The following is a 60,948-nucleotide window of genomic DNA, read 5'->3' as shown; positions in this document are numbered from 1 at the left end:
ATCTCGTTGCCTCTACTGCTCTAGGTTCATCTTTGTCCTGTCATTTTTGTTCTGTCATCTTCGTCAGGAAAAACCAACATCTATCCTGTATATCACAGTTCATTTCACCATGGTAGTAGAAGACACACCGACCTTTATTTTTGGGGGGGGGGGATTACGAGTGCTTAAATTACGGCTTATGTTCCGGAAAATACGATACGGAACTAAGATACAGAGAGAGAGAGAGACAGAGAGAGAGAGAGAGAGAGAGAGAGAGAGAGAGAGAGAGAGAGAGAGAGAGAGAGAGAGAGAGAGAGAGAGAGGGAGGGAGAGAGGGAGAGAGAGAGAGAGGGGGAGAGAGAGAGCATGTTAAACAAATATGTGTGATTTGTGCCTCTGTTTTTTGAGGGAGAGAGAGAGAGAGGGAGAGAGAGGGAGAGAGAGAGAGAGAGGGAGAGAGAGAGAGAGCATGTTAAACAAATATGTGTGATTTGTGCCTCTGTTTTTTTCTGACTCTCTATGAAGGAGGCCAAGCAACTGCAGGCAGGTAAGTGACAAATCAATTCTCAAACTTCTTTTCCGCCAAAAAGTTACGAATGACCAGTGATGCACACGAATAGTCGAATAGTAATAAAATTCGGTCGAAGAGCTGTACAATCATGTTCTATGTGTGGCATGCATGATAGTTTTGTACGAGTACATGCGGACCCTGCGCTAGCGGCAGTAGAGCTAGGGCCGCTGCTACAGATTACAGTACAGCGGTTACCGTACGTGTACTTGACGACGAATCCGGCCTGTGTGAGCGTGCACCAAACAGTTAGTAGTAGTAACAATACAGTGGCGGCACTGTAGTACAGTTGCAAAGGACACGTGTAGTTGTACGAGTACAGTACACACACTGTACTGTTGCGAAGTGGGAACCCATAATGCCTTCTTCTTTACTACTTTAGTTCGGTCCAACTAGAGCTAGAGCTGTATGTCCCCAAGTAGTACCATTAGCATGAAGATATGATGGCAGGGCTCTAGCCAGGTCAAAATAGTAGGGGGGGGGGGAGGGGGGGGGGCATGGGAAACAGTTACCCCGTAACCCATTTTGCATTTTCCGAATTTGTCTTGCCATGCAAAATTCAATGTACGGGGCAAACCCCCGACTTCACAACAGACAAATGTGCCTTTATGAACCCTCCAGTAGTGACTATCCACTACACGTTTCGTTGAATGGCATCAAAAAAGCCCGAGGGTAAAATAGCAGTGTTCCAGCGAATATTCGAATAATTGAATATCTTGGTTTTTTTGCGCTGCACAGAATATTCGAACGTGCGAGTCAGAAGTCGAATGTTCGAAATGCTACACTTTGTGTACAACTTTCCGTACAATGGCTTAATTCGCTCATCGCAGCACGCTCGCTGCGTTCTTGCATCGTAGAATGTGCAACAGTCACTGCAATTGAGCAGCAAACGACATCGTCAACATATTGTCGCTTACCGCTAATGCTGCCCAGTTTGACTTACGCGCCGTTTGTAGCTTGCACCTTCGCAAGAAATACTTATGTTCTTCTTCGTAGTTTGTAGCAGTTCCTGGTTAGTTTCGAATCGTATCAGTCCGCTTTGCTTAGTTTCGAGTCGGTAGAAATCCGTGATGTCGGATCGTAAAGCTAGCTCCGTGTGGGAGAGTTTGAGAGACTTGAGACTTCTGTTTCCGACGCAAGTCCACAAAATAGTTAATCCTGCGCATGGAACCCGAGGATGTCGTCTTCTTCCGCTCCGAAGTATATTAGGCTCTTCCTTCGATACATCGTTGACGATCCATTTTTGGAGACTCAGTGCAACATGGAATCCAAACTGAAACGAATAAATTTTCATGTACTTTCAACAAAGAGTTACATCCAGAACAGTCCAGTCTACCGAGGAGAACTTTGTATTTTTTGTCGCGGAATTCAAATCGCGTTTTCTCGACTTTTCCACAAAAGCTGTGGTCATGTCTTAGCACCCGCTGGCTCAAATAAACAAGGAAGCATCGTGTGCTGAAATGGGCTCGTCTGTATGGGTAGAATAGTAGAATATTCGTTCGTACTGTGCATATTTTTTAGAATATTCGTTCGTGATTTGCTATTCTTTGCAACACTGGTAAATAGTGATTATTGGGTGAACAGGGCGCATTTTAGTGCTCTTTTATTGCTTGTTTTTTTGGATGAATTGGGCGCAGCATCCGGGGCGAAAAGTGGTACAAGCATGGTGGTACTGGTGGTACCGTGTGTGACGCCCCTGGACTCTAAAACCCAGTGCCTCAACTGTAGCAACACCATAACAGGTGTCTCCTGTCTGCCAATATTCTGGTGATGGAGTGGTTATTGTGCGGGAAGCAATGCCTTTCAGACACACCGTAAAATCGGGACTCAAGCGGGCTTTCTCATAATACGAGTGCATGCAGTGAAGATGCACTCTCACTTGTTTTGCATTCCTGTTGCCTGTACTGTATGATTTCTTGTTAGTAATACAAAAGAAACAACAAACTGTAAATGTCCCCTGCAGTTACACAACATTTTTTGATGTGTGCTGTGCTTATCGTTGTGCCCAGGAGATACTGCTGTTCTGCCAAGTATCAGTGAACTCGAAGCAGCAGAGCAGGAGGCAGCCCGGTTGGGAGGTACGACCGTCATCCATTTCCTGCACGTGGTAATACTTGGTGCGGCACGCGTTGGAAAGACCAGCTTGCTGAAGGCGTTGCTTGAGAAGATGCACAATGAGAATGAACTCAGCACACCGGGCATGCGCACGTCCTACGCAACTACAAACATCTCTGATGACTGTCGATTCATCGAATGCCCAGACATGCCAGATGCTCTGAGTCGACTCTACGTCATCACCATGATGTGCAAACCATCCACTTCGAATCATCCCCAAGACAAAGAGACAACACAAGATGACAGAGAGAGAGCCCCAGCAGGAGAGGATCCTGTGGCTGGGACCCATGCAGGACCTATGGAGGACAGCAGTAGCAGCAGCAGCAGCAACGGGCCAGCAATGCGCGAGGAAATCCACGAGACCATCACAGGATTTCTCAACGCAGACCGGGTAAAGTACATCTCTGACCGGGCCAACACGCCCAACTATACCGTCATCACATTCCGCGACCTTGGAGGGCAGCAAGTCTACCAATCCGTGCAGCCCCTCTTCATGGCCAAAAACACAGCGTTCATTGCCACATACAACTCTTCTCTGGACCTTCTAGAGACCCTTCCCAAGTTCGATGAATTTCAGGTCAGCCGGGAAGAATGTATCGAGCGGGCCACTCTACCGGCCAATGCGACTCGCCTAGACCAGCTGCTCGGCTGGCTCGACATGCTGCTGCTGAATGCGAAAGCTGACAGCAGCACAGACCAGAGTGCTGCAGATGATGTGTTTGTAGTGGGGTGTCAGAGTGACAGGTGGAACAAAACCGATTTGCCTGATCCTTGTAAACTACTTCAAGAGAAGATAAAAGGTACCCCGTACCAGAACCTTGTCTGGAACGACACTTCGCACTTCAAAATCGACAACACCAGATCCACTGGAAGTGCAGCACAAGCAGATGAGCTGCAGCGATTGAGAGAGGCCATCATCGACCGCTGCCAGAAGAGCCAACGTAACATCCCTGTTCCATGGCTCCGATTCTGCATATCCATACACACGCTCAAGCAGGAGGTCACTTGGCCTTGGATTTCCTTCAAGGAGGCAAAGTTCATAGCGAAGCAAGTCAAGGCTGTTCCACATGACTGCAGTGACCGGCAAATACAGCTGCTGCTGAAGTACTGCCACGAAGCAGGCCACCTGGCGTACTTCCCAACTTTCAAGCTGAAAGACACGGTCATCCTGGAGCCCCAGTTCATCCTGGACTGTGTCAATGCCTTTGTCTACATGAAGCCTGACCGAGACATCACAGTGCACGAAGCGCGGTGCTATCGTTCTGGGTTCATGACGGAGTCCCTGGCACGCAAAGCTCTCAACAAGATGTTCGAGGGTCAGTCTTACTGCGACCATGCTAAGGCGTGGCAAGCAGTCAGAGCAAGCAGTGATGGGTTCAAGCTCATTTTTGAAATCCTAGAATGGCTCTCAGTCCTGGTAATTGTGCAGGATGAGAGGTCTGCTGAGCACGAGTTTATTGTACCTGCAGTCGTCCAGGACATGGGCACGGTCCCGCAGACGCCTTGTTCCTGTGCCTATGTGTCCTTGAAGCACGCAAACCGAGATGAGTTGATGCACTTTCCCGTGTTCCTGTACTGGCAATGCGTGGTGGAGGTGCTGCTTAAGTCACACAAGCGCTCGTCTGCCACGCTGTCACGGTGCAGCGTTCGCCTTCGCTGGAACAGCGATTGGCCGTGGCTGCACCTGCACTATACACGCTACGGCTTACAAGTGTACCTCGAATGCAAGGGCCGACACGGCGGTAGCGGAAAGTCTACGCTGGATGAAGTCCGGGCAATCGTGCTCACAGTGGTACGGAAGTGGGGCCTGCAGGTCGAAGTGATCAGCACATTGACATGCCCCTGCGGAGAAACGTCGGGCAAGGAGTGTTTACAGCATGGCTTGTCTACGTGCCGCGCGCCAAGCTGTGCACACGCCTTGGACGCTTCCACCCTAGTGGCTGAAGACTATCCACTGTGTACACGTTCAAATCCGGATATACAGATGATCCGTGAGCAGGCCATGTTCTGGCTGGGCCTTGACCAGGTGAGAGACTTGATTGAATTCCTGCAGCTATGCAAAAGACGTTACGTTAGTAGCGCCTGCCGCTAGCTTTAGTTCATATGTTTTTGTGGGGGGGGGGGGGGGGCACGAACCATGAGACAAGTTCCACCAGGCCTTGTTGTAATTCTGTTTATCTCTGTTCAGGACGAGAGTTCTTCACACATAAAGTTGCACCATGTCTCTATTTTCTTAAAACTTGCCACGTATTCCCGTCATGTTAATGAGGAGATAACCATTTTGAGCCTACTCTGACTTCAGCGATTATGGCTTGTGTGTGTGCGTGTTTGCATGCATGTGTGCTTTTGCTCGTGTGGATTTACATGTATGTGTGTGTGCATGTGTGTATGTGTGTGTGTGTGTGTGTGTGTGTGTGTGTGCGCGGCATGCATGTATGTGTGTGTGTGTGTGTGTGTGTGTGTGTGTGTGTGTGTGTGTGTGCGGGTGTGTGCGGGTGTGGGCGTGTGCATGTGCTTGCGTGTACTTGGTCTCTTGCAATACCTGCAGGATGCATGTGGAAAGCTGTTTGACCCGAGATCAGCCTCTCTTCCTTCAGGTTAGTTGGATGCACAATACAAACAGATCTGGTACTCTGGTACCGTGTTTGCATACCTACGTGTGGGTGTTTGCATATGCTGCACCTGCATTTAAATTTCGACTACATCCAGCTTTGTGTCTGTCTGTGTGTCTGTGTTTGTGGGGGGGGGGGGGGGGGGGTCGGCTACTTGGAGTTGTGTTGTTGTACCTGCCACCTTTGTTGAATTCAGGGTTTATAATTATACTTTCTATTTGAGGTATACATACCTGTTCACCATGGACTGCTTCTGGCTAGATTAACTCTTGTGTAATCAATGGTCAGGCACGTAGCACGCATTGGGGCACAGTGGGTGCGTGCACCCTGCACCCCCCCCCCCCCCCCCCCCTAATAAGTTTGACCTAGGTTCAGCATGCACATAATGACTATGAATGACATGCACCAGCCATCCTACACATATGCAGCCATGCACCTCCTTCCCTCCCCCACCCCCTAAAAGGGGGGGGGGGGGCTGCTGTGCTCCTGATGGTTCTATTGAAGCTTATATCAGATTCAATCTGATTTGGCCACCCATACTAGTAGCAAGTATTACCTTCACTGGGAGCTGGGGTAACTGCAGTTGGATCCTGGGACGGATACCCTGATGCCGTAACCCATTTTTCTACACCTTGTCCTCACCCACTTTCTGCGGTGTGTCGAGCCCGTAAGTGGGATCATTTCTAAGTCCACCCAGAGTTTTTGGTATTTCAGTGGGTGTCCGCTGTTGGGAGGTTCAAGAGCTCGTATTAGCCGATTCACACATCTGCCAAGATTCCTTTTGAATCTCTCTCCCCTCTCCCGGGGAGACCCACGTGACCGGTTTTGGCAGTGAGCAAGTGCAAATAAGTGTGTGTATGTATGTGTGTGTCTGTCTGTGTGTGTGTGTGTCTGTCTGTCTGACTGTCTGACTGCTTGTCAGACTGTCCACCTATTGCTCCAGTGGTAGCGTCACTAATAGCATCACCGGCTGTGGCATTACTAGTAGCATCACTGTTAGCAGCAGCAGCAGCCTCAGTAGCATCAGTAGCATCTCCAATAGCAGCATCACTGGTAGCAGCAGCAGCAGTCCTTGCTGCAGTAGCTCTTTCAGCAGCAGCATCACCAGTAGCACCTTCATCAGCAGCACTTGCAGCAGCAGCAGCGACTACAGGTATGTACCTGACTGGGTGTTCATAGTGTATTTTAGATACACATTTGACCAATTTAGCACAATAATTAATGGCAGACAGTCACTTTTCCAGCGCCACCACTTTGAATAGGACTAATGACTAGCTAGATCTTTGTCGGGAAAAAGGTTTTCTCATAAATGCCCTCAGGGCCTATTTCTTAGTGGAAATGGCTGTAAACACAGCCGATACTTCATAGAATTGCTATGGGGTCGCTGTCATATTTTGTCGCCCTGAAGCGAACATCGTCCGTGGAATCGGTGGGTCGAAAATCGTAACTTGGCCAACAAACTTTGTTCATTTTGGAGGAGTGAGGGGTCCGTCCGAGTATGAAATGAACCATGTTCGTTTCAGTCGCGACAATAAACTTCTGCAACAAACCGTTTGTGCGTGCCCACGTGTGTGTGTGTGTGTGTGTGTGTGTGTACATGTATTCGCTGCATCTGCATGTGTGTGTGTGCGTGTGTGTGTGTGTGTGTGCGTGCGTGTGCATGTCTCTTGGCCACTCCAATGGCACGCCGTCTGTTGCCTTGCAGCAGAAGCCTGTGCCAGTGTGGACAGTAGAAGCGGTGGTCACGGTGCTCGTGGAAGCGGTCATCACAGCGCTGGTGGAAGCGATGGTCACGACGCTGAATTCATGTCACTTGGTGCCATTGGGTTAGTGAAGGCTATCCTCGCAGGTTTATAAAAAATAGGTCAAATACGTTGCTTTGGAGCTGACCAATCAGCCGCTTTCATTAACGAAGCGTTCAGGGTAATGGAAACACTGACAACACACTGTCTGCACATTAAGTGAGGGTGTCTTTTCAGCACATAATGCTGCGTCGCATTTTAAGGCTTTACTGTCCACGGGGGGGGGGGGGGGGGGGCAGGCACTCTACTATCCACGGGGGGGGGGGGGGGGGGGGTTGCGCGCTCTACCGTGTCCATTGGAGGGAGGGGCTCTCCTGTCCACTGAGGGAGGCTCTCATGTCCACTGAGGGAGGCTCTACTGTCCACCGAGGGAGGCTCTTCTGTTACGGCCCTACCTAGAACGTGGACCTGTTTCTATTTTCTTTTTTCGTGCTGTTTTGTTCTGTATACCACTCTGCGCTGCAGTGGAAAGACACTCGATCAGATTGCCGACTGGCATGCGTTTGTTAGCTCGATTGAACCGTTCATAGGTGGAGAGGAGGAAGGCGACGAGAGAGGTTGGTTGCTTTTGGACACCGTGATTCATGTGTATTTCAATAATGCCGGGTGGTGAATATATTTTCTCCAGCAAGGACACGGCAGAGTTTTAGCCGTGTGTATGTAGCGAATTATGAGTAAACGTAGTTTGAAGTAGTTCTAGGGTCAACCTTATTCTCTGGGAGTGTAGGAGCTGTTCGTTCCAGGCGATTTTCGGAGAAAATGAGCGTGAGGCTGGTGGCCTAAATTTCCTTTGTATTTGAACATTCACAGTGACATCCAAATAATGCTGTGGTTCAACCAGATGAAATTATTTTCAGAGCCAGTGAGTTCCCCTGAGCTGCTTGAATTGTTTTGCAATACCCTCTTGTCACTGTATGCACGTGTATGTGTAGACTTTGATGAGGAGGTGATGTCCTTGTACATTGTTTTTTAACCAGTGTTCCTATTGAAGTCATGTCCCCTAAGAGTGGTACTGACTCCTGAGTATTTTATTGTTTTTATTGCCACGGCTTGCCTTGGCAACCCATCAAGTGCAGCATCAGCTGCAATGGGCATACGTAACCAAGTCGACTTCACTGCTTGATGCAGGTTGTTGTCAACTTGTTGTGTGAACTGGTGTTCTACCTCTGCCGATCATGACTGGGGAACGGCTAAGCTCACCTTCGCAATCATTTAACCCTTTACCGGCAGCACCATACTTGAATGAGTCGTAAACGACGCATATGACATGCATGCTAAAACCATACCTGGTATGACAGGAAGCATCAGCCCACGGGGATTTCCCGTGGCCCTCACACAGCCTAGGTATGATCCTATCCATAGCTGAAGAGAATCTACGCGTGTCCCATTTGATTTCATTGAGAACTGCGCGATCGAAAACTTACAGAAATACACGCGCACTGACAATGCCGTCTGCCTCCGTCAAAACGTCGTCAGGTGCATTTCCTCTTTCGTAGTGAGTTCCTTTCATCCTCAGATGACTTCTCCGACGAGGACTTAGCAGACCTTCACTCTAGGACCCACGACAGATAGATAAATACTTCGTTCCACTGAGCCACCGATGCAAGCGAATTTCAAATTGCGGAGTGGAGCTCACGCCAAGTAAATTCCCACGCAAATATCGGGTGATGCACCTGGAAGAATCTGATGGTGCTTATGATGGGGAAGCCATGGAGAGTGATCCCCGTGTCGACAGTCTCCCAGAGACGGAATTTTAGGCCATTGACTTTCTACCTACCTGAGTGACGGCAGCGCAGCGCGACTTAAGCGCGACCTTACGGAGCCATCGGACAGCGATTTTGGGGTGATGCTGCTCTCAATTGTGAGCGAGGCACGGCCACTGAAGTCTGTGATGGCTATGGCGTTCGTTTCCGCTCCGAAGTCGACTTGTTTTGGCAGTATCATATTAATGTCGGAATCTGACAATTTGCATTATGTACAATTTCCCTGTTTAGACGGATAGATGACAGTTTAGCAGTGTATGTGTGTGGTATGTGAAAATAATTTTTTACATGGTCAATAAGTAGTACCAGACTTCCAAGAAAACATAACTTGAACATACAACATGTGGCCTCGTTGTGAGTTATTGGCATCCTTCTCAATCTTATGGATTTCATATACAAAATACACTTGCCGGTAAAGGGTTAATTATGTTTGCGTTAAATGAAGCTGTGTAGAAGTTGGTTGCTCCCACACTGCAGCGCTATTGCCGTCGACCTGACTTGACCCTTGACTGACTCACGGTTGACTGTTTCAGTGTGGGAGCAACTAACTTTCTTATATGATTATCACCAAGGTCGCTACCACGCTTTCGTGTTAAATGAAGCTCATTGTTCTTAAATGAAGCTGGTTGTTCTTCAGTGTAGCACATGCATCCACACAATCCACACCGGTCCAAATGAGCACTAGGGAATTTTAGAACCGAACGTTTTCGTTCCCTTCTCTTCATGGTCTCTTACATGCAGCAAAGCAAAAATAACTAAGACAGCAATTCTATGGGCAAAGAAGTGAGGGAGATAAACATCAGGCTAGAAGTGTGAAAAGTCAGCAGGTCAAAAACAGTGTCATTGTTCTTTTCTGCCCTTTCTTCTGGTGATGTTGTAGCAAACTGCGGTAAGGCGGCTGTGCAGCTAGTGGCTCCAGAATACACAAACTACTACCGCAACGTGCTAAAGTCGTTTCACGAAATGAAGAAAGGCAACATCGGAGGCCCAGGCAAAGGAGAGAACAACCTCTTCTGTATCTTGCTGTATCTGATGCAACGTCCGAGCACAACCGTCCAAGAGCTGTTTAACCTGCTGGCTGATAATGCCAAGCATAGCCGGCGCCATCTTTTCACAGCAATCAAGTGAGTTGCAGGCTGTGTGTGTGTGTGGGGGGGGGGGATGCCGGGGATAGTTTAGTGTGTGTGTGTGTGTGTGTGTGTGTGTGTGTGTGTGTGTGTGTGTGTGTGTGTGTGTGTGTGTGTGTGTGTGTGTGCATGTGTGTGTGTGCAAGTGTGTGTGTGTGTGTGTGTGTGTGTATATATGTGTGTGTCCCATATGGTGCAGTGGTATGTGCAGTCGATTTCCAATCGAGAGGTTGCGGGTTCAATTCCCGACGATTATGGTCGCACACGTCTTTCTTGCCTTTCTCGGACTCTTCCTGACTTTTCTTTCATTGTCCTGAGTGGTTACCATGGTTACCAACAGCCAGTGTATGCAGCAGTATGTGATGTGGTGTGTGTGTGTAGAAAAAAATGGAAAAATGAAAAATAGGGATTCACTGGCCAGAAAAAGTCACTTCAAACAGCTGTGTGGTGGATATCAGGCTAAAAATAGTGGCGGTCACTTCATCAGCCTTGCAAGCTGTTGAATGATGTAATCCCAGCACAAGTTTCTATGTCTAATATAGCTGTTCGCTATCATCGCTTCCACGATGGGCATGTCTGAGGTCTGAGGCGAGAGTGGTGGGGATAGTTTAGTGATTTGCAGTGGAAGAAGGTCCAGGCATCAGATCATGTTACCATGGTTTCAGCACACCTGTGTATAAATATCACCTGTGTTTTAAATAAAGACCCCCTTCGAATAAAGACCCCGTTCGAATAAAGACCCCGTTCGAATAAAGACCCCGTTCGAATAAAGACCCCCTTCGAATAAAGACCCCCTTCGAATAAAGACCCCCTTCGAATAAAGACCCCCTATGTATAATGACCACCTTGATGTATTTATAAAGATCACCTGATGAGTGCCTGAGATGGCATGAAACTTTTAAGTTGTGACTGATCAAGCCATCTGTTGTTCTGACTAGTGTGCCACGGCTCTACCTTCCCGGTATCGAGCTCTCTTGGATTTCTGCTGGAATTCACAACAGTGTGTAAAGATTACCTATGTATAATGATCACCTTCATGTATAAACTATAAAGATCACCTGTGTGCTTGAGAACGTTGGTGCGTTTCGAGATATCAAAATTTGGCGGGCAAAAAAAACAAGCCATTCAAGCTTTGCACTCGATGTCTGTTGTGACCGCTCGACAGGGAGCACACAAGCCAGCTGAGCGCCAGCGATAACAAGCCCAAAGTGGCTTGTTTCGGTGTGACCGCGGCGGCCTTAAGACCACTTGTGTATAAAGATCCATTAATGGTAAAAATGGTCACCTGTATGTAAAGGGTACGTGTGTATACGGTTATCAGTGGTCTCTGCACCTTCGGGTTGTGGTGGGTTGGTTTGGGTTTGGGGTGGTGGGGGGATTGTTGTTCACTGAACCACAGATCTTGCTATGTTCAAGCTAAGTTGCTAAATACTTGCCAATCAAAACATCTGATAATTGGCCTAATACTGTAGAACGTATAGTTTTTAACGGGTAAAGAAATTAGCATTCTCTGAATCAGGACCAATTGACAATGAAATATGTTAGTGACCCGAGTTTCAGAGTTTTAAGAAAAAGAAGATGACTACTACTGTACAGTAGTATCTGCTAAATTTCAATTGACGCGGCAAAACTTTAGCCAAAACACTCCTTTCGTTTAAATCACTAAAATATCACCTGCGCTTAAATTGGACTCGGATGGAGAGCCAAGGATTAATTTATAAAAAATAAAAGGACCCAGGAACTACACGTTACGCTATACTGTCCACTAACACCACCAGTCACTAAACAATCAGCTCATGCGATAACATTGCACGACACTGACCTACGGTACTGACGTTATAATTAGCCATTTTACCAACAAGTGAACTGTTGAGCTACAAGAAAAGTTAGCCTAGTTCTATTAGAAACGTGTGTGTGTTGCTGTGCTCCGTCTCTGTCTTTCGTCCGGGTCTCTGCTCATCCATTGTGCACTGTACCGTGACAATGAGAAGTTCACTCTGCCGCTGTTTGACCTGTATTGTGTTTGTTTGCCAGGAATGCCAAGTACTTGAAACAATAAGCAGGAGATGAGGCCTTGTCCAGAGATGGCAGGGGGGGGGGGGGGGGCAAGCGTCTGCTCTCCGACCCCCAGCCGCTCAGTGCCTCGGCCGGATCGGATTAGCAGCCTGGCCGCCCTCCGGGCAGTGTCGCGGAGCCTGATGTCTTCTTGTGACCGGAGCGTTCGTCCTAGGCATCATGGGCGCTGTGTGTTTTCATTGCGAGTTGGCCTGTGTTGCTGTGATCAGACCGCGTCATTTTCCTTCATCATGAATTTACACATAGCAGTGATGTTTCTAATGTCTTGAAGTACACTAAAAACTCACATGCTATTTACTTTGAATTGCCGCTAGTAAATTTTGAAAATAATAAATTATCACTTTTCAATCCATGTCAGACAATCAGGGAAGTTTTTGAAGCTCCTCTCATTCCCAGCATTAATGTAGTAAGAATAATCATTTCAAGACACGCTTGCGTTAGCCTTTACTGAAACTTGACTAACGATATTGAGATCACCATGTCTCTGTGCGTTGAGCCAATCCACATTGATTTCATAGAAGCCTAACCTATCTATATCTTTGCAGACTTGATTTTTGTATCCAAATTCAAGACTGAAGATCTTACCAGAACTTAGTAGTAGAAAGCGGTGAATGCGTTGAAATAGGCTGGGAATTTCTCGGTTCTATGCTAGTAAATACATATGACATTGCCTTACTCTTTTTGCTGTCATCGGCTCACTGCTGATGAGATATAACAAGGTGGAAACAGCTGGCTTCTGAGATTTGAGTGTGTTTTGTTTTTTTTTTAAATTTTTGAACACCTCCCTTTGGTGTCCCAGCTGAGACTGCTGTTATCACCACCATGTCTTCACCCATCCACCTCCAATTCTAATTGCAGCGGTTTACTATTAAAAACAGTCAATCAGCGTGTGCCGCCATTGTTGATGTTCCCGGCTATCATTGCTGTACTCTTCTCTGGCCCCTGTGTCTGTTGCAGCCATGATCACTGCATGCTGCCCCTTACCACCATTTTCAGCCTAGCATCTGATACTGATACTAGGCTCGAGATGGATCTATGTACAATGACAAGAGAATCTGATACAATGTAGACCAGGGTTACCATGGTTACCAGGGTTACCGGGTGGTGTCCATACTGGAAATCGATGGTACCTCACCAAAGGGTAACTGCGAATTAGTTTTGCCAATGTTTCTGTTTTTGGAGATGGCAATGTTGCGTGACCAAAAGTTGTTGATTCTTCCCGCAATGAATCATATAATCAGAACGCTATCGTGTTTCCATGGAATACTAAAACATAATAGCAAATGAGTTTGTGTCCATGGTATACTAAAACATAATAGCAAATGAGTTTGTGTCCATGGTATACTAAAACACAATAGCAAATGAGTTTGTGTCCATGGAATACTAAAACACAATAGCAGATGAGTTTGTGTCCATGGTACACTAAAACACAACAGCAAATGAGTTTGTGTCCATGGTATACTAAAACATAATAGCAAATGAGTTTGTGTCCATGGAATACTAAAACACAATAGCAAATGAGTTTGTGTCCATGGTATACTAAAACACAATAGCAAATGAGTTTGTGTCCATGGAATACTAAAACACAATAGCAAATGAGTTTGTGTCCATGGAATACTAAAACACAATAGCAAATGAGTTTTTGTCCATGGAATACTAAACCACAATAGCAAATGAGTTTTTGTCCATGGAATACTAAAACACAATAGTAAATGAGTTTGTGTCCATGGAATACTAAAACACAATAGCAAATGAGTTTGTGTCCATGGTATACTAAACCACAATAGCAAATGAGTTTGTGTCCATGGAATACTAAAACATAATAGCAAATGAGTTTGTGTCCATGGAATACTAAAACACAATAGCAAATGAGTTTGTGTCCATGGTATACTTCACCACAATAGCAAATGAGTTTGTGTCCATGGAATACTAAAACATAATAGCAAATGAGTTTGTGTCCATGGAATACTAAAACATAATAGCAAATGAGTTTGTGTCCATGGAATACTAAAACATAATAGCAAATGAGTTTGTGTCCATGGAATACTAAAACACAATAGCAAATGAGTTTGTGTCCATGGTATACAACAATACACAATAACGGTTATGCGCTGTGCAGCTAACGAAATGGATGAACGGACGACGGCCTGAGTGTTCTCCTTCCTCAATGAACACTGGCAGCCACCATATACCATGCTTGATGTTTCAAGCACCATAGGCACAGGCCACGTTTTTCGGCACCGACGATTTGTTCGTCCACCAACAGTCGAAACAAATGTCTCTCACTTCAACACTCCGTAGAGCTGCCGCTGTTGTGCCAAGGCCCATTGGCGCATGGTGTGTATACTCCAAATCTACATGTTTGATGATGGGTAATTGCAGACGTTTGTGCTCTTGGACAGTGCAACGCTGCGTGAAGATAAGCTGTGGCTCCACAATTGCTCAAAACGCTAGTGTGGTTCCATGGAATACTAAAACACAATAGGCGCGGCGCAGCTAACGCCCACTTGGATGAATCGGACGGCAGTAGTGGCGAGTGCGTTCTCCTTCCTCGGTGAACACTGCTGGACACCCTGTTTGATGATCCACCAAACACCATCGGTGCAAGCCACGTTTTTCGGCACCAGCGATACGTTCGTCCACCAATAATTGAAATTAATTTTTCTCACTTGAACACTCTGTAGAGCTGTCGCTGTCGTGACAAGGCCGTGTATACTCCAAAATCTTCATGTAGGATGAAGAGTAACTGCTGAAGTTTGCGCTCGTGGACAATGCAACGCTGTGCAAAGTAAGTTGTGGCTCCACACTCGCTCAGAATGCTAATGTGTGCCCATGGAATACTAAAACACAATAGGCGCGGTGCAGCTAACATCCACCGTGGATGAAACGGACAACAGCAGCAGCTAGAGCGTCCTCCTTTCTCGGTGAACACTGCTACAAGAAATAATGCTTGATGATTCACCAAACACCATCGTTGGGGGCCAACGTTTCCGGCACCAACCGGAACGAGTTGTTCGTCCAGCAACTTTGAGTCTTTCTTCAACACTTCGTAGAGCAGCCGCGCAAGGCCTTTCCTTAATTCACTTTAGGGTAGCGATCCTTCCTAGATGCTATCGCCAATATTACTTTTACTACGATGATACTCCAGTAGTGTTTCTCCGAAAATGAAGTCAGCTCCCATTACTGAGTGCAGTACTCTCACAACTACTACTACTACTACTACTAGTAGACCCAGGTGCTCGAAGTCCGTACACTTTTACAGTGTGTGTTTGCCGAGCTGAAACTCACACTAGCAATCATAACTTGCCAGAATCCTGCTCGTGGATGGAAGGTATCTTGTCCAAGTTTGTTCTGAGGCCAGGCTCGATTGAACGTGGCAGGCCATCTTTCGATCCGATCTCTGGAGTTCGCTGATTTTTCATATCAAATTTTTGTGTCGCAGAGGGTACTCTAAGTCCGTACTGATCAGAGGTGACTCGAAATACACACATCTGCTAACTAACTTGCCGCAATCCCTCGGTTACGACGAAAGCACCGAAGGGATATGTTTGGCATGTGCCTCCACCAGTATTTCTTGCAAAAGCGTAGTTTGTTGCCGAAATGCAAGCTGTTTTTAGTGGGGTCAGAGAAGAAGCAGCTGCGCTGTGAAAACCGCGAGAAAACAGTGGTGGAGATGCCAGGAGTGTCAACCTTTCTGCAAGGATTGGTGGTTCTCTGTAAATTCTTCTCCTCTGGCCATTGTCAGCTCTAAGCTGGCTCTTGATGATTGAGTGAAGGTCTGTTTGACGCTGTGTCCGTTCGAAATCGGTCTTGGCAAAGTTGAATTTTGCATGAAATGTAACCCAATTTGTATTTCGTAAGGACACTCGAAAACCCAGTCGCGTGGTATGGGGCTTCTGCTTATCGTAGATCCCTGAAAATTGCTACGCGAGGAGAACATACCACACTGTCCCCTCCATAAAATATTTGAGTCGAATACAATAACAGAAGTATATATAAATAACACATGGTACGGAGGGCATTAACGCTGATTTATGCCCTAGTGCGTAGCCCGAGGTCGTGCACCGTAGCCCAAGGGCCGCAGGCCCGCGGGCTACGGTGCACGACCGAGGGCTACGCACTAGGGCATACAATCAGCCATAATGCACGACGCACCATGTGTTTATTATAGTTCATACATGCCACGTGCCTAGTTGTAGACAAATAAGGTAAACATGGTCACGGGAGGAGGAAGGTTCCAATCAGCTGTCATATGAATGAAGGGTCGAACAAGATCGGAAGGAGCTTTCTCCGTGGAATGATAGAACGTTTTGTGTCAGATTTACTTGCAGTTCCAGGAATATGTCTTTGCATTTTGGTGTTAGTGTTGCCTATTGGGCGGTACGGAAGTTAGCTGATTCGCTGCTGCTTTGGCGTTAACGTTGGCCGCAAACATCCTTGACCAAGGGGCACTAGTAATTAGACTAGTTTTGAGAGTACATTGTAAGTGTTCTTATTTGGGACAATGATACTTTTTCACATACATCTGAGATTTTGTTCGCATTGCTTTCAGTTTACTTGAGGTCCATGTGTACACTGGACAATCATGTAGCTAGGTACATTTGAAGTACAATGTAGATGTAACTGTATATTTTGTAGGAGTTCGAGATACAATCTGATCTCTTCCAGATAGGTAACTTTGTGATGCATGTTCACCTGTTGACTTGTTCGTCTCAATTGACTTGAATTTAGTAATGCATGGTAATGACATGCTGTGTGCTATTGTCACGTTGTTATAAATTACTTCTCCTATGTCGACATTGCTAGTAAAATATTTATATTTGAGAGCATGTCTGAGAATACCAAAGTATGTGTGCAAGTGGATCTCTCCGATTTCGCTCAAAATTTGCAGGTAGGTTCCCTTTGGGGTGTGGATCGATTATGCAAAGCCCTTGAAAAAGTTTCTGAAGGGAACCTTGAAATTTGCATACCCCTCAAAAATGGCCGAAATATCACAATATTTATGGGTCTAGAAACGAGTCACGCCACAGCGTATACGAACAAGCTATGAACAAAACTCCATCAAGCCAACATTGCCTCACCTTAGAAGAGTTCCTGGAGCAGTACCGCTTAGCCACGCCAGCATCCCAGAAGACGAGGTCCATCACCCCCTGACGCCACAAATGATCGTCTTGAAAATAGCCAATTTACAAGCGCTGGCAAAACAGCCAGCTACGTCCTCAATTGGCCAGAACTATACACCAGCAGATAGTAGAACACCTCTTCTAGCACTGAGGACATGTCCCCCATCTTCCTTTTGGGGTTTTCTTGAAATAAACTTTTTTGAATTTTTCCACTCGACCATGCTGAAATACGGCCAAAGTCATACCTGCGCAGGAAAGCTCGCTACTCCGCGACGTCTCCTCAGCAATTTCTACTCCAACACTACTCCCAAGGCCGCAGAACAAAGTGTAGTGTTGACTCTGACAAGGAAAAGCAGCGGTGATCACTTGTCACTCCAAACGACAAGCTTCTCCTTGCGCCACCAATAATTTTTTGTGCGACTGTTGATGCAAAAGTGACTGAAGGCCTGAGCGCAGTTTTTGAATTTTATTGCAAGATGCACGGTGAGATCGCGTGCTCTGTGACGTAGGATGACGCTTCCTGCATCACGTAACGTCGTTACGCGGCCATCGATCGCGAATGTGCCTGGAACGCTACTCGGAACAGACCATGATGGCAGAGGTAAGATGAGCTTCCATTTCCTGCTTGAACTGCTGAGAACCCCCACAAACTGTCCTAGGAGTGTTGCAATGGCAGCAAGCCGTTGAAATATGCCCCGTACAGCATGGAGAGTTATTCGTCTTTCACACTTACCTCCTGCAATCCCGAACATAGTTCAACAGTAAAAAGTCCCTTGTTTTCATGTCGATGCTCGACAAAAGCGACTAGCTCGGTCCCTTTGTGTTGACTGGCACGCGAGCAGCACTGGCTGCACGGCGTGCACGCACTTGTCGGGTGAACTGAGCTGCATGAGAGATTTCTTACGTCATAAAGAATGTGATTTCATCATCATTTCACTGGTCTTCGACCTACATGGTCAGGGAAAGTCCCGGTTCGTAGGCCTACAACACGGTCAGCGTGTTCTTGAGCGCAGTAACAACACAAGTAAGGCCAAACTAAAGAAGGTGTGTGGTTCGACTAACATGGACATTTTTTTTACGGGCGGGCGGGCGGATTTTTTTTTTTAATATATATTTTTTAGTACATGTAAATACACTGTATACGCGTATCGAGTAGACTCTACTACCAGCACAAGGCAGCAGTCGTACCACTCACTGCACTGCACTGCAGTACAACTACAAGTCAAGTCCAAAAGGAGCCGCCTGCGTCCGCAGACTCACGCCGCACAGCACGTAGACGTGGACGTGTTCAGTCCACGTACGTCAGTCACACGACAGCCCGCCGAAAAAAAGTTACGGTCGGGCTGAAATTGTACGGTCGGTCGGGTGAGTCGAACCACACACCTTCTTTAGTTTGGCCTAACGGTTAGTTTGATCACTTCCAGACCAACGGGCGTTCAAGGCGAGTAACAAGCGCACTTGACAAAAGTGACTCTGAGCCATCAGGCGATGCGCCGTTTTGCGAAAAGTCGACGTTTAGAGGTAGTTTTATTATCCCAAATGCCAAAGCGCGGGAAAATTCAAAATTAATGCAAACAGCTGCATTTTTAGTCCATCAGCCAGTGGTGCCAAAGTGAGTCCCCTGTTGCACTTACAAATCGAACACCTGGAACTGACATCAATCGACAGCAAAAGCATCACTGAATCCAACCTGCCTACTTTCCCTGGCGAAACTCTTGCACTCCTTTTACGGTGCGCCTTGGAAGTTCGACAAATTTCTTCTTCTTCATCAGCCATTACGAGGTTTTCCATCCGTTTTATCAGGACATCCAATGCGTCTTCAGTGAAAACGTGGAGTTTTGTCAACGTTTGGTGTGGTTTTTCGTGGCGATCGACCTAAAATCGCGAAATAAATCGCCGTCGATTTGAGCAGAGGTGAGTTGGCTTGGAGCACGTACAGATTCAAAAAATATGTGTACAGTAGGTATCGGTTATAGCGTGGGTGTTTGAAAAACGACTTTCTATTCTTATTTCCGATATTTCTTACACACGATAAATCAAGTGTGGTATATCACATGCATGTGCGCAGAGGCAGCAAGATCATCGTACATACAAGGTAGTGCTACTGTGCATATGGTTGGTCATAGTCCCATACTGGACCATAGGCATACCATGTGGCTATGCAAAATGAGTTACATGATCACAATAGTTGAATCTGCAGCACTACGACGCAACGAGAGTCAGATCAGAACGGAATTGGACAGATGCTATTACTACAGGCGATACACTTTGTACTAATCTGGCATGTTTCGCTACACAAAGTCCATTCTTAGGACCGATATATTCTACTATGGGATAAAATTGCTTGTAAGAATAAATGTGCACTTAAAATCCGTGTTATGATTATGAAAACATAAGAGTTCATTCTTGTAGGCAGTATTATTCTTTTACACGACCACGCTATAACCGATACACACTGTACATGCGCACCGGGAAGAAGATGAAGATGCTCACCATTTTCAAATAACTAATTCAAAAACTACATGACTATTGTCAAGAGTGGACTCTTGCTATTGTACTGCAATTGTTGTAGTTACTTGTTTGCAACTACAATGGTATCAAGTAGATAATCAAGCGAGGTACACAGGGATTGATGGCTGATCAAAGCCCAAGGGACCAGCCCGAGGGCTTTGATCAGTCATCAAGCCCGACTGTACCTCGCTTGAATATGCTTCAGACGATCCCCAACAATTTTTTTGATTTAGAATTCAATCGCTTTATTCTTTGGGTGATCTCGAGTGTGGTAGATAGTACTTCGAAGTAGTACAACTGTAACTGTACTACTACCTGGTTGCAACATGTTCAAAGCAGCCTTGCCTTTATTTCAACTGTTTGCTGTCAGCATCCAGAGCCATGGCGTTTGCTAGTTGGTCGTAATGGAGAAGAGAACTGCAGGGCATTCACTCGATGTACAACATCCATCGCCGCAGATTCCTTACTTTTAGCTCTCCACGTTCCTTATTTTTCCAGGGATCAGGACCTTCCCGGGGTGATTCCATTCAGGGTGGAAGCGTAGATCACACTTTTGCCAAACAGTAAAAACTACGCTTCAAACCTGCTTGACATAACTCGGGGTGCACACTTCGGAAACCCGAAGGTGGATGATGTTCAATACTAGCTCATTGTAATCTTCCTGAAGGTATGTATTCGGATGCTCAATTAAATAGAACAGTGAAAGAGATGTGTAATGGAACAACACTCTACAACTTTAGGCGAACAACAATTTTATTGTAATTTGAATCCAGGCACACGTGTAATACGGAAACTGCAATGGTTTACACTGCAAATCTTCTCGATTTGCAAGATTTTTCCCGTAATTCACAAAAATCTGAAAGTTCATTCCTGAAACGCGCATCGCACTGATTGGAGATTGGGTTTAGGTCACAACAATGGCTGTCGATGAAATGCCAAAAATGGTCACTTTGTCGGCTTCCCCCTGCAGAGCGTGCAAGTCGTTTACTCTTTTTATTTGCGGATTCGGTGTACAGGGTACCTAACCTCCCCATTAAGGCCAAAATCAAGTATTCGATTTCTAAGTGCAACAGGGTTCTTGAATTTGACGACTTCTGAGTTCTTGGCTGATGGACTATCTTGGCTGATGGACTATATTTACCTATGCGTGGGACATTCACACCCAAACACACACGCACAAACACACACACACACACACACACACATACATTGTCTTTGTCTGTTTTTCTCCTGATTCTGTGTGTCTGTCTCTCCTGTTTTTTCTTAATGTTTGTCCCTCTCTTCTTGTTTCTGTCTTTCTGGGTCTGATCGTCTTTGTCTGTCTGTCTTTGTCTCTGTCTCTTTCTCTCTGAGTCCGTGTCTCTGTCTGTCGCTCTTTATGTGCATCCCTTTGTTTCTGTCTCTGTCTTTCTGGGTCTGTTTGTCTCTATCTCTGTACCGGCCGCTGTTCTGCGCGTAATGAAATTGTGTGGCACCACACACGTGGCTGTACATTTCTCTTTCTCTCTGAGTCCGTGTCTCTGTCTGTCGCTCTTTATGTGCATCCCTTTGTTTCTGTCTCTGTCTTTCTGTGTCTGTCTGTCTCTATCTCTGTACCGGCCGCTGTTCTGCGCGTAATGAAATTGTGTGGCACCACACACGTGGCTGTACATTTCTCTTTCTCTCTGAGTCCGTGTCTCTGTCTGTCGCTCTTTATGTGCATCCCTTTGTTTCTGTCTCTGTCTTTCTGGGTCTGTTTGTCTCTATCTCTGTACCGGCCGCTGTTCTGCGCATAATGAAATCGTGTGGCACCACACACGTGGCTGTACATTTCTCTTTCTCTCTGAGTCCGTGTCTCTGTCTGTCGCTCTTTATGTGCATCCCTTTGTTTCTGTCTCTGTCTTTCTGTGTCTGTCTGTCTCTATCTCTGTACCGGCCGCTGTTCTGCGCGTAATGAAATTGTGTGGCACCACACACGTGGCTGTACATTTCTCTTTCTCTCTGAGTCCGTGTCTCTGTCTGTCGCTCTTTATGTGCATCCCTTTGTTTCTGTCTCTGTCTTTCTGTGTCTGTCTGTCTCTATCTCTGTACCGGCCACTGTTCTGCGCATAATGAAATCGTGTGGCACCACATACGTGGCTGTACATTTACCTATGCGTGGGACATTCACACCCAAACACACGCACACACACACACATTACCTATCTCTGTCTGTTATTCTCCTGAGTCTGTGTGTCTGTCTGTCTCTCCTGTTTTTCTTAATGTTTGTCCCTCTCTTTCTGGGTCTGATCGTCTGTCTGTTCGTCTTTGTCTCTTTCTCTCTGAGTTCGTGTCTCTGTCTGTCGCTCTTTATGCGCATCCCTTTGTTTCTGTCTCTGTCTTTCTGTGTCTGTCTGTCTGTCTCTATCTCTGTGCCGGCCCACTGTTCTGCACAAAATGAAATTGTGTGGCACCACAGACTTGGCTGTATATTTACCTATGCGTGGGACATTCATACACCCACACACGCACACACACTCGTACGCTCGATCATACAAGTACATGTAGTACTGCAGAAGTCACATCAGAGATATAATTAAAACTCTCTCTCTCTCGGGTGCAGCGGCAGCTTTCTTGACACTGTCTCTCTCTCTCTCTCTCTCTCGCGCGCGCGCTATGCCTGCCGCTGTGCTGTCATACAGATACTGAAATTGTGTGGCACAGAACACGTACATGACTGTATATTTACCCACGCGTGGGACATTCACGCATGCACACATGACCTGCAGCAAATAACATTTCATAGCTACAGGACCTTCAAAGAAAGTCATGGTGTCAAGAAGATATACAATGTCATGTAGAAGGATAATTGTAAAACAGCTTGCTGTCTAGAGCATTGGTAATATAAATTATCATATAATACATGTACTGTAGTAGGGAAACTCCTAGAGAGTCAAACTATCGGATAAATTAATGGCAAGCGAGAGTCTCTACTTTTTAGAGTAGAGTGGGTGGGTACGCAGACCAGCGTAAGTCATAACAAATATTAATTGATAATAAAGTGTAACCAATGCTGGTAATGGATCATGTGTGAGCGACCAAAGAGGCGTACATCACATGTCCTGTACCACTATAACCACACACAAACGTCCAGGAGAATTTCACGTACCGATGGATCTATCATGCTGCCGGGATCCCTCATATATCTCATACTGTGGTACATAACCATCGGAGAATTGCAAGGACCTAAATACGGCAAGCAAATCAGGGACATTAGGTGCAAGACCCGTTGTTCTAGTTGTCTAGACTGCACTGTGTTCTTCAAAATACTGAGCCTCCACGTTGTATCTGCATGTGGCATCCGTTGATCTCATTTGAGTAGTAGTAGTAGGCATGCACTGCATTACGTTTTGATGAAAGGTTCGATAGCTGCTGAATGGGTTTATCATTTGGCTTCCTGTGTGGGTATTGTTTCTGTGGATTGGTTCGGAGCAATGTTCAGATGGTCCAGGCATCTGGCCAATTAATTATGGCAGTCCAAGCTAGTTGAATATCCGGATCACTTTCTCTCATCTGGTCTACACTCCATCCGCTTGCATCCATAAGCAATGCAAACGCGTTGTCCATTGCACACTGTGACAGGCATGTAACTTCTGCATGCAATTCTGGGAGAGCGCACAGTGGCAGGACGAATATTCCCGTGAAGTTGCAACATGATCTGAGCATAATCGTAGGACATCAAGTCTTGTAACTACTTGTGACATGATCAATTCTGCTATGCTCTAATGCAGACTAGCAATAGGCATTTGTCAGATACTAGTAACCATGAGGTGCTGAGACGATCTGCTATAAATGCTCAAATAATCTGTCATCTGCCGCTTCCAACTTGGCTGTCCTCCTGACAAGTGAAAACTGCTGGCGTCTTCAGGACCATAAACACCATTATTGGCATTAATCCAACGCCTCCCTAGGCTAGGCCCTTGCTCCTCATCTCTGCAGCTTCTAACAATAGGTCTGGCACAACGAAAAACTAAACTTGATACTTGGAGCTCTTAGTTCAAGCTACATTTTCAGAGTCAGGAAGTTTCAAATGGCAAGAAACCCAGCTTCTCTTCACCATTGGCATCACGAGCAATGACCATTATCAGCCAGCAATGTTACTAGAGCAAATGCCAAAGGCGCTGGCGTGAACAGAAAGCTTTTCATGCAGCAACGTTTCTTTCTCAGCAAAAACAAATAAAAAGGAAAGGAACAAAAAAGGAGCAACACCAGGGATTTGTCCATACCCGGTACCCAGGTGTGTAGTCCCTGGAAAGGCTCTCTCACAGATTCCAGTACAAAGGCCACGGACAAGTGTCCCACTGAGGAGGTATATTATGTATCAGATTGCAACGACCAGGAGGCTCTTAGTAGTGGCTGCAAATGACCGATATCCGTCACTTGCAGCTCTGCATCAGAGACCTGTAGCTGGCCTGAAGAGTTGTAAAATTACTCCTTCGTAGCCGGGGGAGTCAGAGCGAGGGCGATTCACGGCTTGGTCAAAAAACTGTCGGCCTGGAATGTAAACCATGGTAAACGTCGATCTGCCGACACAGTTCACCTGGTTCACACGCCTGACCTGGCATGCTGCCTTGCGTGAAAGGAACATTTTTCCGAAAGCAAGCTTCTTCTCCAAAATTCGAAATTTCTTTCCAAAAATGCCGTCGTCCTTGACCTCGAAGCTGAATGTTGTTAGGATAGAAAATTAGCGAAGATGTAGCCGACCCATTCTGGCAAGCCGTGTGCCCTCTGGATATGCAGTTGTTCGCCATGGTCAACAATCTTCTTCTCCTTCGTTCGTACTTTCACTTTCCTGACCACGAATACAAGCAGGTTAGTGTTTATTTGTCTGTCTATGCACATACATGTAATACAATGTACTGTTCGTGCTGCAGGCACTGGCCGATCATGGAAATAGAGGAAGCAGCCAGCTTTCTTTGAATTCTCGTGCTTTCAACAAAAATATGGACACACTTTCCTTGGCTCCTCTTTCCCACCGCCACCATGCATGCACAATCGAGCTTGCTTTAATGCCCTGCAGTGCAGAATGCTCCCACCACCGCAACTACCACCGCCGCCACCACTACCAGCAGCACCACCACCACCGCCACCGCCACCACCACCGCCACCACCACCACCACCACCGCCACCACCACCGCCGCCACCACCGCCGCCACCACCACCGCCACCACCACCTCCACCACCACCACCACCACACCACCACCACACCGCCACCACTACCATCACCGTGACCACCACTATAGAAGCATTGTCGTGCACGGCACGTCTGCAAGAGAAAATAATAGTATGCCAGTGCTGTAATGCCCTGCAGTGCAGTATGCTCCTGCCACCACCACCACCACTAACGTTATGGAAGCATTGTCACGCACTGTACATCGATCCACAAGAGAAAATAATGCCAGTGACTTACTAGCACCTCCATGCTGCATGCGGACCTGGACACAGCACTGTTCCCTCTGCAGGAAAGGGGCGGGGGGGGGGGGGGGGGGGGGGTGTATTTCATTGTCCCTGCCTGAAGTAATAATGACTACATGACATGATATCCAGCTAACTTTGCCAGTAACGAACGACCCTTGATCGGGCATGAGAAAAGTGTTGGTATTTGGGAGTTGTCGTCATTCACGGGGTTGAAAATATACGGCTATATTGTTACTAGGTCTGAAGATAGTCTCACTATCCGTGGGTTGTTATACCCGTGGTTGACTGCAGATACGTTTGGATTATTCTATGAGTATATGAAGGGTATACGTTAAATATTTTCCTGAGGACATAGCACGAGGAAATTATGGGGAATGCAGTACATGTATAGAATGGTGCAATCCATTTCTCCCAGGGCACTTTCCCAAGACTCCTTCCAATATTCACTCTTGGCGCGACCCATGTGAACTGAGCGGGGTGTATCGTTGAATATACCCCTCTCAGAACGTCTACTGATTGGCTGAAATCGCCCAAATCATACCGTTCCATGGATGTCAGGGAGTCGTAGCACCCAAGGAAACAACACGAGATCATGATACCCAAAATGATGTACTGCACGGCTGTTTTTTTGTGCGATTTCACGCCATTTACCAATATGGCCGCCGAAAGTCTCGATTGGGCTTCGATGGCAAGAAAATTTGAATTTTCAAATCGTCAGAACACGAGTAGGCCATGGTTTCCACTGGATTTCGGAGACTAGTCAGCCCGGACAGCCCGGGGAACACGCTGATCATCTGCGTCTTGTTTCAAGCTTTCCGCTCGTACCTCACATGACTGCCTTTCCTTCAAGAAACATTTGTTCTGTGTCGTGCGACTTTGGCTTCGTTCTGGAATACTCCTTGTGTCGTCGCTGACAAACTCGGCTCCGAGAAGCCCTTCCCGATTTTTTCCCAGCTTAGATCGATTTTTTCCCAGGTAGAGGACTATCCTCTGGTTGTCTTCCCCAAGTGTCATTAGAATACGCGCGTGAACTTCTAAATACGCGCGACGAGTCAGGAACCTGTTTCTCTTGATTTGGAAGACAAAATGGTGTGGCCATTTAGTTTCTGTTGAGTGTAGAAGGCTGCTTCCTGCTGTAAATTGCTTAGTCGGCATGTGGGATATTGTAGAAGAAGACAGCAGGCGGCCAAGTGAGCTTGAAATTGTGATATCTACCCTATTGTGCGTTGAACGATTACGAAATGTCTAACTTGAATGTTGTACACGCGAGCACGCCAAGCAGAGGCTGACAATCACTGGCGAGATCAATCTCCAGACTGCCAGGAGTAGTTCGAGCAAGTTTGAAGCGGAAAGACAGCTAACTGGGCAGGCCAGGACGCCTTTCCACCCTCTTTCTCTCTCAAATTGCCGAAAAGTCGAGTATCTCGCTCGAGGGCTTTCAAAACTTTTCTCTTGGTTTCGCGTCCCAAATCGTGGAACCACGCGAGGATCGACATGAGTTTCTTGCAAAAACGCAAACTCATCGCGTATTTGTACTATTCGCACAATATTACATAAATCGCACCGAACGACGCCATATTGATAAGTGCCTGCACGTGAACAGCCGTGACTGTAAAAGCGGAAATTTTCAGTGGTGTTTTATTTTCTGTAACTTCGGTGCCGACAATTTTTACCGAAAAAATGCACCGAACTTTTTCGGTACTACTTAGTGGTACTAGCACCCTTACCTGGAAAGCGGGTATTACCGAAAATTTCCCTCCACCGAATCGCCGATTTTGGAGAATTCCGAAAATATTACACTACCGAAAATTTCTGCTTTTACAGTACACAGATTGGATCCATGGAGATTCTACATGATCTGTGGTTTATGCAACTCGTGATTGCGGACTTGACTCACTGGCCCCAAGCATGGGTCAGTCAAGCGATGCTATATGCGAGCATGTATGTATCGCACTTGCCCCTAAGGCAGTTAGGGCAACTGTCACTGGCAGCCCAGGGTTGAACCCACGTTATTAATTTTTGAAATTTTCTAGGGTGACACGAAAAGCTTCATGCACTGGGTGGTCACTCTCTATTCATGTATACCACTCTGCCAATAGTGCATAGAGCTCTCTTTCGAGCTGCCCAGCTGGCCCTCGTTATGATTTAGGCTGAAAGTCTACCGTGCCGTCTCCCTTATGCTATGACTCCATAATGCATATGTACAGAAGAAAAAATCCCGGAACTCCGTTGATGAAATTCTGTTTTGTCAAGTGGGCATTTTTGATTATTGTGAATGGCGTGTAGTGCCATAGTACAGTTCCTTTTGCTACATAACGTTTGCACAAGTCACCTTTCAGCAATTGAACTAGGAAGATCTATGTCTCTGATCTTGTCATTTGGCCCGGCTGGTGCTGTGCACTAACAACCATTGTCAGGCACCCTCGAAAGACCAACAGCGATGAGTTCATGACCCAAGCATTATTTGGGCCGTTAAGTTGACTAAACGGGAGTGTAGCAAGCTTTGATCGGCGTGCTTGTGAAATGTTGTCCGAGCTGAATAGAGTCTATCTCCTGCAGTTTAGTACAACAGTTTCACACCTAATACTGTAGTTTCGACGTCTCCAAGAAAAACCTCCATGGAGACTGGAAACTATAGCAGATCATAAATGATGCAGCAGCTCAGCTGATTCCTCAGCTCGTGTCTAGATTCATGTACTTTGGTAAACGTGTTGTGGCAGACTCCATGTGCAAAGCTGCATACTCTTGGGATTATTGATTCTTGCTGATAATTCCATTAACGTTATTGCATAGATATGAACATCATAATAATTGAATGTTGGCAAGACCCAACAAGGTGTCCCTAATGACTTACATCAGATCTTCACAAAATGCACATATGTACTGTAAGACATGATTTTATAATATACAATCATGTCTTACAGTATATATTATATAACGAGGAAGCAAATCTAACGTTTTAACGGATGACATTTCTTCGTTATAATAAGATCCGTTGAGGCCTTACTGCTTCATATATGCTGTGTGTGGATATGGCAGAATACTGCAAGATCGTTAACCTATGAATTTTGGACAATCGTTAAATTAGCGACTCATTATAATAACATGTCTTACAGTATATCTTGAAAAGCCGTATTTTGGTTTCACATACACGTCTCATTTCTATCACAGAGATCAGCAGCCATGGGCCATTGGTGGCAATACTGGTAGGAGTCGCCCGAGGCTAAGCCATTAATTTCCGTTCTATACCCAATATACATACCTGAACTGGGCACAAATCTATCCCATTCCTTGGTGCTGACCCCTTTGATGCGCCCCCGAATCCCTTAGCATTATTAGTACCTCCAATTCATTTCGTCATCAGCTCACCGCATGCTCAGTACTGTGTTGTAAAGTATGCAAATTTTCGACGCTTTTAATTTGCAGCCTCCCCAGGGCAAAAACACATCTCGGCCACATTGAAATTTCAGCCTGTACTGCTGATGCCTGTATACACTGTCACATTGAACCTTGCGAAACAAATTTTAGGCTACAAATGCCCAGTACATAAAAGGGGAGAAGGCACTGAACGAAGTGTTAACCTACGAATACAACCTACGAATACAACCTCAGTGCAACAACATGCTCTTTCTCTTTCTGCTTGTGTAAGCAGAAAGAGCACGTTGTTGCACTGAGGTTGTATTCGTAGGTTGACAGTTCGTTCAGTGCCTTATCACCTTTGGTTACGTAATCTTGTTACCTTTTGCGTTTCCTCTAGTAAATAAATGACAACCGCTCTATTCAGTTGCTATTCACTCCTGGCACATGCGCTGGACGCAAAATTATTTTATTAGTGATGTCGAAAAAGTATGCGGTTGTCAGTTGACAAACCTCCTTTTATTTACAATTCAGTTGCGTGATGTCCACCACTTTCCGAATTAAAAATGCACAGGCCGATATTAGCCGAAAATAAAATATGCGCCGAATATGCAGTACCTTGCGCACTCTGTTAGAAGACATTAGGGCTACTGGGAATGAATGCTCAAGTAAAATGATGAAGTACAGTAATACAATACTATAGGGAGTTCATTTGGCATGAATGCACCAAGCCAACTCTCCTATACAAACAGTATAGTGTTGCTGCCAAAAATATGATTAGCTAAAGTTGCCTTTTTGCATTATTATGGTTGAACTTTTTTCCTGTAGCTTCGTTCCCATGCTGTGGATTTAATCACGAAATTTGTTAGCAAGACGAAGAGGTTTTATGTGAGCTTACTATTATTCTACCTGCACTTGCTTTTATCTTTTTTATGCAGGACTCTGAGAAGCTGGAGGGACCCCACAAACCTCAAGCATTGAGGATACAACTTTTAACCAAGAACCAGGCAACATGATGTTCATGTATCACGTTCGCTGTGATTGCATCGTTTCAGGGTACACTGACAACATACTAGTACTAGGAACTAGTCCTTGATTAGCAGCAGTGGTCTGAATTATTGCCTGGCCGCTATTCATATAATCCTTTGGTGCTTACTCATCGCCTTGTTCTGTCTCTAAAATGGCGTATGGGTGTTCTGAGGCTTGTAATATTTGCTCAAGCCGCGCATTGGCATTGGTGCATGTCGGTAAATGCCAGCCACTGCTGCCTAGCTCAACATGTTTTGTATGATGTAGAATGCGCTCTGTGTATCTACAATCGAGTGACCTGCTTGTGTGGGCTAACTGTAACTACACCAACAGTTGCACTAGTATGTGCACTGTGCTGGCACAGTGTATCCTACTCAGTCTTGTCACTTCTTCTCCCACGTTTACTGTATTGTTTAAAGGGGAAGTTAAGGCAAAAATTAAAATTTCACCAGTTGTAGTCTTCGGGGTGCTGAGTCGAATGGTCTTGGTCCGAGGAAGCTGAGACGCTCCCTTCCTACTTGAATCCCAATCGAACTCGCGCACTTCCACCGAAACTGGGTGACTGCGCCCTACGAGATGGGGATTTGTATGCAAAATGTCACTAAAGGCGCCATTTCGTTCTTATAAAAGCACGGATGACCGCGATTGGCCCATATGTTGTAGTCTTTGGGACGCTGAGTCGACTGGTTTTGGTCCGAAAAGGCTGCGATGCGGCGTTCCTCCTTTATTCCCAATCGAACATGGTTGAAGAAGCGGTCACGTGCTCCTGCGTACACCAGTCACCTGGTCACCGTGCCTGCAGGGTACAACTTACTAGCCTGTTTGACCTTTTTTGGGTGCAGTCCTGTCACTCGAGTTGAACCCGAGTTGAACCTTGGTGTGAAAGTTGTCACCTGCTGGCGTGGTGACCAGGTGATTTGGGCACCCAGGACCACGTGACCGCTTCTTCAACCATGTTCGATTGGGAATAAAGGAGGAACGCTGCATCGCAGCCTTTTCGGACCAAAACCAGCCGACTCAGCGTCCCAAAGACTACAACATATGGGCCAATCGCGGTCATCCGTGCTTTTATAAGAACGAAATGGCGCTTTTAGTGACATTTTGCATACAAATCCCCATCTCGTAGGGCGCAGTCACCCAGTTTCGGTGGAAGTGCGCGAGTTCGATTGGGATTCAAGTAGGAAGGGAGCGTCTCAGCTTCCTCGGACCAAGACCATTCGACTCAGCACCCCGAAGACTACAACTGGTGAAATTTTAATTTTTGCCTTAACTTCCCCTTTAATTCACTGTACACATCTTGCCCAGCTCCTCTAAGGCCACACAGAATTAGTTTGTTGTTTTGGGCCACTACACTCAGCTGGTGTAAGGTTGGTCTGCTTCTCTCTTCCTTCTCTTCGATGTGTCCAGCCAATCATTCATGTCAAGCTTTGCATAACTTAGATCACTGTATATACAGTCACCTGGCTGGAAACGTCCATGGCTGCAAAATCCCATCTTTCTTGAGGGACCCCATTTTATAGAGTGGACGACATTCACTTTCCTGATAGACTCACCTCAGATGTTGGTACACTGTATTGTACCCATCCCTGATTTGTACATGCACCACTTTTTAGGCAACTCCGAACAGTGAGAATGTCTGCTGTGGATAGTTCTCATGCTTTTAAACTCATTCGTAAACAAGTACGGTTTTATACCAACAAAATGTAGTTCATTACAAGTCGTCGATTATGATCCTTTGTTGAGACGAAAGCTTCGGGACCTGGGAGTACTTGTGACATACCCATATCATACTCTGTCAGGTTCTGAAGCTGTGTGCTGTGTGCCAGGGGTTATGGCGATCGAGTGCATGTATGTTCGGATAAGGGCGTGGGAAAACACTCATCTAAAACATACTCATTTTCTCATGCATACTTTCATTTCTCATTCTTTTTGGCACACACTCCAGCTCCTCGAAATTATCATGGTGCATGTTGATGACAGCCTGCTGCCATGCAGCCTGAGCAGTTCGGACAATCAATCATTCGGATAATCAGCATTCTATATTACTACAGTTGTAGCAGCTGTATTTCATGTACAGTACTACAGTAGAGTCAGGCGCCGAAGAACGTGTTGCCCAAGAATGTCCAGCCTGAAATGCTAAGAACACCACCGCCTTAAGTTTAAAAGAATGGCGGTGTTGGTTTTCCGGTAGGTTTCGGGATACATAATAATATTATGATCCTAACATGATTGCTTCTAAGAACATGCTACAAGAGCGCAGCCGAATGGCTGAAAAATAAGAACACCCCAGGCTAACCTCTTGGACACAACGTTCTTGGACGTTCAACTCTACTGTAGTATGGAAGAACACTCTTCGGCAGGGATGTCACATGTTAGAAATCATGCGTACAAGATGCCTATTTAAGTCTGCTCTTCTTTTATGACAAGCTTTGGCATGCATGCAGCTCTTAATAAATCCCAAAGGTGGAGTGCAATGACATGTTTAATAAGTCCCAAAGGTGGAGTGCAATGACATGCATTTGGAACCGTGATCACTAAAATCCTGCGCTTACCGGTAATTCTAAGATTTAGAACTATAAGTGATGTTGCACACCAAAGAACGTCGTTCCGAGGGCCTAGGTCGGGGGTGTTCTTGGAAGAACATCATGCTGGATTGTAGATAAACTATATAACCCGCATGTGTGTGATAACAAAAGCTGCGGTACAGTGCGGAGAAACTAGTATAACATACTTATATCACCAGTAGGTTTTCTAAACTTCTTGTTCTATACTGGAGAATATTCCAGTGAGTGAATCCAGAGCAAGTGCTATGGAAATGGACTAGCGAGAGCTCACAATAGCCAGACAGACCCACGAGTCCTTTCTTGAACCGAACAATAATCATCTATGGCATTCAACATGCAGTTTGGGAAGCCATGCAGTCCTGGGACAAATATCAAAATGCAATCTTGTCTCCAGGCCAAACAACGATTGTTATCATACTTGACAATTTCCAACTCTACGACCACCATGCCAGCTCAAGCAAAAAGAAGCAAAGGAAGACGGAGATTTCTACTTGTGCAGCCATTCAGGGAGGAGCACGAAGGCTGTTTTAACATTACATGATTCGACTGTGCACGCACTTTCCAAAAGTGTACTTATCACACACCACGTGAACTCTTAGGCTGTTTGCAGCGCGATATACTTACATGTGCATGCCCTTGCCGCACATTCACACTCCAGTACAAAACATAATTATGCAAATATGTAATGCACATAATGTAACATTCTACGCTTGAAAGCAGATCAGCATTCGAACTTTTTCATTGCCTTCAGGCTGGAACAGCATATTGCAAGAGGGCACAATGGTCCAACCCAACATCTTCCAGTGAACACCATCGGCCATGGCAGTACAGACCATCTGACATTCACTCACACCACCCACATAGAAGAGAAGCAATGTTGATACTTCATAGTTAACACGTTACAAATACTACTGAGGGTGCATATAGGCAGGACACCAGGTTCAGGATGCATTGATCCATTCTTCTGATTCAACTACCTCAGCTGCTCATTTGATCTATGGCTATGCATGCTGTCGTCAGTGAGCCACATCATTGCGAAAGACTGATGACGGAGAGATCATTGCGCGTGTGTAGTCACAATACTATCAGAGAAATACGTTTGGCAAATATAGGAATACTGTGGACAAAATTGTACACAATAACCTGCCTTGAAGCAAATCTCAGAAAGAAAGCGCTGTGCAGATGCATGTCAGCCGCTTCAGATTCAGTCACTTCGTGAGATCCAATATTCTTCCAACTGTACTGTTCAGCCTTCGGTGATCCACAGAGACAGACAAACAATCTGTTCCGTCCTTCCACATGAGAAACAGAGAGTGAACATGTTCCAGTTCATTCCAGTATGAAGGTGGCGGATACAGGCAATGAAAGTCATCGTTGGGCCAACATGACCAGCCTTCAGACATGAGTTCTCAGAGACCTTCGCTCATGATAATGGTATTCACCCTTGGCTACAATCCTGCAAAACACGTGAAAAGATTGCAGCAAAACAAACTGGATGTTATAAAGAAGCAATTTAGGAAAACTAAGCCTATCGTATTTGTAGTACAGTGAAGCTAAGATGCAACACCCAGCAGGCAGGCAAACTTGCTAATATCCGATGAATTAGCATGCCTGGTCATGGCACACCGGGTACAAAATATGCAACCAGCATAACGTTTCCACCAGTATTGATAATCTATCGTAACGTTATTATCAAACTACATAACTGCTAAGAATGTGCAACTACTAACATAAGATGCGATCGGCTTCGAAATCCAATGATTATGAGCAAGCGAGCATATATTTCTACATGTGCCATGTAGATAGAGTGTTTCATCAGGTTCAGTAGGCATGGATCCACAGTTCATTGTTCTGCTTCAACTACCGTAGCTGTGATGTACAAGTTTTGATCTCTGGCTACGCATGATGGTATTAATGAGCCCAATGGCCCACAAAAACCGAAGTGATGAAACTTTCTGCCGTGGGCAGAGGGATCATCGAGTTGCCCACTCTTGGTAATGTACTCATGCCATTACCAACTATCAGTGCACAAGTACTGCTACGCCCTCACTATGATCCATTGCAACAATATCACCAGGCACATGCATGCTACTGCACCCATTAAACCAAGAGTCGCAAATAGGAAAATCTTTGCTGTGAACCACAGCTAGCTATAAGGTGCTTTGAGTCCAGTTTTGTGGTAAAGTTGCACTGCATGATGCACAATACCACATTGAGCGAAATTCTTTTTTTCACATAGCGTGAAGTGTCTCTCGAGAAATGCAATGCACAATGCATAGCACATCGCAGAAAAATCTTGTATTGCACCTGCAGTCTAAAACTGCTTGCCAGCCAGAGCTCTTGAGTCACATGCACCAGCATGCAGGAAGTGATGCCCATCACGTGTCACCCAACCTAGAAGTGAAGCTGGACTCAATTTCCCGTGATACGACCTGTGATGGAGCTGCAACAACCAGCGATGCAAGTTTGCAGTCCAATTATTTGAAACTGGCCCGCTATGTTGCTGAGAACGTACTCAAGGCAACATTTGAGAAATTACCTTTCGAAAAAATGTTCGGAACAAACATGGCCGGATATTGTTTAAACTTTACGGTACTGTGTGAAGAAAACAACTATTTTATTGCATAGACTAAAGGAGCTATCCAGCATTATCCATAATTTTCACGAAATGAAAGAAGGATCCTCCTCCACCCCCCCCCCCCCCGATTGATGTCTGTAATATCAATATTTTTTCGAAACGAAACTCCCCTTGACCCACCCACAAACGAAACTTTTTCTCTTCGTGTAAAAGATCGACAATTATGGACCCGGCATTATCGATAATTTTCACGAAATGAAAAGTTTAGTTATGAGTAACTTGTGACCGTCCCCCACCCCCACCTACTCACCCCTCAACGAAAAATAGCTGGAATGGACTAGTGTTTCAGCTATCAATATTTTTCATTACGAAACCCTTCTTGACCCACCCGCCCATGAACGATTTTTTTTCTCGTTTCAAAGATACTCAATCTGTTAAAGATAGATAATTATGGACGGCCCCTAACGTGCCAGGTTAAAAATGAATGGACCGTAGAAGATTGTTTGTGATATCACACGATCAGAACAGGTGACATCCAACACTACATGGCTGTATACTCGATGTGCTGCATTTACTGGGTGCAACGCAGGGAGTTGTAGCATCTAGGTAGACGGCACAGGCGACTGTAAAGCTAAATGACATGGGGTTCGACCCAGGGGTTCCTGTTTCAGCCACCCTTGGGGCACCATTGGGCAGATCTATACACGCTCATACATGGTATTGCTAACCTGGGCCGTTCTCAGGGTCAGTAGGTCAAGGCCGTGATCGCGGGTTGCACAGATCACGGAGAACCTCCAAATCCTGAACCAAAATTCTATAAAGTATTGTGTAGTCTCCCTACAGTGTAGGTGCTATGACTCCCTGGTGCGATGTACCTGCTGGTAAATAGACAAATTGCAACCAGGCCATAATTCGGATAGAGCAGACGATCCTGTCCTGGACCCTGTTCCACATTCAAAGTATCTAGACTCATATAGTGAGGGAAGAATATTGTGGTACTGACTCCGATTTTCATGCGTTAAGAAATTATCAAATACATAGTATATGTAACTGTAAGTGATAATCACTCAAAGTACGAAGCTAACAGTAATATTCACTGGTTAGACGGAAAGGCACAAACGGGAAAGGTCTGAAGAAAAAATTGACTGTCACCACCAGGATTCGAACCAGGGACCTTCGCTTGAGGCCAGCGATGCTCTAATCACTGAGCTAAGGTGAAGCCGTCATCCCAGCCGAGATCGTTCAACATTTTATTCAGACTTCGTAACGCACACTAACAACATCAGCTAATGGTATATGTACTCTTTTTCGATTGTACATGCAAGCTCTACCTTGTGATGTTGAGCTCTCTTCGTTTGGCGGGGGTACTCCGATCGTCTAATGTGAACCACAGTCCACCTACAATTCTACATTTGCAACGTTGTCCAATGTGCATCGGCACGCATTGTACATAACTGTTACAGCAGAGTGTAGATTATCCGCACCCCTCGGGCGCACGCTTTCTCCAGGGGGTTCGGATGGGGAAAATTCGGATAACGGAGCAGTCACACATCCATCTAAGACTTGCACATTCCTTCACGTTTCCATCAGTTCTCACATTCTCTTCACAGGAACTAGACACACTCTAGCTCCTCAATATGAAAACTGGCATTTCGAATAAGTGATTGTTCGGAATAGTGTATCGGCATTCTACTGTACCGTAAAGTCGCGGATAAAAGCCGGGCTTATAAGCACATAAGCCGCTTTCTCCATCAGGTTTTAATGCAAACCATGCTTATTATGCACCACTGATATTTTTGCCAGACTTGTATGCCAGGCTTCTACTCGCGGCACGCGTAGATCTACCACTGACTACCAGTATGGCGGCAGTTTTACTATGCACCGTACATAGCGCATGCACTCTTGACCCACCCGATCCGCGCTTGCATAGAGCAAGGCTTCTACGCGCGACGGGCTCATATGCATTCGACCCGTTTGATTTTCAGGCTTCTATCTGCGATGTGCTTGTATGCAAACCCGGCTTTTAACCGCGACTTTACGGTATTCATATTCACGCTCTGGAACAGGAGATCCTAGTTCGACTCAGACTGCCCTTTCCATAATACGTTTCCCATGTACTCGCAGTTCTTTTATCGGAACATCTTTTCTTCCCAACCTCAAATCCTGTGCAACACCGGTTGGCTTTCCTCAGTTTCCTGAATGGTGTTACCTCTCAATAGAAGCATGAGTGGCCATTCAATATACCGGTATAGTAAAACATGTCCATAATTATCGGAGAAAGGATCGGATGTGGCTAAATAATTTGAAACTGTCCACCTCTCCTCACTGCTCTTGGCCCACATTTACCACACCATAGCGAGGAAGTTCGTTCTTGGATAGATGCTCTACACCCTCCAGACATCTATCCAAGAACAAACTAGTTACTTCCTCGCTATGGTGTAGTGAATGTGAGCCAAGAGTGCAGTGGTGGGCAGTTGCAAATAATTTTACTACAATGTGCTAAGCAGAACAGAGGCACTAGCACCTGGGTGGAAACTATTCTGAATTTTGAATGCCAGGGAAGGCTGAAGGATACCCATGAAACCACTGTCAAAGCAAACACGAATTTGAAAAGAAGTGCATGCATGGTGGCGGTGGGAAAAAGGAGCCAAGGAAAGTGTGTACATTATTATTTTTGTTGAAAGGATGAGAATTCAAAGAAAGCTGGCTGCTTCCTCTATTTCCATGGTCGGCCAGTGCCTGCAGCACGAACAGTACATTGTATTACATGTATGTGCATAGACAGACAAATAAACACTAACCTGAGCATGGGTACCGCTTGTATTCGTGGTCAGGAAAGTGAAAGTACGAACGAAGGAGAAGAAGATTGTTGACCATGGCGAACAACTGCATATCCAGAGGGCACACGGCTTGCCAGAATGGGTCGGCTACATCTTCGCTAATTTTCTATCCTAACAACATTCAGCTTCGAGGTCAAGGACGACGGCATTTTTGGAAAGAAATTTCGAATTTTGGAGAAGAAGCTTGCTTTCGGAAAAATGTTCCTTTCACGCAAGGCAGCATGCCAGGTCAGGCGTGTGAACCAGGTGAACTGTGTCGGCAGATCCACGTTTACATTCCAGGCCGACAGTTTTTTGACCAAGCCGTGAATCGCCCTCGCTCTGACTCCCCCGGCTACAAAGGAGTAATTTTACAACTCTTCAGGCCAGCTACAGGTCTCTGATACAGAGCCGCAAGTGACGGATATCGGTCATTTGCAGCCACTACTAAGAGCCTCCTGGTCGTTGCAATCTGATACATAATATACCTCCACTGAGATGCGGTCGCTTGCCCGGACCGCTGGGACCCGGACACCTCCGAAGAGCAGCCTGTGACGTTTATTTTTTATGAAAGAAAATCCGCAAAAATAGATAAGCTTGTCCCTTTAGTCCTACCCATTTTGGAGACGTATTTTTTATCGACAGTCGGGCAGTGAATGTCAATTTTCTCAAGAAGAAGAGTATTCAGAGGCATTCTTGTGCATTTTCCGTTGATACTATACGTGTGCCCTAGTGTTTGCATGAGCGAGGGTGGTGGTTTTGCTAAACCGTTCGCATGGCGGGCGGGTTTGTAAGAAGAAAGGCTTCAGCCATTGAGGAGCGACGAGAAACCTGTCATTTCGTGCCATTTGAGTTAGCAGTAGCACCGGACAATACTGACACATGTCTGCGGCAGCAAACATAGTGTACTAACGGATCAAAAACAGCCACAATGTGTGTCACTGCGGAAACAGGCTGTAGAGGTGCATTTGCAAAGCTGCTGATTTTCGTCGTCTTTCCATGCACAGGGTACGTATCATGCCCTTGGCATAGGCCAAAGCACGAAAGCTTTAGTTGGACACCACCCACAATCTCCACGTGGGTCCCAGTGTACCTGCTGCTGCCGATGAGAACCGCCCTGTAAGCGGTTTACCCACCCACGTGTCCTCAATATGACTGAGAATACATCAGTAATATGCCATACACATTGGAAACCTGTACAGTTCAATCCAATTTAGACCAGAATGACTGCATTGGTTGGAAATGCATTGCACCATTCCACTGAAACGTTAACACACAAGAACAGGAAAAGGATGTAACAGAAAACGAAAGAATTTAACACAAAAGATAATCCCAAACTGTCCGGCGGAAAAAAGAACGCGGGAAGAAAAGCACTGTGGCTGGTGTAGGAAGCAAATACTGCAAATACTAGGCTGTACGGGAAGTACCAAATAATGTGCTTGTCGAGCATCTCCTCAGAGTCGACAAAGGGATAACGGAATGAGAGAGACCGACTAATTTTCGTCAAAACTGTCACAAGCCAGCAGCTGGTGATTGTTGAGGAAGGTAGTTACACCACTGACCGACACCACTGCTGTGGGTAATGATTACGTGCATCGATCGCTGACATTGCGCAGCACCTGGCAGCAATAAACCAGACAAAGCAGTACAATACCATGCAGAAGATGAATGCTTGACGGAGTATAATTAGTAGCAGACAAACTGTTACACAATGGAGCAACATTATTTGCTAAAATGGCATAAATATATTATTACTTTGAGGAATACCTGACACATAACATTCCCGCTACAAGCATTACCAACTAACTCTACTGTCCCTGATGGAGGAGGGACTAGTGGCACACATTCCTACTGCATACCCCAAAGCTAAGAAAGGTGGCATCATGCTCATGTGAGCCGGTTGGGTACCACCCAAGCTCTGCACCGGGCTCTGTCCAGGTGCCTACACACAACCATGGAGGACGAATGCAACCCCAAAACACGATGTAGTAAAGGGCAAGTCCATGGACACAGCTGTCAAAGTTATCCACCAAATTGACCTACAGCAGGCCAATGTACAGTGGAGGAGAGTACCGAGAAACTAAGAATAAAGGACTTATCATCTGTTTGTCAGACTATCTGTCCCCGGGGAAAATCGCGATTCCGCGGCCGCGTTTTTTCCCGCTTTTTTTGCGATGTTTTAAAAGACCGCGTTTTCCACGATTTTCCCGCGTTTTTGAACTTTTTTGTTGCGCTACACGTACACACAGTGCACTGTTCGGTTGACCGTTGTGAGCCGTTGACATCAAGTAGAGAGTCTACGTGTAGGGTGCGTGCTCCCTAGCATACACATGGCACATGACCGGCTCCCCGGTAAATTGCCTCATATTAACTGCAAACTTGCCGCATATCAATAATATTCACCGCATATTTACCGCAAATTCACCGCAAATTATGCCATATTTACCCGCAAATTACACCGCAAATTTGTTCCGCGATTTTCCCTGGGGACATGACTATCCACCCCAAGCTATGGTCATGAGGGTGGACAATACTGGATGGTGACAATTCCACCTCGCTCTCGTTTTCTCCCCTGGAATGAATCTTCACACACATACCTGTAGTACCTGTGGTGTCTACAAGTTGTATAAACAGTCCTTCACTTACTCCACTGCTTTCTATAAAAGCCTGTCTTATGCAGAAGCCTGTTCTGAACACAAGCCTGAGTTTCAAGATATGCAATTAGCACAATAATGTGGATTTTGCATCAGCAACCATAAAAAGTTTGGTTTGACTACAAACATAATGCAACATGATGTAAACAGAGGCCTAGCCACCACACCGGCTTCTACAGAAATACGCCTGGCTTTCATACACGACATTACAGTAAGTCATCCAGTTCGCACTCACCCACTTCAGTTGCTGCTTGCAGACGTATTAGACGCATACAGCCAGTCAAGCACACTTGCAGGGATCTTTTCTCAACGGGAAGTAACGGCTGGCCATAACACCTACAATACATACAGAATGACAATGGTGAACATAGCAAAAGGGAAGGGCATTCAAGACCTGCAGCTCCATGTATACATGCCGAGTGTGAGCGTGGTGTCTGTGGACAAAATCGACAAAGAGGTACCCTGGCAACACATGTAGTGCCAGGCTGCCTGCAGAAGGCTACGGGGCACACCAGTCCAACATGTAAATCAACTACTATCCACTGGTTAGGCCTTGACAGATAATGCTAGCATAATTTTTCGCATAATTCCTACCAAAATCGAATAATCGCATAATTCGAGGCAAATTGCATACGCATCGCATAAAATTGGAATAATCCGCCTGTTCGCATCAAATTCCATACAGTTGTACAAGTTCTGCAAGTACAAGTACAAGTAGATGCACCAGGAAGTCGTAGGTTTACGACTCCCTTGAGAACATGTCCAGTCCACTGCAATCAGTGACGGTCGTAGCTAGGTCGGACGGTGCGTTGACCCCGTTGAACTTTTGCTAATATAAAATACAGTGCAACGCCCTCTACAAAAAAATTCCCCTGTTATTTTGCACAGAACCATTACATGTACATTGTACATTAGCAGCATATGTGAGCATAATGCGGCATAATATGATAACTTTTAGCATAAAAATAGCATAATTCTGCAATTTTTTCAGCAATGCGAAAAGCATAATTTCACGAAAATATTAGCATAATCTGTCAAGGCCTACCACTGGTCACACTAGCCCAATTGATGCAAGTACCACAGTTGAAGTTCCATGGCCATTTGCCTGTCACATGCCAATCACAACAAGCACTGAGGAAGAAACTGAGACGAAGAGACATCAAAGGAAAACACTAACACAGACAGGCGGGTTCCACACACAGTGAAACTTCAGTATGAAGTAGTACCAAGAGTCCATGGATGGCGGTGCCGTAAAACCTACAAGTGGAATTCAGCTACACTGGAATTGTTGCCTCTGATTATCGCTTAATTTAAGCAACAAATTCTACTATCAACTACCCACCTCTTCAAGGTAGGGATTGTAAAGAACCAATGACCTAGTCATGGTGTGGGGCTCTGACAAACATCTTGCCGCAGTCAGACAGCCTGTCACAGGCCTGACAAAAGGCTGTGGGTGCAAGTCCGGCTGCAGGATCATACAATGCGAGTGCAAAAGGCAAATCTGTTATGCAGGCCAGGGCTAAAATGCCACACTTTCAACAACACCTCCGCGAGGGAAGAATGCGACATTTCCAGTAAGCAAAAGGTTGTTTCATTTGAGGAGACTGAAAAGCAAGAAACCAGCAACGAATTGGACCAAGATTGAGTCAATGTGCACACAGGTGATGCGTGCGTGTTATTGTTTACTGGAATTATGGCATATATGCTAGAAACATGGAATGCACTACGAATTTTGACCTGAAATACACAAATAAACACATTTGCCTGAGTTTCAATGAGCATGTATAGACGTGGAACACAATGCTTCCACTGAAAATGGTGATATACCGGGAACACAATCCATCTGCTGCTATATGGGCGAGAAACTATTGTAACCTGGGATATTTTGAACCTTAGGTGTGATGAAATATCACTTTCGTGGATTTTACACGTATCACAAAACAATTCTTTCATTTCGTGCCATTTGAGTTAGCAGTAGGTCTGGACATAGACATGACCAGATCTTTACACAGGTTGGTTGGGACTATCTTTCTGCTATCTCGGATATTGTGTAAGATTTGATGGAGTCCATTACTGGCTAAATACCAAAGGAGGGAGGAAATCAGTTCTACCACTGTACTGTAAGAAAACGACGACACGAAACTTCTCAATGGCTCAATAGCTGACCCCAAAAATATTACGGATCACCTTAGTACTTACTCAAGTCGCATCGAATTCCTTATCGGCGGGCTCCAGGCTGTGGAACGCCTCCAGTGGGTCTGAATGTTCGACAACGTCAGCCATTACTTCTTCACGGAATCGTCATCTTCACCTCTGTACAAAATGAGCTGACCGGGAAAAAGGGCTTTTTCGCTCTGGCGCATCGACTGCACAGTGAGCAACGAGTCCTGGAGGCACGAAACCTACGTCAAGTCGTGGATGAGTGTTCGCCTATGCACCAGACACTAACTGATGTACAGTTACCAGTCAGCTATGTGAGTATCATCAGCCATGCATCTACTTGGCGACGTGCGTAAAGTATAGATGATGGTGGTGAGAGAAGCATGGCTCTTTGCCAGTCTGATCATAAGCCAAGATTAGAATACTTAGAAGAAGGAAAGGACCAAAGGTTTACAGCGCAGTGTGCGTTGTTGTCCACTAACTTATTTCCAAGATGATGTAGGGTCAGAACGTGTGGCATTTTCCACAATATTCACCGATGATACTGACATTCAACGACCTGACGTTTGCCTCGATCACGTCTTGGATACACTGACCAACACATTTCCAGCCGGTCATAAAAATATTTATTCCATTCATTCAAAGAAAAAAATGTGAAAAACTGAATTAGTTTTCGTCGCACACATGATGTCATTGCCGTGACAACTTTGACAGGATCTGGATCATAGATGTGTCAATGAATGAACCAGTGATTCGCTGACTCCATTCCAGGGAATCGGTAGTATTCGGTACCACTACAGTCTACAGTCGTCCCTCTTTTATTAATCCAGGGACTAACATGTGTTCACGATGACAGCGTGAACAAGGTGGAGGACCCACTGTATGAGAAACAGTGTTCCTGACTGAAACCATAAACTGGTTGGCGGGCCCGGTCTTGCGACGATTTGAACCACGAGATCAGGGAATATTCCTATAAGTATAATGCTCCAATAGAGTAGTGAGTGTCTGAACAGGGGCGTCGCCCCATACGATTCAAATGGGCACAAGATCGAGACCCTACCCGGCAACCGGTGTATGGTTGCAGTGAGCCTGGAGTAGTGTTTTCCCATACAGTGGGTAGTCCACCTTGTTCAGACTGTCATCGTGAAACTTACATACTACAATCAGGTACGTGTAGTTACGAAGTTTGTGTTCAAACCACACTACCCAGATCTGTTCATTTCCAACAGCAATGGCTAAACAGGAATGTCGTGAAATTATGACTCCATACCAGTAAAGAACGTTTCTCCGGCCATTTTCAGTCTTTAATTTGGCAAACATTGAAATATACCCAAACTCTGTAGAGTGAGTTTAGATATTGGGAAACGCTGTCCAGCTGTACTTATACTACATGTACATGTATGTGCTACCCTTGATACTGTGCGTGAGGGCAGCCTTGTCAAGAGAGGCCACAACGACCTCCGTGACAGTGATGCCAAGCTTCGACATTGCCTTCGGCGGCGTCACCATCGAGCCGATCCTCATCCCGGAACAGGACAGGAATGGTCGCCCTATGCTCCAAGCGGACTGGCTCGCTCGCGGAGTATGGGAAGGTAACCGGGTGGCGTTTTTCGATAACCGCATCGTAGATGCTGACGCACCCAGTTATGCCAAGGTCAACCTGTCCTGGAATGCCACCGCCAACAAAGCAGCTGCAGCGAAGAAGCGGAAGTATAAGCATGCCGCTGAAGAGCTACGAGGCTCCTTTACTCCTTTGGTGTGTTCCACTGATGCTGTCCTCCACCACGAGTACAGTGCGTACCAGAAACGTCTCACCAGTCGCTTTAAAGCAGCGAAATAGGAGAAGCCCTTCTCTGCCATGATGGCTTGGGTACTCGTGCGCACTCAGTTCGTCATTTTCAGCGCCGTGGACATGCGTCTGCGAGGCTCTCGTCGCCGTCTTATGGGACTCTCCGTACATAACGGTGCCGACTAATCATCTCAACACAGATCTTAGTGAGAACAAAACTTTAAAAAACTTTTAAAAAACTACTTCTACGTACTAACGATGAAGGAATTTAGAAAACTTTTTCCAAAGAGAATGTTTGGCCATGTTGCTGAGTAGGCATTGGCAGATTCTGCTCGAAAAGCAGTGAAATTGGCATAACCATGCAAACCTTATGGTGGACAATTCCTTGAATTCTGCTCCATTTCTATATCCACATACCAAACATGCATGAAACTTACCAGAAAAAGTACCGAATTCTGCCAATTTGTCTTCCGGAATTATCTGCACATGCCTACTGCTGAGCAGAAGTTGCTGTTGGTATCATTCGCAATCAATGTTTTCTTTGAAAGGTATTCCTGACTTTTGTGTCTAGGCTAACCACATCTATGATAGTTTCAATAGTTTGTGTATATGTCAGTTATAGTAGTCCGCAATGCTGCTTTTCTAATTCTCATTATGATTAGCATGCAATGTACTACCCGAAGTACTGAATTTACTTCTTATGTACTCTATATTCTAATGTATCTTCTACCTCTTCTCCCTTACGAACATACTTTCTCATTAATTTTTCCATACTTACTTAGGAGACTCCCTTCGATAGGCATCTATTTGCCTCTGGAGGATCCGTGAAATAAAAATCAATCAATCAATCAATCAATCAATCAATGTTAGACTGTTTAATCTGCATGTAAGTCATTGACTGTGACTGAGCCAGTCTCCGTCACGTGATATCATGCACTGCGTTTCTGTGTTCTATGTAGCTTTGTAAATGATAGCAATGATGATGTCCATGAATGTCACGTGATCACTCTTAGTCAATGTAGTGGTTGATTGTGTGACGATGCAGTTAGACAGTGTTGATGTGTAGCATAGTCGACATACAGTGGAGTCTGTATTTTACACTGCTGTTCGTCTCATAGTGGAAATGTGGAAAATCTCAAACAAGATGTCATTTTCTACAAGTCATGTAAGAAGGAAATGATTTTCTAACGTGATCCGCTGCAAATGTGGTGTCTGTGTCTGTGGCTGGAGGCCCAATGTGTAGCTGGAACTACCACATACATTGTATGATACCGCACAGAGCTAGAGATGCATACTCCCATTGTACTGAAATTGGGTATTGGCAAATGAGTGTCCCTGTAACCGACCTGGGACCATACCATCATTCAGGAGCTGGCTCTGTATCTCAAGACTGTGTATTCTATTGGTAAAAGTTTCCATTCTGAACTCAATGCCACTGGGTTGTTATGTCTAGTGTTATGTGTAATGACGTCACGACGATTGAAGGGAAAACTCTGTACAAGTACAAAGTACAGTCTGTAGTCTTAAGTACAACTTCTAACGTTATGCTGTATTTGTTTACTAGGACAAACCTTTTTACGTTATGCTGTATTTGTTTACTAGGACAAACCTTTTTACGTTATGCTGTATTTGTTTACTAGGACAAACCTTTTTACGTTATGCTGTATTTGTTTACTAGGACAAACCTTTTTACGTTATGCTGTATTTGTTTACTAGGACAAACCTTTTTACGTTATGCTGTATTTGTTTACTAGGACAAACCTTTTTACGTTATGCTGTATTTGTTTACTAGGACAAACCTTTTTACGTTATGCTGTATTTGTTTACTAGGACAAACTTTTTTACGTTATGCTGTATTTGTTTACTAGGACAAACCTTTTTACGTTTTGCTGTATTAAATACAGCATAACGTAAAAAGGTTTGTCCTAGTAAACAAATACGTGTACAGCATAACGTTAGAAGTCGAGGGCAATGTTTTGAGTATGAGAGAACTGGAGCGATCAGAGTTTGACCTAGTTATTCTCAGCAAATTGGACGCATGTCGTTATGCTGGTGTGCATACTGATGATCCTGGGAAGCAGAGAAGGCAAAAATTAATATCAGTATAGTGTCCAAGGGGCTCCTGTGTGTGTGACAGCTTTTCGCCATGTGTACGATGTCAGTGACAGACGATTGAAAAATCTTCGCAAGCATTTGGAGGATAACGGTGTGTTGTGTACGAGTTCACGGCAATGTCAGGAGGAAGCCACATAATGCCTTAGCATTTGAAGATGTTAAACGGTGCGTGGCGTTTATTGATGCGCATGCTCAACGTTTCGGCATACCCCACCCAGCGCCGCTTCATGGTCGGGACGATCTGCCGCCAATATTTCTGCCAGCATATCAGACGTACAAGTCAGTGTATGCTACCTATGTATCAACGTGTACCGCTGGCAATAAGGCTATGTCTGAGTCAAGCTTTCGATCAATTTGGCATCAATGTGTACCTCACATAAAGTTCATGTCCCCTCGTGCTGATGTATGTTCCAAGTGCGAACGCCTGCGACGAGCAGTGACGTCAGCTGTGTCGGAACAGGAGAAGCTGAAAGCCTGTCAAGATCTCACTGACCATGTGCATGATACCCAGAGAGATCGGGAGTACATGTACTACATCCAGAAAACTGTAGATGCCAGAGATGAGCTGAAATCACAGCAAGCCATGTCAGCTGCTGGCATCGAGCAGCCAGATCCAACCAGCCAATGCAAAGCTCATTACACTTTTGATTTTGCCAAGAATGTTTTTTTGCCGAAGACCGCTCGTCAAGAGGGTCCGATGTATTTTAAGACTCCCCGCAAAGTCCAAGTATTCGGAGTGTGCTGTGAAGGGATCCCTAAGCAAATCAACTACCTCTTGGACGAGAGCGACACCATCGGCGCAGACGGCAAGAAATCCCACAACCCGAACACAGTGGTATCTGCCATTCACCACTACTTCAAGACTCATGGCCTTCAAGAGAGTGAGTGCTTCCTACATGCTGATAATTGCTGTGGACAAAACAAAAATAAGACCGTTATGGCATACTTGGCTTGGCGCTGCATGACCGGACTCCACAAAAAGATTACGTTATCTTTTATGGTGACCGGGCACACACGGTGCCTTGTAGATGGGATGTTTGGACTCTTCAAGAGGAAATATAGACGAGCAGACACATACACGATGGGCCATCTAGCTGCAGTAGTCAATGAAAGCACTGAATGCAATGCTGCCCAGTTAGTCCCTGGCTCTGGGCTGCTGTGGTACGACTGGGATAAATTTCTCCCGCTGTACTTCCGCCCCATCCCAAGGATCACCCAGTTCCACCACTTTGTGTTCGAGGCAGTCAACCCAGGGGTGGTACTTGTGAAGAGCCGTGCTGAAGACAACTTTCAGCAAGTGTCTATCTTGAAAACAGGAGTGACGGTGCCCACAGTTATGGCAGCCGGTCTGCCTGACATCCTGCCGGCAGGGGGGCTGTCACGTGAACGACAGACCTACCTGTACCGAGAAATCCGGCCTTTCGTTCCTGGCGAGTTTGCGGACGAATTATGCCCTGCAGTGCCTGATGCTTGAGGCCATCATAGATGTTTTGCTGTAGGTATGTAGGATAGAGGGCTAGTTAGCCTTGGCACCAGCAATGTGTGGATTTTCTCCATGTATATCCAGCACGCCAATAAAGTGTGCGGCTCAGATACGTACTTTTCAAACTATTTTCTACCAAAATCCCAGATTATTGTGCTGTATTGCTTAGCCAGTACTCTCCAGCAATGGCTGCCATGACTGTAGCTAATTTCTGGCTTGACTAGGTCATCAGAACACGAGATGAAACAGTGTATTGCTTTACTAATGCTCTATAGCCATTCAGGTAGTTTTCTATCTTTGAATTGCGATATTTTCAATGCTTTGCCTTGTACTAAAACGGGCGTACCTATGTGTTCCGTGGGAATTTTTTGGTCTGGTTTTTTTTACTTGAATCTAAATTAAACTGTGAATCCAAAAATGTTACAACCTGAATTTCGACCTCCGAGGCCCTAAGGGCCCTTTTCGCGTGCTCTGGCTCATTTGTTTACTAGGACAAACCTTTTTACGTTATGCTGTATTTGTTTACTAGGACAAACCTTTTTACGTTGTGCTGTATTTGTTTACTAGGACAAACCTTTTTACGTTATGCTGTATTTGTTTGCTAGGACAAACCTTTTTACGTTATGCTGTATTTGTTTACTAGGACAAACCGTTTTACGTTATGCTGTATTTGTTTACTATTGATTGATTTATATTTCACGGATCCTCCAGAGGCAAATAGATGCCTATCGAAGGGAGTCTCCTAGGACAAACCTTTTTACGTTATGATGTATTTGTTTACTAGGACAAACTGTTTACGTTCTTAAAGGACAAGCAGCAGCTTTCGGCTTGTTTATCTATAAAGTTATTCCACATCCACCGAACGCGCTCTCCTCCAAAAGCCTTGGATTCATGTTGCTGGTGTGTGAGGTTGGCCAGAGAGCGTGTTTGGTGGAGGTGGAAGTACTTTAGTCCTTTTTACTGGCAAAAAAACATACTACAGGTTGATTTTCACGCACATTCACATGCCAGAGGAAAAGACAGCAACAACAACAGCAACAGCCCTCCAAGTCCAAGGTTCCAACACATCATTGCATGCTTACTAGTGGTGAAACGAATATTCGAATATTCGAACATTCGTTCGGTTTGTCACATTCGAATATTCGTTATGTCACATTCGAGTATTCGTTACGTCACTTCGAATGTAGTTCCTGTACATACATGGACGCCGAACACGGTACAGTGCAGTGCGTACAGCCTGCCTGTGACTTTGTACTGCATGCATGCATGCACATGTATGTCCATACTGGACTGCCAATGTTGCACATAACATTTATGAACTTCGAAGTAGCCTTATGTGGCAGTATATTTTACGTGGCACTACCGTTCGTCATACCTAATAATTATCCATATAAAAACCGCTCTGTGAGCGGTTCTGAAAAACCTTTACTGGTACTGCCCCGTCGTAAAAGTAAGAAATTAGAACTGGCCCATTGTCCCCCCAAATGCGAACTGATCCACCTAAATCGCGAATGACGGGACCCGAACGCACCAGTAGCACGAGGTCGGGAGAGCACAGGACAGCAATTATCATAGGGTAACACCACCTACCGCTAGTACAGTACATGGCCTTTGGTCCGGACCAACGTCCCCATCTGCATCCACAGGTAGGAACCTCGTGCTACTGGTGCGTTCGGGTCCCGTCATTCGCGATTTAGGTGGATCAGTTCGCATTTGGGGGGACAATGGGCCAGTTCTAATTTCTTACTTTTACGACGGGGCAGTACCAGTAAAGGTTTTTCAGAACCGCTCACAGAGCGGTTTTATATGGATAATGGTATTTATGCACAAGAACTCGCTCATTTTGAGTTGCGATATCAGCAACTTTTTGAGCTTTTTCTGAAAATATGGATGCGATTTCAGCAACTTTCACTTGTTTTGGCATGGTTGCGAAAAGCATAAGTTGCGAAATATGTTGGCATCTTTGGGAAAGGGCTAACTCTGAGTAACGGCAGAAAAGGATTTGGTTGTGCCACTACTGTGTGTGTATTGTATCTTAACCTGTATGTGTATATGTGTTGTTTGAGTAACGGAGCAAGAATTGTTAGTATAGTAATGTATGAGTGTTACCACTTTCCGACATACCCTCTACTCTACTGTATACATAGAGTGTATACCGCCGGACATACCCTGTGCTGTACTGTATACAATGTATAGGCTACTTCACTACAATGTTATAATATGTTGACTGGGCCTAGAAGAGCTTGATTGTCGACTGCGCAGTTCTGGAGCAAGAATTCTAGGAGAAACACTGGGTTGGGAATGCAGATTTTACTGGAAGTACAACGTAATCCAGCAGATATCTCTATCACTCGGATGGAGAACGTAGTCAGAATTAAATGAAAGAAAAAGGAGCAAGGAACTACAAGTTACGCTATACTGTCCACTAACTCCACCAGTTACTGTACAATCATCTCATGTGATAGCATTGCACGAGACTGAGCAACGGTACTGACGTTCTACAACTGCTGTCTCTAACTGTGTATGGATAGAGATCACAAAGATCTAGCATGCAGTGAACTTGTTGATGACTAGCATCTCCACAATACACACTACTCTACACAAACACACGAGTACATGGAGGTGTTGTGTAAGTGAATCAGTCAATCCATGAGCTTATAGTGGGATGCGTAATGGTCAAAGTAGACTACTGTACTGCTCACATACACATGTATTCACAACTACTGTCTAGTGTAGTTGTATGCTGGGTTTCAGGTCAGCACTTTACACCTCAAACTTTCACTCTCTTCTATGCTCTTTCTCAATTCATACTAGTTCACATTTACAATTCTAGTGTCAGCTACTACAGCAACAGTCACAGCAATGTGACAGCATCCTTCGCCTGTCGTACACACTCGCATACTATACTAGCGGATGGTCTTTTAAACGAACTTTTTTTCTCTTTTTCATAGCCATTTTCGTAAATGAATGAGTCAACACAAGCAAATGAATCAAAGGGAACTGGTCAACTCACCTGTCATTGAGTAATATTCCGTGAAAAGAGATCTCAGCAGAGACATCGAAAAAAGCCAGGCCAGGAGACGAAATATCCGAAACAGCTCATGAAAGAAGCAGTTCCAAAGAAGGAAGTTCCTCGTGCATGCACATCCGAAAAGGCTGCAACATGTAGGCACCGGCATAATTTGGTGGTTTAAAATTTGTAGCATAATTTGGCATCGTTTCTGAGGTAGGATCATAACTACATGGTGTAGTATCCCTGCCCGACCAATACGGAAGCAGTACGGAACTAATACGGAGCTTCCCTGATGTATATTTAGTGTATCTCCGTGTGTAAGCGTACGTCGTCTGCTGCATAAAAGCGGCTGCGCATTTCTGTTTTGATGAAGATTAGATTAGATTAGATTGGATAGCAATGAAAGCTAACTCGAAGAATAAGGATTCAGCCTCTAGGTGAGCACCGGAGAGAAAGTTATTTATTTCGCCGCTTCTTCTTTCACGAACGATTATATCTCAGGTGTGTACCTGAAAGTAGAATAAAAGTAATTATTGTTGATTTCACCGCGCCTACCACTCGGCTACCTATTACATTGGTGGCAGCGGTGTAGTTTTAAATAAAACAACGTGATTCGACTCCAGACCCCCATGGCTCAACCCGCTGCAGCTCCCTGCGACGAATCAAGATGAGGATCATGTTTCTTGCCGTCCTGGGCTTGGCCCCACTTATTAGCTTGCAGCACAGTCAGGGTGCTAGCGTGGATCACCCTTCCCTCCGCATGGCATCCACTGGAGACTCCGATGGCGATTCCAAGCGACCCGCTACCTACATGTATACTACCGGTGGTGATGGCGAAGCTGATGAGGACGACATGCAGGCTGCTGACCAAGACAAGGCGGGTATTCCCCAAGACAGGCAGCGTTTGATTTTCGCCCGCACGCAGTTGGCAGACGGCCGAACCCTGAGTGACTACAACGTTCAGCAGGAGTCCACTATTCACTTGGTACTTCGTCTCCGTGGTGGGATGCAGATTTTCGTCAACACTCTTCCTGGCTAGACCATCACTCTTTACGTCGCGCAAAGCGATGCTATGGACAATGTGAAGACCATGATTCAAGACGAGGAAGGAGGTTATTTGTCTGACGCCGAGCTAGCCGCTCTGAGTGACCGGCTCAACGAAGATGAAGATAAAACCTCGCTCGCCCTCCGCCGTAGCTCCAGCCGCCGCCGTGGTTACTAACGCTGATTCCAGGTATGGCATTTTCTTTCCTGTCTTCCTTCAGTCTCCCTGTTCTCTTCAGTCTTCCTTTATGCGAGTGTGTGAATCCAGTTTAGTTTGGTAGGCGTCTGATCATGGTGAGCCACGGTTTACCCAGCTAACGTGGGACAATGTGTGTGAAAACGCCCCTTATAGTTATAGTGTATTCAGTTCGGTTTTTGAACTGCGATGTTCCTGGCGGGTTGTGCCAGCGTTGTGCAGCAAGAGTGCTGTAGTTTTTCAGGTCCTATTTGGAGGACAGTTCTTTCCCCTTTTGATCCCGTGAGATCGTGTGAACCTGGTGTGCTTCTACTTTATGATTTGTTATCAGTTCATTTCTTCTGTCTACTCTAAACGTTATCATTTCCGATATAATTTGCCATCTTCCGGTTGACGCTGTGTTCGTAACTCTTCACTAATTTTTTGAAAATCACGAGGGCGTGATAATCTGTAGGAAGGGAGGGTGTAGTATCCCTGCCCGACCAATACGGAAGCAGTACGGAACTAATACGGAGCTTGCCTGATGTATATTTAGTGTATCTCCGTGTGTAAGCGTACGTCGTCTGCTGCATAAAAGCGGCTGCGCATTTCTGTTTTGATGAAGATTAGATTAGATTAGATTGGATAGCAATGAAAGCTAACTCGAAGAATAAGGATTCAGCCTCTAGGTGAGCACCGGAGAGAAAGTTATTTATTTCGCCGCTTCTTCTTTCACGAACGATTATATCTCAGGTGTGTACCTGAAAGTAGAATAAAAGTAATTATTGTTGATTTCACCGCGCCTACCACTCGGCTACCTATTACAATGGTATTGCAGTACAGACAGCACAGTTCTAGTATGTACATGTACATTGTAGGATACACTATTGTGTTCAATGCACATGAGTAGTGCTCGTGGTCTGCATGCTACTCAGTAAAGGGTTCGGAGGTCATGCACATCATGTTTGCAATGAAAAGTAGGGTAGAAATCATGGCAATACATTATTGTATGCTCGAACTCCTCTCCTTCAAAGTTCTTTCTCACGTTGATACAGTAGGTCTACATGTACTGCTGTAGCAGAAGATGCGAGTGAATTCGCCGTTATCAGGTATCCCAGCGCGAACGAGATAGTGACGGGTAGTCCGCAAAACGCTGCATACAGTCATGTACATGTACCTTCTGCATGTTACGAAGGCATGACCTCTGCTCTGGATTTTATCAGCCATGACTGCGCAGGCTACGAGTATACAATGTAGCTCTACAAATTGAGGTATAGTTGATGTTCGGTCATGATGGAGGTAAAGATGGAGCTACGGGAGAGATTAGCTGATTGACCGCAGAGTGAGGGTGACAACGCTTGGGCGAGTATGACGATTGCGAAAACAGGACAACCGTGATGATAATTTTCAAAGGTAACTCGAACTAATTCGGCAATGAAAAAATCTTTTTACAATAAAAAGTAGAAAGGAAAAGGACATATGGAAACGAGTTAAGAGTAACTCTCCACCACTGTAACTAGATACTATAATAGAAAGTGCAACAACTAGGCACAAAACTGACAGAGTACTGAGACATTCGACGTCCTGACACCTAGCTTCAACACATCTCCGTAGGCTGAAATGCTCACTTACAATGTTATGTCTTAGTGTTAGCTTGTAACTTGTTTCAGATTACATGTAGTAGTGTGACTGTTCCTGTACTGTCTTTTAACAGACAACTTTCTATCATTCTTCTCCTACATGTACATCCCTGATGATGCCCTCCTGGGTGAAAATGTGGACAATTTCAACTATACGTGGTGTAGCCAAGGACTGTTTGTGTGTTGTGAGTTGGGTATACTTAAAAATATGACAAGCCTACAGTGGAGTTTCAAAGTTCTTAAAAAACTTATCTGCTTCTGTGTATGTTAAACAGTATAGTACTTTCCTGCTCAGTTTCCTTCTGTTCTTCCTTTGATTAATTGTTATATGGAAAATGTGCCATTGTGTTGAAAATCAACCTGTATTGTGTTTTTTGCCAATGAAAAGGGCTGTCCTGTAAAACAAATAGACCACTTGAAGTAGTTGTACACACAAATACAGCATAACGTAAAAAGGTTTGTCCTAGTAAACAAATACAGCATAACGTAAAAAGGTTTGTCCTAGTAAACAAATACAGCATCACGTAAAAAGGTTTGTCCTAGTAAACAAATACAGCATAACGTAAAAAGGTTTGTCCTAGTAAACAAATACAGCATAACGTGAAAAGGTTTGTCCTAGTAAACAAATACAGCATAACGTAAAAAGGTTTGTCCTAGTAAACAAATACAGCATAACGTAAAAAGGTTTGTCCTAGTAAACAAAATTTAATACAGCATAACGTAAAAAGGTTTGTCCTAGTAAACAAATACAGCATAACGTTAGAAGTTGTACTTAAGACTACAGACTGTACTTTGTACTTGTACAGAGTTTTCCCTTCAATCGTCGTGACGTCATTACACATAACACTAGACATAACAACCCAGTGGCATTGAGTTCAGAATGGAAACTTTTACCAATAGAATACACAGTCTTGAGATCCAGAGTCAGCTCCTGAAGGGTGGTATGATCCCAGGTCGGTTACAGGGACACTCATTTGCCAATACCCAATTTCAGTATTAGCAAGATCACTTGCACGCAAATCTTTTCCTTCTTACATAACTTGTAGAAAATGACATTTTGTCATAGATTCTCCCACATATCCACTATGATACGAGAGAGCTTGGAAGCTCAGGGCCCTGCGCTATGCTTTGTTGCCTAGCTCATCGTGCATGTTGTTAGAACTGATGGAAATGCTTTTTCCTTTGATTAGCTAAATCATTGTTTTGCAAAAACGTTTCAATGAGATACTGAAGTACAAGTAACGTCTTCTGCATAGCTATGGGACCGGCGCTGACTCTGCCGATGACGGGCGTTCTGGAGTCGACGGGATGTCTGTCCTGACGTTTCCTGGGACCGGCGCTGACTCTGCCGATCACGGGCGTTCTTCTTCTTCTTCTTCTTATTATTATTATACTGACGGCAACTAACATCCATTCTGATTGCATTTACTCGTCTCCCTACTTCGTATTTCTTTCCAGAAAATCTCCCCATACAGCAGGGAGTCGTTTACATAATATGACTCCCTGCTATACATCTACATGACTGTATATACGTTATAATTATTATGCTATCGGCCTACATGCGATTTCCGGGCTGGTCGACAGGCGGCCCAGCCAGCCTGCTAGTGGGATCTCGGCCTCGCACACAAATCCACACAAAATTTAATGTTACTGCACTGAATGCATTCCCCCCATACACTTCGCATATATACTCATTCTCTTGATGGTACCGTACTCTTGATGATACGGGACAGGTACGGGATAGCGCCAGGCATGTCGATGGCACAAACAAACAAAAATATTGTGGCCAGCTGTCTTTGCTGGTACGGTACAGTACGGGATAGATACAAAATAGCGCCAGGCGTGACACAAACAAACAAACACACAAACAAACACCAAATTAAAGCTGTGTGGACCCTGGCTAGCGCCAGACGTTACTGAAGCTCACACAGTAACACTCTCAGTGATGCTCCAAAGGGGGACACCTTGTCCGGCTCACACAGTGACGCTCTCTCCGAGTCCTCCAACACTCAAGCTCAAAGCTCCAATTAGATCCTTTCGGATCCTGCTGACGAACACATTTGGACTACTGAGTAAACTTGGTGACTTTCACCATGCTGTACACGTTCACCAACCTGACATTGCCATTGTCACAGAGAGCAAGCTAACCCCTGAGAAGGCTACTGATTCCGAACTGTCCTTGCCTGGGTACTACTCCCCACTGCGGAAGGATCGAACAGCTCATGGAGGAGGAGTTGCGGTTTGGGTTAAAGCCAGTCTGGCCCTCCGAGAACTCGATGACATCCAGGTCGGTAATGAGGAGCTAATATGGCTGAGTGTCAGAACTGTGGATAAGAAGTCAGTGGCTGTGTGTGCTGCATATCGCTCTGGCTCCTGCCACGACAATGACATCAGTACCCTTGAAGCCATCAGTGCTGGCATAGACCTGGCCCGTAAATCTTGTCAATATGTGGTATTGGCTGGAGATTTTAACGTACACAACGTGGATTGGCTCGGCAGCACCAAGACAACTCATGCAGGTGTGTACACTGAAGACATGTGTGCTTTTCACTGTTTGGAGCAGCACGTGCATGAGCCCACCAGGGGTCTTAACCCACTCGACTTAATAATGACTGACCTACCGGGAGATGCGACCGTCAATACCTTAGCACCTCTGGGAAACTCTGACCATGCCTGTGTCCTAGCTGACTTTTATGTAAGCACTGCAGAGGAACCACCAGTGACCAGAACTGTCTGGCGTTACCAACGCGCAGACTGGGACAGACTCCGCCACTTCTTTAGAACAACAGATTGGCAGTCCACTGTCAGTGATGATCCTAATGCAATGTGTATGCACTTGACCCAGAATATTCTGGAAGGAATGCGCCGATACATACCGTCTAAGCAGTTGTGCATGAAACCATCTAACCCCTCTTGGTGGACACCGGAATGCACTGAGGCTGTAGCACAGAAACAAAGAGCATGGAGGAGACTCTGCGCCGACCGGTCAAGTGCCCAGCGGCAAGCCCGTTACAATGTCGCCAAGCACTCGGCTAACCATTGCCTGGCAACTGCCAAGCAGGCATTCACAGCAAGCCTGGCGCAGACGTTAGCCTCTGGGTGTATGGCGTCTGGTGAATGGTGGCGAACCATCAAGAAGGCCTCTGGCCACGGAAACAGCCCATCCATACCTACTCTCCGCAGCACCGATGGTACGGAGCACGACACCAACCGCAGCAAAGCAGAGTGCATGGCCGAACACTTCGCCAACAAATGCAGTCTAGGGGCAGACGACCTATCCGCTCCATTTCCTTACGTCCGACCACGTACTGACCGCAACCTCTGCACCGTCCGGTTTCGCGAAACCACAGTCGAGCGAACTCTCCGCCAGCTCAACCCCACCAAGGCCACTGGTCCAGATGGGATACCTGCCCGCGTCTTGAAAGCTTGCTCTGCAGAATTGGCACGGCCGCTTTCAAAACTATTTACATGCTGTCTTCGCTCCGGTATCCAGCCACAACAGTGGAAGGTTGCAAACGTAGTTCCAGTCCACAAGCGCAAGTCTAAATCATCGCCATCAAACTATCGACCAGTGTCGTTACTGAGCATCCTCTCCAAGGTCATGGAGACCATAGTCAACAGGGCAATGAGCAACTTCATGGAGACGAATCACGTCCTGTCAGAACGGCAATTTGGATTCCGTCGCGGCCACAGTGCAGCAGACCTGCTGACTGCTCTCCACCACCAGTGGGTGCACACCGCCGGAGATAAAGAAGCTTCTCGAGTGCTGGCCATCGACATTGCTGGAGCATTTGACCGGGTGTCTCACACTGGTGTGTTGCACAAGGCTAGAGTGTATGGCATCTCGGGAGACCTGCATCGGTGGCTCCAAGACTACCTCTGCAACCGCACACTTCAAGTCCTCATCTCCGGCCAGACATCAGCCAGACGCCCAGTTAAGGCTGGGGTGCCACAGGGCAGTATCCTGGGCCCCACCTTATTCTTGGTCTACGTCAACGACCTTGAAGACCACCTCCCAATCGGCTCCAACCTTGCCTCATTCGCCGATGACACAACCCTATACGCCGAAATTGCAACGCTCGCTGCTGTTCCTGACAACGCTAGAGTACTCCAGGCTGCTGTCGACCTAGTATCCAGTTGGGGCTCGGATTGGAAAGTGCAGTTCGAGCCAGCCAAATCTCAGGCCCTTACAATTTCCCACCATCGTCGGGACTGGCCAATACCCCCCATTGTCTTCAATGGAACTCCTGTCGAGGAGCAGCCCTCCATCAAAGTACTCGGCGTCACGTTTGACCATCAGCTAAAATTCAGCCAGCATATCCGAACTGTCGTTGTAATAGTTTTACCTTGACACTTCTTGCTTGTCTTATGGTAACACCTTGTGTTCCTACTATTCTCACTCCTTCGGTCCTCACCTTTCTTTTGCTTTATAACCTCTGGTTTGAACATCATTCGACGAATTCTCCAATCAATCAAGTCTATACTGTTACACTGGTAGCAGAGGATGGTTGAGATCATCGTTTGCCCTTTGACGTGCCTTGTGCTCCTGGCCGCTACTGCTCTGCTATACGCCGCTTTCCGTGAGATCCGCCGCGCTCGGGACAACGTGGCTGCTACAGTTGGACGACATCAATTACCTGCTACATCAAGCTCAAGTCCTCCGGATCTAGCCCCGTGTCGATCGCATTCTCTCTCCCAGACAAGCCCGAGCGTCAAACGCGTTACCAGAGAACCGAATGTTTTCCATGGCAACCCTTCCGAGTTCAAAGAATGGGTATTTACGGTCGAGTTAGCCTTGAAGTGCTCACCTCAAGGTGACCCGGAGAGCCAAGTTAACTTTGCGGCTAGCTACCTCGCTGGGAATGCGCGTCTTTGGCTAATTTCTTCCCTGGAAGCAGGTGAGCAATTTTCGGATTGGCATTCTTTGAAAAGCGCCCTAGCGCGAGTGTATGGCCCGCACTATGATGGGGAAAGAGTGCGGTTGGATATGTTCTCTATCCAACAGCGTGGGTCAATTGAATCGTACGTAACGGAGTTTTCTCGGCTAAGTTTACAGGTGCCGGAACTTGACGAACTCTCCAGAGCCTTGCTATTTGTCAACGGCCTGCACGGTAACATGCGGACCTTGGTAGTGAAGGAACACCCCACTACACTGTCAGCCGCCGTTCAGTCAGCGCTAGCAGTCGCCTCAGACAGCCGATTTCAGCGCAGACCACCACTGGCGACCGCGCCGGGATTCGCACCACCATCAGGTAGCAAAAAGCTAACAAAACTAAGCCCCGAGGAACGTGAGACATTACGAGCCCAGGGGGGCTGCTTCGCATGTCGTCAACCAGGCCATATGGCCCAGAATTGCCCGCAGCATCGAGATCACCCAAACGGTGGACGTCAGTAAGGCCGATGCGATTACTGACGCAGCAAGAAAAGGCATCACCTGCGTGTAGTGTGTGCTCCGTCTCTACCCGTAACCGATTCAGTAGCCTCGCTGTGGAGGATGTTGACGATGATGCTGAATGCTCCGAAGCCAATTTCAAGCGAGATGTTACACCAACTATTGAGGCCCAGGTTACCAGCGTCAATGTGGAAACGGAACATGAGCTCCTGCGTGTAGAAGGCAAAATCAACGGTCGTCGCGCGCTTATGTTAATAGATTCGGGCTCGACCCATGATTTCATTGCCGAACAGTTTGCCAGGAGAGTTAACCTGCCAACCGAAATTGGCTCGGAAAACCTGAATGTCACGCTGGCTGATGGAGCATCAAGCTCGTTTCCCATGGAGACGACCCATGAATTGAAGGTTATCGTAGGCGACTTCAGCGATAACCAAACCTTCACGGTGTTCCCCCTGCATCGCTATGACGCTATATTGGGGAAACCTTGGTTAACGCGTAACAATCCAGACATAAACTTCCGGACGAATGAAGTCAGGTTGAACTCGAATGGTTTGCCTTGTGCGTCGCCCAGTCAAAGCGAACCGACCGCTCCTGTGGAGGCAATGTTCATATCTGGTCGTCAGGCTAGGCATGCCCTTAGGAGTGGAGACGAAGGTGTTCTGGCGTGGGTCAGCGTAGAAGACGGCATTGGCAAGGAACCTCCCGACAAATCCACTCAGAACGAGGACCCAGATCTCAAGGCCATGTTCCGTGACTATGACGATCTTTTCCCGGATGATCTGCCAGCTAGACTCCCACCAGAGAGGTCTGTAGACCACGAAATCCGCCTGGAGGAAGGCTCATCACCCCCATCGCGACCTGCCTATCGCCTGCCCAGGCCAGAAATGGAGGAATTGAAGAAACAGCTCACAGAACTCTTGAAAAAGGGTTTCGTAGAACCAAGTAAGTCCCCCTTTGGTGCACCGGTGTTTTTTGTCAAGAAAGCTGATGGTTCGTTACGCATGGTCTGCGATTGGAGGGAGCTAAACAAGATAACTGTTAAGAACAAGGCGTGCTTGCCCAATATGGATGATTTATTCGATACCGTACAGGGCGCTAGGTACTTCACGAAACTAGACCTCCGATCAGGGTATAATCAGATTCGCATTCAAGCTGAGGACGTGCCCAAAACCGCGATTAACACTCCCTTTGGGCATTACCAATTTAGGGTTATGGGATTTGGTCTCACCAATGCACCGGCAACATTTCAATCCATGATGAATACGATTCTTCAACCATATCTGAGGGAGTTCGTAGTCGTGTTCCTAGATGACATACTCATCTTCAGCAAAACGTGGTCGGAGCATATGCAGCATGTCCGGTCGGTATTGAGCGTGCTCCGGGACAACCAGTTATTTTGCAAACGGTCAAAATGTGAATTTGGCGTGGAGAGTGTGCGGTTCCTGGGACATTGCATCGATGGACTGCACATCGCCCCTGACCCAGACAAGATTGCCGCAGTAAAGGTCTGGCCCGCTCCGACTTCCGTCACAGAGGTGAGGCAATTTCTTGGATTTACGAATTATTTTAGGCGATTCATAGATCAATACTCATCGCTCTCTAAGAACTTAGAGGAGATAACGGGAAAACATGCACGATTCGAGTGGAACAGCTCTCGGCAACATGCCTTTGAATCGCTAAAGCATGCCTTGTTGAATGCGCCCCTATTGCGGCTGGCTGATGTGAACCGACCATTCAGAGTGGTAACAGATGCAAGCGATTTCGCCTTGGGATGTGTTCTTCTCCAAGAACTAGAGGAAGATGCCTGGCATCCAGTGGCTTATGCTAGCCGAAAATTGTCTGCTGCGGAACAGAATTATACAGCTACAGAAAGAGAAACATTGGCCGTAGTGTTTGCGCTAAAGACCTGGCGCATCTACCTCTTTCAACACTTTGAGGTCATTACAGACAACATGGCGGTAGTTTATCTGAAAACAAAACCAAGCATTACAAAGAGAGAGGCGCGATGGGTTGAATTCCTAGCT

At 45.9% G+C, this 60,948-nt stretch overlaps 1 protein-coding gene and 1 long non-coding RNA gene across 3 annotated transcripts; one reads left to right on the top strand and one right to left on the bottom strand.

The window, feature by feature from the left end:
• Window positions 1-454: 454 nt before the first annotated feature.
• Window positions 455-12,932, top strand: LOC135822890 (uncharacterized). 2 transcript variants are annotated; one of them, XM_065335727.1, is made up of 8 exons: window positions 455-526; window positions 2,557-4,688; window positions 5,211-5,259; window positions 6,197-6,427; window positions 6,983-7,100; window positions 7,542-7,633; window positions 9,720-9,963; window positions 12,001-12,932. In XM_065335727.1, the coding sequence occupies exons 1-8, from the start codon at window positions 499-501 to the stop codon at window positions 12,023-12,025; spliced, it is 2,919 nt and encodes a 972-aa protein (XP_065191799.1). In that variant the 5' UTR covers window positions 455-498; the 3' UTR covers window positions 12,026-12,932. The 2 variants fall into 2 exon arrangements, with proteins under 2 accessions (XP_065191799.1, XP_065191798.1); XM_065335726.1 differs by having other exon boundaries at window positions 6,980-7,100.
• A 25,693-nt stretch (window positions 12,933-38,625) lies between these two features.
• Window positions 38,626-42,631, bottom strand: LOC135822932 (uncharacterized). The gene is made up of 4 exons (XR_010554576.1): window positions 42,313-42,631; window positions 41,456-41,578; window positions 40,349-40,449; window positions 38,626-39,078 (listed from the first exon to the last, which is right to left on the bottom strand). It is a non-coding gene; the product is annotated as an uncharacterized LOC135822932 (long non-coding RNA).
• Between the last annotated feature and the right edge of the window lie 18,317 nt (window positions 42,632-60,948).

Source organism: Sycon ciliatum, chromosome 8 (assembly GCF_964019385.1).
Source record: "Sycon ciliatum chromosome 8, ocSycCili1.1, whole genome shotgun sequence".
In the NCBI taxonomy this organism is placed as follows: Eukaryota; Metazoa; Porifera; class Calcarea; order Leucosolenida; family Sycettidae; genus Sycon; species Sycon ciliatum.
Note: the sequence above shows the minus strand (reverse complement) of the source record. Positions and strands in the feature narration are given on the sequence as shown.

Coding starts and splice junctions, on each gene's coding strand:
- LOC135822890 (XM_065335726.1), top strand. CDS start 499: ATGAAGGAGGCCAAGCAACTGCAGGCAG. Junction 5,260..6,196: donor ATCAGCCTCTCTTCCTTCAG/GTTAGTTGGATG, acceptor ACTGCTTGTCAG/ACTGTCCACCTATTGCTCCA. Junction 7,101..7,541: donor ATGTCACTTGGTGCCATTGG/GTTAGTGAAGGC, acceptor TCTGCGCTGCAG/TGGAAAGACACTCGATCAGA.